General features: G+C 29.1%; 4 protein-coding genes and 1 pseudogene across 8 annotated transcripts in view; 3 read left to right on the top strand and 2 right to left on the bottom strand.

Annotated features, from left to right (window-relative positions):
• The first annotated feature begins 9,831 nt into the window (after positions 1-9,831).
• On the top strand, positions 9,832-11,808 carry LOC149515010 (uncharacterized; annotated as a pseudogene).
• A 14,473-nt stretch (positions 11,809-26,281) lies between these two features.
• LOC111295246 (CDPK-related kinase 1-like) lies at positions 26,282-33,843 on the top strand. Its single transcript, XM_022888653.2, has 11 exons — positions 26,282-27,638; positions 28,261-28,391; positions 28,992-29,033; positions 29,124-29,232; positions 30,004-30,082; positions 30,160-30,456; positions 30,739-30,851; positions 32,187-32,294; positions 32,370-32,432; positions 32,542-32,709; positions 33,133-33,843. Exons 1-11 carry the CDS (start codon positions 27,156-27,158, stop codon positions 33,268-33,270), a joined length of 1,731 nt encoding a protein of 576 aa, XP_022744388.2. The 5' UTR covers positions 26,282-27,155; the 3' UTR covers positions 33,271-33,843.
• Positions 33,844-40,230: 6,387 nt separating this feature from the next.
• Positions 40,231-42,431, bottom strand: LOC111295249 (UPF0481 protein At3g47200-like). Its single transcript, XM_022888662.2, has one exon. It carries the CDS (start codon positions 41,973-41,975, stop codon positions 40,536-40,538), a length of 1,440 nt encoding a protein of 479 aa, XP_022744397.2. The 5' UTR covers positions 41,976-42,431; the 3' UTR covers positions 40,231-40,535.
• Positions 42,432-45,555: 3,124 nt separating this feature from the next.
• Positions 45,556-52,342, top strand: LOC111295250 (uncharacterized). Of its 2 annotated transcripts, XM_022888663.2 has the most exons (7): positions 45,556-45,622; positions 46,167-46,683; positions 47,313-47,365; positions 47,557-47,621; positions 47,729-47,807; positions 51,456-51,758; positions 51,894-52,342. In XM_022888663.2, exons 2-7 carry the CDS (start codon positions 46,247-46,249, stop codon positions 52,046-52,048), a joined length of 1,092 nt encoding a protein of 363 aa, XP_022744398.2. In that variant the 5' UTR covers positions 45,556-45,622; positions 46,167-46,246; the 3' UTR covers positions 52,049-52,342. The 2 variants fall into 2 exon arrangements, with proteins under 2 accessions (XP_022744398.2, XP_022744401.2); XM_022888666.2 differs by lacking the exons at positions 47,557-47,621; positions 47,729-47,807.
• LOC111295251 (rhomboid-like protein 20) overlaps positions 52,049-63,112 on the bottom strand; it is a 13,449-nt gene continuing 2,385 nt past the window's right edge. The window contains exons 4-9 of one of the 4 annotated variants that reach the window (XR_016327478.1): positions 60,578-60,644; positions 59,774-59,925; positions 59,587-59,688; positions 57,720-57,842; positions 53,957-54,100; positions 53,321-53,458 (exon numbers count right to left, since the gene is read on the bottom strand). Coding sequence is in view for 3 of the 4 variants with exons in the window: in XM_022888667.2 (XP_022744402.2) it covers positions 53,288-53,458; positions 57,720-57,842; positions 59,587-59,688; positions 59,774-59,925; positions 60,578-60,644 (615 nt within the window). In the remaining variant the exon portion in view is untranslated. Of the gene's footprint in view, positions 52,449-52,867; positions 53,459-53,956; positions 54,326-57,719; positions 57,843-59,586; positions 59,689-59,773; positions 59,926-60,577; positions 60,645-63,112 lie in introns of those variants that run through there. The other 3 variants (XM_022888670.2, XM_022888667.2, XM_022888669.2) reach the window with 3 other exon arrangements.

The following is a 63,112-nucleotide window of genomic DNA, read 5'->3' as shown; positions in this document are numbered from 1 at the left end:
TTGATGAAAAACTTTCTTTAAAACATTTAAGATTTTGAAAAAACATTTTGAAAAACTCTCCCTTAAACAATGCATGGCAAAACTCTCCTTCAATTTATGCATCCTAATCCAACACAACTCAACAAACATATGTTTGTCAAATATATGAAATAAGCACAATCAAACATATGCATGTCAAGCACAAGCAAATTTGTCCAAATGACATTTCTCTTTTTTTTTGTCATAACAAAAATGCATGAGCAAATAAACACAAAGAGGCATTATTAACAAATATATTCATAAAAAATTTCTCTTCATTTTTGTTTATGTTTTTTATACCAAATGTTTAAGCTTCTATATCAATTGCTATAAACTCTCTCCCCTTTTTTGTCATTTCAAAAGAAAAAGAGATCAATTCAAGGTATGGGACAAAGTGCTTGATACTAATAATATCAAGAGTATTTTGAATGCATGTAATTAAGTGTAATATGTACAATGAAATTTGCATACATGTATTCAAGCACAAAAGTATAAGTGTATCCAATTTTAGCATTGTGGCACAAGTCATTAAACTTACTACATTAAATTTATGAGCAAAGGATAATGAATGATATGCAATCTACTCATAAATCATGTTAGGATAAGATGTAATTTAGAACCTAAAACATCAATAACAATTAAGTATAAATTCAAGCATATGCATACAAGCTCATACCAATTGTTAAAGATATGTTATCACAAAGCATACCAATTGTTATCACAAAACAAATCAAGCAAAATTGTATTATAAGATTTTTTTCTCCTTTTCAAAATAAGGATTAATCAATTTAAGGCACACATAATTTTGAATGAAAGGTATAAGCTATATTAAGGATAGGTACATAAACAAGTGTCTATGAAAGTTAAAAAAAATTTATTTAGCAATTTTGATACCAATTGTTAACAATTTTATTCAATAATTTTCATAAAGCACACATACTTCAAGCATATGAAAGATTCATTCAATACATGCATAAATGATAATAGTAATATTTCATAAGCTATCCTATCCAAAAAAGAATCAAAAGTTCATATGTATTTAATAAAGCATGAATACTAATGAGTAACAAGGTTCAATTATCATCATGTCATAACAAAGATTATTCAAGCATTTTTCAAACATGATGAGCACATATGCTATAGCAAAAAAATAATAAAAGTGTAATTATTCAAATATATTTCAAATTATTTCAATGCATAGCAATGAACTTAATCTAAACATATGCAAGTATCTAAATATATATTTCAATCAAAATCATACAAGCATATGTAAAACCATTTCAAATCACATATAGCAATATACCAATAAAGATACAAACATTTAGATATAATATGATATAAGCTATGTCAATATTCTTAATTAGTGAACACGATCAAAGATTCAAACAAATATTCATGCAATAAAAACTATTAATCAAAGTAATCAAGAACTAGGCATGAATATTAATGAAGTTGAGTTAATCAATTCAAGCTTTCAAACATATTAGAACAATATCTACCAAGCGGCTTAGAGATTAATTTGTGCAATGTGTTCATATGTTCTACCACAACATCTCATTTTTGCACACAATCAAAGCAAGCATTTATCAAATCATGCATTAAACATTATAAATCATAGGCATATAACATAAATTCAATACAATTACCTTTATCTTTATCAAGTTATGTTGTTGTGCTCGTTGTAGTTGAATGAGGCTTTGAATCCTCCATTTCACATCATTTGAGCTAGTCTTTGATATACTTGGACTTGATTGATGAAGATGACTTGCTTTGCTTGTTTCATTTGAAATTTAAAAAATGTAAACTCATTCATGCTCATTTCAAGTTCTCTTAGCATAGATTTAGAGAATATTCTTGAAAAAAAAATGTTCATTAATAACATTAAGAAAATCAATTGATAAAAAGTATATCAATTGTTAAAAAACAACTCCATGTTCTAAGTCATTATAGGCAAAAAAAAATTTACTCACTGAGCACAAGTTACCAATTGCAATGAAGATATATACTTAAGCTAGAAGCCATATATCAATTTAAAAATCAAATAGCACAAAAATGGTACTAAAGCAAAAGTTCTTATGTAATGTGCAAAAATCAAACCTTTTAGATCATTCATGAACACAAAATAGACATATTTAATATTCATGTATATTCAAAAAATCACCAAAGAATATGTCAAAATAAATTTTAGGTCATATAAAAACTAAAGACTCAAAGAAGACATATTTATCATGAAAAACATATTTAAGAAAATTTTAGCGTAAAAGTATAAATATGTTTACACAAATTATAGGCCATAATTAACAATGACTTAAGCTAAAAATAAGCATTATAAGAAAATCATTTACTTAAGTCATATTGCAACCATGTCAAGGCAAAAAAAATCATATTTATCATATATGCACACACTTGACAAGAACAATAGATGAACTAACAACACATATCATTAAACACAATTAGTTCATCAATACTTAATTTCAAACCAAAAGATAAGTCAATTAGGCATAAGTTCTAATATATTTCATAAAATTAATAAATCAATTTAGCACAAGAGCAAATATATTTAAGAACATTTTTAAAATCAAAAGATAACAAATTTAAGCACTTTCAAATTACAAGTATTAAGGTCAAGTTGAACTAATCATCATTGAGCATATATCTTGACCAAAAATATAGATGAACAAAGAATTAATATATAACTTTTAAGCACAAGATGTTTATCAATTCACAAATCAAGAGTTATAACAATTTAGAATATAACAATCAAGTTTAAAAAATATTTCACACTATCAACAAATTGAGTAATTTTAATCAACATGGTTATATAAGTATGTTTAACAATCATAAATCAATATGTATAAAAATCACAAAATCATATTCATCGTGCCAAAATCATTCAAACAAATATATTTATGCAAAATACAATATAATAAATTATTCAAAGCTTAATATTTTCAAGATTTTTATTTTTGATATTGTGAAGCTCATTTTTGCTTGAAAAAAACTTTAATAAATCTCATAACTAGTCAAGCTCATTTTTAACCATCTTGAATCATTTTAACAAATTTCAAAAGATGAAACAAAGTTGTTCAAGTGGTCGTTTGGCATTAGAAATAAGAAAATAAAAAAGTTAACTCTTAAGCTCATATTTGCTTGAAAATGGCTATTAAGATGGGCAAATATGTTTAAACTCACACTAAGCTCTTCAAACTATTTAGACAAGTTTTATATCACACTATGAGAAAGTCCAAATGGTTTTTTTGCCCATAAATGTTCAAAAAAAAAGATTTGATCTTTTAAGCTCTAAAATCCTTTAAAATTGTATGTAACAATATGAAAAATAAAAACCATTGCAAGTTAATCAAGTTTCATTGTTTGAACATGTTTAAATAATTGAATTCAAGATATTCAAATTATTTTACAATTAAAAACTTGCTAAAATAAAATTTTATATTTTAAGGCTTGACTTAGCAAAAATAATTTTCAAAGCAAAACATAAAGTCTCAAAATCATTAAGCTTTGAGTGCTCTCCCTAAGTCTATGCATAAATATAAAAATAATTTAGCACATAATCTATCACATCAAGCACCAATAATAATTTCATAAAGCATGCATGATATCATCAATAGCCAATATTCATATACACAATCATGCATAAGCCTAAGTTCTCAAGAATGTTAATTTCACAAATAATATCAAAATATCAAGATCATTCATGCAATCTCAATATCAAGAGCATTTACATGTAATCCCATAATTTATTAGAGCATTCATGAATTCTCTTAAAAATGTATCTTAAGCAAATATATGTTAAACACAATATTAACAAGCATGAGGAATATATTAAAATTATACAAAAAAACTGCATACACAATTCAAGCTTACATATATAAAATAAAATGGGTATATTTAAAATATATCAACAAAGCATGTACCAATATCCATTAAGCACTCTATGTCTAACAAGAATAGGTAATCAATTTCATATTCACTTAAAATAAAAATTTAGAGGTTACTCATCTCCATTATGTGTCTAGAGTATTCAATCTTCAATCTCATGTTGTAGCTTCTTGCTTTAGCACACCTACAAAAGATATTTTTCATTTGATTTTTGGTAACCAAATTGCTTTGGGTCCTTGAAAGTTAGTCACCAAGTCTTTTATTCTTTTTGGAATCCATACTTGCCTAATTCTAAATGAAACTTTTTTTTATGGGACAAGTATGTATAGTGTATCATGAAAATTATAAAAATTACATCTAATCATTTTAGTACTAAATGAATTCTTCAAAAGATTTATTTTTCATTCATCAAATCATTAAATTTCTTTTTCAAATCAAATCTTTTTCTAAAAATTCATTTCTATTTAAAGAAGTTTCTAAATTCATTTTCAACTTTTCATTTTGTTTTTCCAAATCATTCTTTGTATTCATTAAAAATTCATTTTCAACTTTTAATTTTGAAATCATTTTCTTATGTTTCAAATGCATATTTTTAAACTCAATTACTAAATCATTGTAAGCATCTTGTAACTCATCAAAAGTATAAGAGTTTGAATCACAAGAGTTAAAGGTTACCTTTGGTTCCTCAATAGCCATGAGACATGATGCATGTTGGTTGAAAGTTTGGCTTTCATGTGGCTCATATCATTTTCAACTTTTAATTTTGAAATCATTTTCTTATGTTTCAAATGCATATTTTTAAACTCAATTACTAAATCATTGTAAGCATCTTGTAACTCATCAAAAGTATAAGAGTTTGAATCATAAGAGTTAGAGGTTACCTTTGGTTCCTCAATAGCCATGAGACATGATGCATGTTGGTTGAAAGTTTATCTTTCATGTGGCTCATCCAACTTTCTCCATATCTCATTTGAGGTGGAGTAATTTGAGACCAAGTTGAAGTTGTGGGAGTCAAGAGCTCCATAGAGAATGCACTTGGCCATTGCATCATCCATTATTTGCTTCATGTAGTTTGCATCTTTAGAAGAAATTTCAAGCCCTTTTTTAACCACATTTCAAACTCTAAAATCTTGGATCATTATGAACATCTTCATCATTTTTCTCCATTCATAAAATTTAAATTTATCAAACATAGGGGCTTTGAGAACTTTCTCACCATCTTGGACCTAGATTGAGCCATAAGATATTTACTCAAGGAGGTTAAACCTATAAAAAGATACTAAAGCTTTGATACCAATTTTTAATTTTATAAGTGATATGGTAATCCAAAAAGGAATGAATTAGATTTCTCTAAATTCTTCTTAAACAATGATTTCAAAATGATTAAAAGGAAAATTAAAAATAATATTAAAATACGATACGAATAACAATAAATTGATGAATTATAAGTAAATATAAACTATAATCAAAATAAAGAGATATGGATAGAGAAATCAAACACAAAGATTTATAGAGTTTCATTCTTTCTTCACAAGATACCTATGTCTTCTCTCTTGGTTATCTACATCAAGGCTTTAATATACTATTCTTGAATTAAAATTACAACCCTATCTTTTTCTCTTTAAGGCTTAAGATAAAAACCTTTACTATCTATTTTTTAAGCTAAGCAGTAATCTCTCAATCTCATAAATTTAAGAGGATGTCTCACTTCCTCATTACAAAGTTACTTAATAAAAATGCAAACATAAAACACCTCTCAAAGATTAAGTGTTTGCCTACTGAAGTATAAAGAAATATGATGAATGAAGAATAAATATGATTTGGGTACAATAAATATAAAGATATAGACTTTAAAGCTCTAAAACTCTTGAAAGAATGAATATATAGCTTGTTTGATCTTGTTCTCTTGATTCATTAACCTCTTTAGTGTGTTGGAGTGGCCAATATATATAGAAATTGAAGAACTAGCCGTTGGAAAAGGTTTGGAAGAAGAAATGCCTGTTGGAAGCATGAAAAATTAGTCGTTAGAGAGTTTTTACCAAGGCCAGATCGATCCCTTCCATGAAAAGATCGATTGGTTCAAGTTTTTTGTCATTTTTCACTTGAAAAACATGACCCAATCTATTAGGTAAGGGACCTGATTGGTTGGTTTAGCTAGGGGATCGATCCTATAACCCAGGGGATCATTTGGTCAAGCTACTATGTTGTATCCTATTTTACACTCTACTCACTAATTTGATCATATCCTAAATTTTACAAATCCAAATCACAAACCATTTGAAGATTTAGAAACTAGACTTAAAGGGCTTTCTATCCATAAAAAATTCATCACTAATTCATTGTATAAGAATTATAACAAAATTTCAAATCTACCTATTATGGTAGTTTTTAGACAATTATAGAGTGTCTAATAAAAATTTAAAATCTTTTTTTAGAAAATTTAGATTTAGATTTTGTTTAATCCATTAGAAAGTAGACTTAAAAAGCTTTCCAACCATGTAAAATTTAAATATTAAAACTTTGTGTATTAATACAAAAAAAAATAAAACAAGTTCAATGTTGAAAAACTTTGTTCTTGTAAAACAACTTTCTTTAAGTTAATCTATTTCTCAAAACCAATATCATCAAAACTGTATTAAGTCCAAAATGAATAAGTTCACTTTAAAAACAACAATTGGACTTTCATTTAAGCTCAAATAAATAGTCTTTAAAGATAGATTTGTTTGAGAAATATGAAAACAAAGAAAGGTTTGTTTATACTTTGAAAAACATATTATTTATTTAGAACCAAAATATAAAACTTAAGAATATGTACTAAGTAAATCTTTTTCAAAATCTTGATCAAGTTTATTTAGCTTAATATTTTGTCATTTCAAAATAAAGATCAATTCAAAGCTAACATCACTTTATCATCATTAACTCAATCTTAAACTTTTAATCACCTTGATTTTAGTTTCCAAATGGAATTCAACCAATGGATAATAATAAAGCTACAATTAAAATCCTCAAAGAAGTGAAGATAAACACTAATATCAAAATGAACAAAAATTAGACATTTAGGCTTAAGATCAAATCGTGCCCTATCGATTTCAATCCCTAACTAAATGAGGTGTTTACAATGACCAATGAAATAGATTTTGGAAAATCATGCCACGAAGAAGAAATCAATTTGTCGATGATGAACTCCAATATGAAAGTGAGGCAAAAAGAGGAAATTCATAAAATCTCGTTGAAGATGTTCAACTAGTTGAGGAGATAAGTAACATGAAGTAGTTAGTTAAGCTAAACTTGATAATGTAGGCTTTAATGCGAACCAACATCAATTGTTGCATAGGCAAAGTTATACTTGATGCTATGAACATTCTTATTTGTAATGTGACTCAATTGTCAAACACCCTTCCAACATCCTTTCAATTACATTAACCTCAACCTCCTATGGCAAAAGATATCCACTAACATGTTCACTACAACTAAGGTAAATGATCCTTTAAGACAATATGTTATGTTTATGACATTAGAGTTAAGACTTTTTTTGGTATCTAATCAATTACATCAACTTTATTTCCTGCAACAAGCCAAGCTAATATCATCAACCAGTTGCTATAGATAGGCTAAATGGACAAATGAGCAAACATATAAGATGAGAATGTATGTTTAGGACATTAGAACTGAAAAGGTATAAAAAGGTAGTATAATGAATTCAAACCTGATAACCAATTTAAAAATTTTTAAACATGAATCTATTAAAAAAAATTTTTGTTAATAGGAAGGGCAAAGACTTTACAAGGGAATAGGGGATGGTGAGGTTAGAACCCATGCCCACATGCCTTTTTTGAAGCCTTTTAGCCATTAGGCCAAGAGGTAGAAGGTAAATCTATTTAAATTTGAATTGTCCCAAAAATGAAATGCTCTCATTTGAGAAAACTCAAACCAAATTGTTCGAACTTGAGATAATCTCAACTTAAAATGATATAAAATTCAAATTATTGAATCCAAAATTATCCAACCAAAAAATAATTCAATCAAAATTCATAATAACTTGAATTAAATTTCAAAAAGTGTAAATTTTAGTTATCAATTTTATTTTAATTTGTACTTAAATTGAACTCTAACTTAAAATAACTTGATTTCAAAATAATTCAAACATAGTATAATCCCAACTTATATGATCTAAATTCAAAATAATTTCAATCCAAAATAAATTATCCTAATCAATCTATTTGCTATGCATAACAATCAGGGATAGATGCATAATAAGGGCAGTTACCCCCATTGAGATCTTTATCCCTTCAAAAATATATTAAAAAAATATTTAAAATGTTTAATTCCTTTATAATGACCCCACTAAAAAATATATATATAATATATGTAAAAGTCAAACGTACATTAATTAGAATCGATAGGTTTGTGAATCAAAAAAATATTTTAAGGTTATTATAGAAAAAAATAAAAAGACAGAATTGATTGTAAATAAAAGTAACTGGTTTTCCATTTTTCTCCATCTTCCCTACTTTTGCAACTTTCAATTTTTCAAACAAAAAAAGGATAACCAAAGAAGAAAATTAAAGAAGTAAAAAGAGAAAAAAGAAAGGTTTTAAACTAAAGAAACAAATTACAAGCTAGTTATCTTTTTTTTCCAACAAGATATTTAAGTAAGTTATTTTTTTATATATTTTTATAATTAGTCAATTAGTTTTTTTATATATTTTTATATATAGTGTTTATTTACTATTTGAAATTTGTTATATTGATGAAATAATTTGATCATGTATTCATGTTATTGATAGCATTTATATTTTTTTTTATCATGTTTGATGTTTTTATGTTTTATGTTTTTTTTATATTTTTAGTTATTACTCATTCAATTAATAACTTTAAGTTTGGTAAAAATTAATATTATATGAAGATTATAAAATTAGCTAAAAGTTCTATCCAATTTCTTGCATAGTAGTATGGTTATAGTATATGAATTGCATTTCTAGTAATATATTTCAAATATAAGGTCAGTTGATCTTCATTAACATGCATAATTGTATTTTGAATATGTGTTCTTATTTTTTGTAAATTACATAAACTAAACTATTTCATTTAATTAGTTATGGAGAAATATCTTATTAATAGGAAGTCAATTTTTTAATAATCATATGTAATCAATACTAGTGGCATACAACATTGTACAAAGCAAGTTCATGTTGAATTAAATTTAGACTATCTTCCTTCAGATCCTGGGTTATGAAAAAAATTTTGGACTATAATGTTAATGATAAAGACAAGGTTCGAAGAGCCTATTTGCAAAAAAGTCCATGTCAACTTTATGAATATAATTTTCCCCAAAGAAAAATTGGAAAGGTATTACGTCGTTTTATTCCTACGTGGCCTAAAGATTATGTTAATTGGTTGGAATACAGTATAGAGAAAGATACCATTTTTTGCTTGTGTTGTTATCTTTATAGAATAGTTATTGGAGAACAAGCAACTGATGATTGTTTTGTTTCAAATGGATTCACAAATTGAAAAAAGTAATAAAGATTTGATACTAATGTTGGAGGTCCTAATAGTGCTCATAATAAAGCTTGAAAGTGTTGTCAAGATTTGCTAAATCAAAAGCAACATATTCAATTTACTTTTGTAAAACAATTCGATCAAGCACAAAAAATTATCGAGTTCCCTTAACTGTGACACTTGATTGTATTTGCTTTCTTTTATGTCAAGGTTTGGTATTTCGTGGTTAGGATGAAACTAAGAATTCTCATAATAAATAAAATTTTCTTGAGCTTCCTATATTTCTTACCAATCATAGTGAAATCATCAATAGTGTTATCTTGGAGAATGCATCGAAAAATTAAAAAAATAATAGCACATGATATTCAAAAAGATCTTGTTCGTGTTACAATAATTGAAACTAACAATACTATCATGGAAGATCTTGGAGATGAATTATTTTTCATTTTACTTGATGAATCTCATGATGTTTCAATCAAAGAACAACCTACTATTGCTTTGTGCTATGTGGATTCTAAAATGCATGTTATTGAACGTTTTTTAGGTATAATACATGTTAGTGATACAATTGTTTTGTCACTTAAAGTAGCTATTGAAGCATTATTGTCTAATCATAATTTAAGTATATCAAGGATTCATGGGCAAGGTTATGAGGGAGCAAGCAATATGCAAGGTGAATTCAATGGATTAAAAACTTTAATCATTAAAGATAATGCATCTGCTTATTATGTTCATTGTTTTATTCATCAACTTCAATTGACACTTGTCGCTGTGGCAAAGAATTATGTTTAAATTGCATTACTTTTCAACATTGTGACAAATATGGTGAATCTTGTTGGGGTTTCATGTAAACAAAGAGATGTTCTTTGAGAAAAATAACTTGATAAAGTTGTTGAGGCATTACGAGTTAGTGAACTTTCTACGGGAAGGAGTTTAAACCAAGAAATAAGTCTTCAACGAGTTAGGGATGCAGGATGGGGTTCACATTATAGGACTTTGATAAATTTGATCACTTTGTTTAGTTCCATCATTGATGTACTTGAAATTATTGTGGAGGATGAGAATAGCTCAGAGCAAAGAGGTGAAGCTTTTGCCTTATTAAATTCGACTCAATCTTTTGACTTTGTTTTCAACTTGCATTTGATGAAAAATATCTTAGGGATTACAAATGAATTATCTTTGGCATTACAAAGGCGAGATTAAAATATTGTGAATATAATGGCATTAGTAAAAGCAATGAAGCAACAACCATAAACAATGACAAATGATGGATGGAAATCTTTGCATAAACAGGTTTCTTTATTTTGTGAGAAAAAAAATATTAGCATCCCAAATATGGATGATATGTTTGTAACTAGTGGAAAACCTCGATGCAATGCTCTAACAAAGACAAATTTACATTATTATCAGGTTAATTGTTTTATACAGTAATTGATATACAACTTCAAGAGCTCAACAATCATTTAATAAAGTGAATATAGAGTTATTTCTTTGTGAGACTTCGTTAAATCCTTGTGATTCTTTTAAGCTTTGATAAGGGAAAGTTGATTCATCTTGTTCAATTTTATCTGGCTGAATTTTTTAATATTGAGCTACTAGTTCTTGACAATCAACTTGAAACTTACATTGTTGATTTAAGATCTCATGATGAGTTTACAAATTTGAAAAGTATTAGTGACCTTTCCATGAAACTTGTTGAGACAAAAAAATATTTTGTGTACCCATTTATATACTTACTTGTAGAATTAATTTTAATATTATCAATTTTTACTTCATCAGTTGAAAGAGCTTTTTTTGCTATAAAGATTATGAAAAATCATTTACGTAATCGAATGAAAATTTTTTGGATGAATGATTGTTTTGTTATATATATAAAAATATATATTTTATAATATTGATAATAAAAAGATTTTATAAAATTTTTAAAATATAAAAATCGTAAAGAATAATTATAATATATTATTTTTATGTATATTAAAATAATTTTTTTATGCATCTTAAATAACAATTATCATTAAAAAAAACACACACACAATGCAATAATATGACTTTGCACTCCTCCTTGACGAAGATTTTATATAGTTAAAAATACCGAAAAGAGCAGCGTCACCAACCTCAATCAAAACATACAAATACTATCATTTTGGTTTACTTTTGCAAGTGGTCCAACTTTATGCTTCTCGTTTTCTCTTTTCATGGTACAGATGACAAAAACACACTAATTGAACTATCAAAAGTTACAAATCTCGACAATTATAATGTTTGATGTGACCTTGTTTGGTATAATGATGAACCCATTTTTAGTTTATTTTATTTTATCTTTTCAAAATGATGTTTGAAGCAGGTGGAGCACATGTGGCGCTTTCTCAAAAGCCTACCTCAAGCCCGTAGTTGGACTTTGGCCTTTTCAGGTTTCGATATTGGTTTAGTTCCTTAATAAAGTTTGATTTGTACTTCTTGTTGGATGATTCACACCGCCCATTTCATGCTTTTACAATTGCCTGATCTTCATTTTTAAATAAACAAGGCATTCGAAAGGTGGGCAAAAAAGTTTACAAGGAGACTTATGAAGACTACTTAATATGCAGAAAGGCTATACGGAAATGAAGGGTTCTAGTGGCTATAAAAGTGTACTTATAGCGGACCTATTCATTAATCATATTGATAAAAAATTTTTAAGGGTTAGACTCGATTTGGATTATTATTTTATTAATAATTTTTATTTAAATTTTAATGTAATATATATTTTAAAATATTAAATAATAATAACTTTTAATTTGTTTAATATTTTTTAAATAGTGATTAAGCGTATTCAAGTATCTCTGAATAAATCCAACATTAACCAAGATTTAAAAATACCAAGAGAACCTCAATCATGAAGACCTCTAATCCATAGTAAGTCAAGCTCAAAGAAAATTTATCTTCTATATGGCTGGTTAAATTTTTTAATTTTGCAAACAAATTTATATGATTATCATTAAATCATGTCGTATCTAGGGCCAAAGACAGTGATAGGCAAAAACCACGACCCTCCAAAAATTCCAGTTCTCTTATTTTACAATATCTAATCTCACTAAATTTTTATTTTAACTTTTTTTTCTTATTAAAATTATTGTTTGACCTTCCTTCACACAATTGTAGCGTCCGGCTATGGCGTACATGATCAAATTTTGCTTAGCTCGTTTTCATAAGGTTTTTAATTTTAAAAAATTACTAATAAATTTAGCTGTAAAATGAACAAAGTGTGTGGTAAAACGTTTTGAGGAGCGAGGTCGAGTACTAAAATGATAAATCGATATAGGAAAAGATGGTTTATATATCTGGGGTCGTTAGGTGGTTAGTTTCAACTATCAGATTAAAGTTAATGATCAGTTTCGGTTGTATTTGGTAAAAATAATAATGGTGCTATTATATAAGAAGAAAAAATAACAATTAAAATGGGTTATTACATAAAATTACAATGGGTTTTTTATAAATTTGGTAATTGACTTATATTCAAAATCTCAATTCGGCCCAAAGTTTAAAATTTGTAATTAACTACTTAAATTTTGTTTTTATCCACTAATTTCTCAAAAGATTAACATTGTTAGTCAAACAAATAATGTATCAAAAGTCAATGAAAAGAGGTCATGTACCTCAAAAATGCTTTAATTTTATTAGAAATTTTAAACACATCATTTAATTGACTAACAATGTTAATCTTATGAGTAATTTGATAAATGGAAATAAAATTCAAATACTTAATTATGAATTTTTAAATTTTAAATGTAAATTGAGCATTTGATTGTAATTTGAGTATCAAATATATAAAAATTTATATTTTATACTTTATTAGTATATAAATTTTATATATTATCAATAAATCATATGATACTACTTTATTAGTAAATAAATATAAATTTTTAGAAGTCTTTAAAATAAATGTACAAAAAATTTTTAATATTTTCATCAAAAAATTTTAATTTATCATAAAATAAATACATAATTTTTTTTTTTAATTTTATCATACAATTCATTGACAATATATAAATTTTGTATATTTACAATGCATTAAATATCTTTATTCTTTAATAAATTATAAACTAACAAAATTTGTTTTTTGTATGGTATTGTTTGGTATAAAGTGAGGTTTATATAGACTCTCGTAGAGTACAAATTATGAGGTAAGCTACTATATACAGTTTTGATTTTTTAGATTAAAATTTATTATTTTTATATCCTTGATGGAGTTTAAAATGTTTTTAAAAATGATAATTTATTTAGTGATCAATCACATCTTATTAAAATATATTAGCATGATTTCATTCTTGTGTCTAGTAGTTGAGTTTATAGACTTGTAAGTTATGACATAATTCAAATTATTTCGTATTTGGATCAATCTTAATTTGAATCAAATTGGATTTAGATTTATTTGAATTTAGGTTGATTGAGTTTAAATCATTAGGTTATGGCAAATTTAGATTGTTAATTTTTTTAAAATTAAATAGAACTGTTTAGATTTGAATTTGGCTTGATTGGACTAGATTTTCATATCGAATCAGCTTTTACCATATTTACATGTAAGATATAGGATTACTTCTATATTATATATCATGTTTGGTGTTCGCACAATTGAGAGCAGGATTGAATGAATTTTCATTTATTCATCAAAATTATTATGTCGTAAAATAATACAATTAAATTTATACATTTTTTATCAATAAAATTAAAAGATTTTAGCTAAAAAATTTGTACAATTTAAATTTTATAATAAGTTTTTATGATTATGAACTAAATTTATTTTCAAAAAATAAATAATTTTCTTTCTTTTCAAAAAATAAATTGATTGCTCAGAAAACAAATTTTATCTAAAATATATATTCTCTTTCTATTTTTCCTTTTTCATTCCTTTTATTTTTTTTAATCATTTTTATGTTATCTATTTCATTATTGTTCTTGTGCATTTTTAAAAAAAATTATACTCATAATCAAGTATAATATTCATATAATCAATTAAATAATTAGTTATTATTTCACTTAATAAACTATAACTTAACTAAATAAAAAATACACACAGTAAATTTTGAATCAAGGACTTCAAGATTCTGAAACTTCCTATTTGTCGCTAAGCTAAGTGGAGATGAAAAAAATTTAAATAGTACTTATTTAGGAAAAGTTTTCTGAATAATTATTTTTACAAAGAAGAATTTTTATGAATAATTATGAAATTTTATTTATTAGAATGAATAGGTATGGAATAAAACTCTAAAATGATTTGCACATTGCATCATGATATTTTTGCTTGCATCATGAGCATTTTAATTTGAAAGAATGTTTGAGCGACAATTTTTTGGAATTTCTTAAGTTAAAAGATTTTTTTTTTAAATTCTACCAAAAGTATTGGAATTTAAAAATTTTTTCAATACCAAGGATTTTATTTATTATTTTAATTTATTGGGCCTATATTTAATTCAAGAAATAATTTTGGAAAAGAATAAGAATAAGGTTGTAATAAATAAAATCTTAGGGCAATAATGAGTATGAATAAAAATTTACAGAATGGAAAAAAAAAAAAACCAAGAAAAGATTAAAAGAATAAAAGGCATGAAAATAAAAACAAAGAATGTGAGTTTATTTTGAGAAAGAAAAAAAAATTAAAAAAGGATAAACATAAAAAGAATAAAAGGTGCAGGAGGTCTGGTCCACGCTGTTCTCTTGTTGGGGCTGATCTTGCCTTTCATGCTCTTGTGAGTAGCCTGTTTCGGTCGTTAGAGGGATGGCCTATTTTTCAGCCTACTTTCATTGGGCTTTCACTTAATCATTCTTTTCTTTTGTTTCAACTTAATTATTCTTTTTTCTATTATTGGGTACCAATCCTATAAATGCTTGATAAGGCCTGTCACGTTTTTTTTTTGGTCATAGGAGGACATAACCCTTATAAAAGAGAAAGGAAGTGGAGATCCTGACTCTAAATCAAAATTTTTATATCCTCATAAAATCTCTTAACTACTAAATCAAGAGGCAGACAACAATTTTATATAGAGAAATTCTTTAAATGATATGTAAGCTAACACTAATTAAATATTATTCAAGATAATTAAATATAAAAAATTTTAAAATTAAATCATTGTATCATATTAAATATTCAAAATATATAAATATTGATTTGAATTTAAATTCATTTTTTGTTTGAGTATATCTAAATCCAATTATATATATTATTCAAAATTATAAAAAAATCAACACATAAGATAATTTTTTATTTTATGCTAGTTATCAAATAAATAAAGTTAAAAGATTATTTACTTATTCAAATATTTTAAAATTCAAGTAAAACTGAATCATGATTATTTATGTTTTGAGTTAACTTATAGTTAAAATATAATTAAAAAAAATCAAATCTATCATTTTTAATTCAAAATTCAAAAAATTGCAAATTATCTTTTTTTTAATTCAAAATTTTTTTTTGCTTACCAAGCATTCTCTTAAAATTTAGATATGATAATATTATTTCTTATATATGGATTATAAATAATTTGATTATATAAGTCTTAAAAGTTAGCTAAATAAATTTAATTCATTTAATCTAATTAAACTAAATTAAAAAAATAAATATTTCTTTAATTGTTATTATGTGATATGATTTGATTAAAGATATTAAAAATCAAATCATTAATTGATGAGAAAATACAAACTCCTTAAAACTACTCTTTTAAATTCTATAAATTGGGAAAGCTAAAGAAGAAAAGGAGGAATAGACCGTAAAATCTTGGAAAATTAGAAAAGTAAAGGGAAGAAAAATTTTAGAGCTTCAGCCAAACAAAAAAGAAAGAGAGTTTCTAGAGAAGTAATCTTGGTAGGGTGGGAAAAAAAAATGAAAAGATAAAGATCGAAAAAAAAAAAGAAGTGAAAATATGAAAAACATATATATATTTTTTCTTTTCATTGGTGTGTTTATTAGAAAGATAGAAAGTTAAAAGAAAATATAATTTGCTTTCCATCCATTACTCGATAGAGTTGAAAAATGAAAAGAAGGAAAGTAAAAATTATATGATTTTATCATTGAAATCTTTTGTAAATTAAAATGAAAAGAAAAATTTTTTAAATGTAATACATGCTCACATCTCTCTCATTTTCTCTCTTTTCTTTCTAATTTAGAGTAATTTATTTGTGTTCATGAGTGTAAAAAATGATAGTATTTCTTATTTTCTTTCCTCTCACACCTAAAATCGATTTTCCTTCCACTTTTTCATCTACCCTCTCCATCCTTCCACTTTTCAGCTGTACCAAGCACAGCTTAAAGGGGAAAACAAAAGAGAGCGATGATGGTAACTTCAAAATTGTATGGAAGGTGCGAAGGAGTGACAGCTGTGGTGAAGGCTTCATTTACCTCCTTTGCTTCGGCTTCTGCTTCCAATGCAAATAAGATGGGCCTTATGCGGGTGATGCCTGACTCTCCACAACTGGGCAAGTTCAAAATTTTCAAACAATTCAAAGCAGAGCTTAGATACGCCTATTAATATAAATTGTTAGTTATATTTGTTCTGTACTTCACCCTATGCTTGTTTTTTTAATATATATATATATATATATAAATATATATTTATATATATGATTGCATGTATCAATGTTTGATAATATAAGTAATTTGTTTTCATATTGTATTTCATAAACATGCAATTTTTTTTAATCTTTTGGTATTCTTGTAGTTGGCTTTACGACCATGAGTGCCAAGCTTTTCTCCAATTTATCACAAATTTCCTTAACAATTATCTTGAAATATAATGGATATTGTTTTTTTGAAAAAGGTAAAGTTGATCTCTTTCACCCTTCTATCTATTTAATAATTTATAAGGATTAAGGATTCAATCCCTCTCATTTGATTTCTGCACATTTTTCATTCTTGATTCATTTTATTTTACATTTTTGTATGTGTCCTAAATTATATATGTTTATCATATTATAAGAATATTAAAATATTTTGCATTCTTACGTGAAAATAAAATAGCTATAAAGGATTTTACATTTTAATAATAGTTGCGCCTGAAAATATTTTTCATTAATCATTGATGGTTATACATAGGGGTGTAAATGATATATTAATATTCGTAAATTACTCGAATTTGATTAGAATAAAATTTGAATTCGGTTCGATTATTATCGAGTCGAACTTGAGTTCGAGTAGCTCGATTCATCGATTGAGTTGAGTTTGAGTATTTTTATACCCGACTCGAGTAGCTCTCGAACCTAATCGAGTTTTTATATTTAAATATTTTTTATTATTTTAATTAATAAAATATCTTGAATTCGAATTCGAACACAAATAATCGAGCTCTTGTCGAGTATAAGAATCAAGATTATTTTTATATATTAATCGAATTCGAGCTAAAAAAATAAAACTCGATCGAATTTGAATCGAGTATTGAGCAACGAGTTAAGAGTCAAGCTCGAACTTTTCATTATATTAACTCTATTCAACTCGATTATACCTCTGGTTATACATAAACATGATTAGATAACAATATCTTAGGATAGCTTTTTGTTGAAAGCAATAAGTATGTCTATTAATTTGTTGAAAAGCAAAGATTCATGTATTTGTTGAAATATTTAATAGAGTTTGAGAAAGGATAACATATATCTTTTATTATAACTTTAAAAAATTAAAAAAGACATTTAAAGAAGAAGTGATATACTTGTCACCCTGTTAATTCCTCTTATGGAGTTAAAAGACTCCGATAACAATATATCAAATAAATTTTTTATATTTATATATTTAATACAATAAAATAATATAATAAAATATAACGTAACAATCTTATCATCAAATTTATCCATTTTAATGAAAATCTTTTAATAGAATTAAAATTTTTACTTATAAATTGAATAAATTTTATTAATAACAAAAATGATTCAACGTGGCAAATTGAAAATTAGTGAATAGCAATGGTTATTTTCATCGGTTCAAAAGTTTTTCAACATCTTTGCTTTTAGGGTGATTTTATCTGCACTCTGATTTTTGCTTTTCACATTTTTTTAATTATTTTTAAATAAAATCACTTAATTATATTTTCTCATAACAATTTTAAAATTTTTTTGATTACGTATGTCCTGTAAATTTTATAATTTACTAGATATCGGGATCCAGTAAGTTACAAAATTTATTGGATATAGCCAATAAATTATATAACTTACAAATATGCATATCTGGTATGTTACCAGATTTTTATTTCTAGTAAGTTTTAAAAAGTTATATTTATGATTTAGAGTCTAAGGTTTTTAATAAAATCCATCTTATTAATATCATCTGATCTAACAAAGAAAATTTATTTAATTTTTTGAGATTCAACAAAACTCAAAAATTCAATAGAGAAAAATCTCATATCTTAAAGAATTTTTGCAGTAGTGTAAAGAAATAGTATAATTTATTTTAAATAATTATAGACTTATTTATAAACTAATAAATAAAATATATAGTTTTAATAGAAATAGCATCTTATTATAGCATGTAGGTTTTTGAATTTTTATTTATTTCAATGATTTAGTACAAAAACTTTTAAAAATTTTTGGATATGTGATTCTAAAAATTTTTAAGCCTTATAAAAGCTTCTTGATTTTCAAATTTAGAAGTTTTTAAAAGTTTTTAGATTTGCAAATATAAAAACTTAAAAGTTAAAAAAAATTAATTTGAGGAAAGATAATTAAATAATTTCATTTAAAAAAAGTGTACAAATAAAAAATAGGAATTACAATAAAAGCTCCGTTGCTTTTATATAATACTATTTTTTTATCACTTGTGATGCTTTTACATATATATACATTACATTCACATGGACTTACATAAAAAATTAGATTGAGAATTTTGAATTTTATTATTAAAAAATAAAAACTAAAAAAACTTGAATATTAATTTTATATACATGATAAATACTAGATGTATTAATCCCTTCATCCCGTTTTAAAGTTTATATATATATATTAAAAAAAGTTTTGATTTTTATGTATTTAATATTATAAATTTAAATTTTTGATATTATTGATGTAGCATGCTTTTTATTATCTAAAGTAAAAAAAAATAAAAACGTAAAATTTAAAGTATGAAAATATAGGAGTATAAAGTGTTTAAAATGAAAAAAAAAAAAAAAAACTTCATTTTGTGACAAATGGAACAGATGGAGTTATATAATTTATTAATTATAGAGTATGAAAAATTTGTAAACAAATGGTTGATTCAAGTGAAAAAAAAATATGTGGCCTTCTCTATTTGTGTTTTAATTTGTATAGAGGTCATAAAAAGATAATTTCTAATCAATTTGCTAGATCCAACATAAACAAGCTATCTTATACTGGCCCAGAGAAGGGATAGAGTGGGTAAAATGCAAGAACCTTTTGCCACTAAATAGAGTATGAAGAATTTTAACAAATAGTAAATAAATTAATTTTTCATTAACACAAATAATAATGAATGAATTAGACCGTTTAACAATAAATATTAATTATTAAGTGTAAAAAATTATTAAAACTTTTACAGATAGAAAATTATTTTTCAGGATGATAACACTAAGAATCTGTAGAACACAAGGATAAAAATTTTAACTTAATAAATTATATCAACAAAATGATAATAGATACATTGTTTCATAATTTCAGATGAAACACTGATATAATAAATATGACATTAAATAAAAAAAAAACTCTTAGAACTTAATTTCTAAGAATGAATAAATTGTAGATTATTAAGATAATTAAAATAAATTAAGAGTTATCATTTTGAGCAAGATTATTAAGATTTTGGCCAAAAGAATTTTATTAAGATAATTATCACTTTGAGTTAGATTACTAAGAAAATTTGTAATTAATCTTACTTTGAGTAAGATTATGACTTTGTGTAATTTAAGAGTTTTTTAAGAAAAATATTAAGTCCTTAACTATCTTTCCATGAGAAAATTATGATTAACAAAATTTCATTAGATTGATATGATTTTTTTTTTTTTTTTGTAATTTTATAAAGAGAAGAACTCACATGGTGGTAAAGTGTCAATTCTTAAATCTCACTGGATAAATTTATCAGGCCTCTAACAACAGAGTTTTTTTTTTTTTTTTTTAATTTATCCAAATATTTTTAAAATTTTTACCCTAATGTTTAAAACGTCTTCTAAAATTATATTAAATAAAAATGCAATTTATTATATTATAATATTTTTGGAGTTTGTCCAATAGCTTGAGCCTACAGCAGCTGGGCCTTTGAGCCTGGGTATGATCCGGGCTTTGGACACCTTCAGTGGTGAGAGTAACATTTCACCCATAGTTTTTTTTTTTTTTTTACAATTTTATAATTAATCATTTATAATAAAAAAAATTATGGAAAAATTCATCACTTAAAAATATGTGTTTTATATAATTTTTTTTATAAACCCTACACAATGCTAAATTATTATTGCTTAATTGCATTACGGTAATTATTGTTATGCTCTTTAAACTACACTATTTTATGCCATATGTCCATGCAAAAGCTTGAGAGAACCCTTTTTTTTTTTCTTTTTGTTCTTATTTTCCCTATTAAGATGCTTCCATTCTCTTTTTCCAACCAGGGACCCCAAATGTGATAATGTTAAAGAAATTAAACCGGCCAATGTGATTGTCCTTTTCTTTGCTCTCATCGGAGTTTGATGGGTCACTTAACAACAAACATATCATAGACGATAAAATGGGGCTTTCATATTATTATTAATACACCCAATGAAAACTGACTTTTCTCAAAGGCCTTCTAATTTTGCTCTCTCTACTTTTAAGTAATTGAAATAATACGATATTAAAGAAATTGAAGAAAAAAAAAAGAGAGAGAGATTCACAAACTAAATTGCAAGTGTTGATTGAAAAATAATGTGTTGAATCTAACAAAAAAAACCTTCTAGCTCACACTTGGTAAAGACGTAAAGAATCAATAAAAAATTTTCTTTTAGTGTAGAGTTTATCTTATTTCTATGTATTTAAAATTTTTTTGTTCAAGAGAATAACTCAGGTGTTACGAGTGAAGACTTAAGCTTTGAACTCGCGCGACTCTGAGACTCAGATATTCACCATTCTAACCTTTCGGATCAACCTACTTGTCATGATTCACACCTTTGTGAGGTATTATCCACTTTGGTCCCTCTGACCTCACGATTTTATCTTATAAAAGGCGTCTAACAAGGAAGATGTGGTATGAATCCTTTTATACCTCAGTGACCCTCTTATTATGTTCGATGTGAGATTCAAGATTTTTCTTTAAATCCGTAACACAGGGATTAGCACATAAAACTTTATTTTGAAATAAACAATTAAATTTATGAGATCAAATAGAATTACTTTCCAATACTTACATATAAATGCAGGGGAAAATATTAATGCAAAGTGTTACCTTTGATGGTCACTTCATCAGCTTTTCCAATGTAAAATTATCAATATTCACACATGATCTTAAAGCAAACAATCCATTGCTTATTTTCTACTCTCGCTTTGCTTATTTTTCACATTCTTAGTGGCGAATCCATTCTTGAAAGTAGAGGTTTTTTTTTTTTTTCTCTCTATGACAAGTCTAACAAGCTCAGCTGCTCAACCTTTATCACCCAAACAAAAGTAACTCAACGCAAAGAAATAGGAGAAATGAATTTACGAAGATGGAACTCACAAATCCACGTTCAGATAAGCGCTAATTAAGCCATGGTAGATTGTAGTAGCAGCCAGCTGAGAAAGGGATAGTGAAAGAAAGGGGGCCACCAAATTAAGTAAACAATAATGGCAAATCAAGGCATTATTTTAAATTGTCCCACAACAAAGTTTCAACTTTTCAAGACTTTTTTTTTTTTTTTCTTTTGTGTATTAAGCCAAATGTGGGAGAGAGATTGTGAGCTGCCACTTCATCGTGATTAGCGGTCTCAGTACCCTTCGGATTCTCATTATCATCATTTTTATTAAATGGGTTTTAACAAACATTTGACCAAATTGCTTAAATACTGCCTTCTTATTCAACCATTTCCATTCTCTCTGCCTTGAAAAAACATCTGTCCCCCATGTTCTTCCATGTTCACGTGCTCTATTTTTAATTCACAAATCAACTCTCTCTCTCTCTTCTCCATAGAAGTAAAAAAAACATATAAATTCCTCTTATATATTGTCAGAAAAACATATAAATTTCTAATTTTCTAGTATTATTATTACATTTCTCTATCGAACATCAGCTTTATTCTATAAGAAAAGAAGGGGTGGAGAAGAGGGTATCAAGGAATAAGAATTTCTTTCTTTTTATCCCTTTTCTTGTATGTGTGGAACGAAGAATATTTTCCATCTTTTATACAGCACAAAGTGCAACGAAAAGATGCTTACCAAATCCAATATATAAATTTTTTTTTCTGTCACATTTGATTAGAGAAAAATTTTCTTCCAAGAATTATTTGTCAATTATATATTGAGGGCCACAAAGGATAAATTCTTTCCAGTGCATTTTGTCCTTTAAGTAAGCTAGCTTGCTTTTCTTTTAGAGGTCTCGAACGAATCATTAGGGACCATAAAAGAACCAGCACTTAGCTTTTTCACTTCTTCTCTCTTGCTTTTTTGATGCATAATTTTACAAGGAAAAGTTACAAAAGCAAACGATTTTCAATAAATATGGCATATTTCATATCCAAGAGAAGAATTCAATATATATCAAATACCCAAATAAGTAATAAATCAAACAAAATTAATATTAAATTATATTAAATCCATATATGAATCTAAAACTTAAAAATTTTAATTTTTTTGTATAAAAGAAGTGACATCTAAAAATAAAAAAAGGATCGCAAATATTAGGATTTAAATATTAAATTTATTTCAATAACAAAGAACAAATTTAAAAAAATTTAAAATTTAACTTTGTTGATTCATATAATCACATTTAAACTATAACATTTAATAAATTTGAAATTCAAATTTTAATGACAAATGTACATTTATGATTACAAGTTGGAGGATTTAGAGTGATTTTGCAATCAGGTTTGGATTCATGAACACCAATTGAGTCAGAGGTAGCGGTCCAAAGACACCCGGTGGATCATGAGTTGAACTTCAAGATGATTCATGTTTTGGCTAAATTAATCAATCATGGGTTTTGATATTCCTTTTTGTTGAGAAGTGGCTCAAGGAAATTATGCAGATGGTAGAGAGGAGAATTGAGTAGTTTTAATATGTTGAAGTAACACAAGGTGAACAAAAATGGCGATAAAAAAAAAAGAAAAAAGAGAGGATATTGTGATTAATCCTTGCTCAGAAAGCTTATTGGGATTAATTAGAAGACAAATAAACGATACAAGAAATCTTATCTCAGCACTGCTCGTTATTTTATTAGTAAATTACTTTTTATTGATTAATTAATTTTTATTAAATAAATATAAAAAACAAAAATTATTTTTTAAAAATTAATTTCTAAGAAACAAATGAGCTTACATGTCCCACATTCTTGAAGCAGTTAGCAGGAGAGAGCATGACTCAATTGCGGCATAAGGAGCGTACGATAATTAAATTTTTTTATTATGCTATTTAGGCTCCAGTGTTTTTGTTTTTTTATTTTTTTAATTATTATAAAGCAGAAACAAATGGCGAAAAACAATATCACAATTGGTTTAAATGAATAAACAAAATTTCAAGGAATAATTAATTTCTGACACTTAATATGTAAAAAAAAAAAAAAAAAGCAATATCATAGTTGATTTAAAATGGACAAGTAATTAAAATTTAATGCCAAATATAACATAATTCACCTATAAAAAATATAATATGTTTTTTTTTTTTTTTTTGGTTTAAAGGAGAGCACGCCTTATTACATGAAAAAGGAGAAAGAGAAGTTTGATTCAAACCAAAGTTTTAATGTCTTCTTTAAAGATTTTTTTGTCACCTGGTTAAGAAGCGAAAGACAATAATATAATATGTATTTTCTTATCTAAAATATTAGATATATTTTGGAATATAATCTTTAAAAAATTTATTTACTTTGATATCAAAATGTGCTTTTTTAATTTTTAAAATTAAAATATAAAGCAAAAACAACTAATCAAACTCAATCTGATCTATTAGGATTAAATTCAAAAAAAGAAAAAAAAATGATGAATATTCAAGCAGTTTTGACAAGATGAAATCTAATATTTATCCACTATTTTTTTATGAAATTATAATTATAATTAAATATTATATTTATATAAATCGATGAATAATCAATTAATAAATTATAATATAAGAAAATAAATGTAACATAAAATTAAATCAAACTTATATACTATAAAACTTAAATTAAAAACCTTAAAATTTAAAACTTTTTTGTTATTACTACATCAATGCCTCATTTGCATTTTTGAGTTAATTTAAACATTAAAAAGATTTTTAAAAAAAAGGACAGAGATTGACACTTCGGCAGTGAAGTTGATTGGTTGCATCGAACGTTTGGGGTTGCATCTGATGATTGGATTGGGTGAAGTAAATGATGTCAACCTGATAGAGGCATGCAATTGCTGTGCCACACCAATCCAGTTGTTTATTTTGTTTACTTAAATGAACACCATGTTATACTCATAACATCCTATTAAGCAATAATTATACTTAAATGCACAACATTTTGTACACTGAATTTAAAATGGGGAGACTGATAATTTAATTGACATAGTTTTGATGTTATGTGTCATAAGAAATCGTATTTGAAAATTATAAGTTCATGTCGTTATGGATTTCAGATAGGTTTCAACTTTATAAAAATATCTAGTTTTTAGTTTGATCATCTCGGGTTGTCCTTTCAAGATTGGAATCATTGAATTGTAGAGCATTTAAATTTTTTATCATAAAATTAAAAAATAAAAAAAATTTTAAGTTTGACAATCGACTGTTTAATTTTATTATCATCGTTACATTTATATCAAAATACGAATATTTATAATTAATTTTATTTTTATTTTTATAAAATTTAATATTATCATGATAATTTTTAATCTCACTAAAACAAATTATATTGTACATTAAATGGACCCTCATGTGAAAGTAGATGCACCTACTTTTGAGAAGAAAGCCTACCAGAATTGAAGCCACTTACCCTACGAATTATGGTTTTCATGAACATCCTATTGCAGCGACAACTGCGGTTTAAATTTTAACAATTAATTCGGGATTCAGAGGAAGAGTTTAGTAGGATCAAAGAGGGCAGTTGGATTTTAGTCTTCTTAGATTATATGTGGAGCAAATTTGACAATTTTCCCAGGATTGCCCTGCCTAAGTTCCTTTGACATTGCTTGCCAAACTGGCTTGTGATTTTAATATGAACAGAAAGTGAAGAAGCCGATGTGAATGAATTTTCAACAATGTTAGGTTGGTCAAAAGTGTATCTACAGATTCAACAAGACTGAGAGTTTGACAAAGCATATGCAAGAAATTCATAAATAGATATTTGAACAAAAAATCTAATTTCTCTAAGCAGCCCTGCAAACAGAGGATAGCAGAAGCTACCCTGTTCACAAATCATACTGTTTATTGTTATTTTATTAGAAAAAATTATTTTAAAATTAACTTAATTATTGATCATTTATATCATATTTATTTTATATTAAACACATATAAAATATAGAAATAATCATATCATAATTTATATTAACATAAAAATATAAAAAATATGTATTTTTTAAAATTTTAAATCATGTTTTTTTTTTTTTTTTTATCATTTTCACATTATGTTTAAAATTATTGTATCTATTTAAAATAGGCTGAAAAATTATTTTAGGGGCTAACCAAAATGTCCAGCAAAGCAGTAGCACTCATATTTTAGTTTACAGAAAAAAAAAAAAGGGCAAAAAATAAGAATACAAATGCCATTGGATGGCAACAAGAAAAAGGCAAGTCAAAGCTGAGATGCACAAGGACTAAGGGAGGGAGCTGAGTTTTTTTTTTTTTTCCTCAAATCAAAACTTGTTACAATATTGACATGTTAACTGCAAATACACTGCACAAAACTCTTCTCCTCCACCATCATGTATCATCAATTCATCATCCATATGTATCTATTTTGGAAGGATCCAAAGCCCAACCCCACTTCCATAAATTATTTGAGGAAAGATTATCCTATTCATCTCTCTCTACAACAAAGAAAGTGATATTTCCACACGAAAATAAAAACCCATAACAAAAAAAGCTTACAAAAAGCAGAAACAAAGAAATCTTGGTTTTTTCTTTCTCCTTTTCTTACTGACTCTGCTAAGCATCTTTACCTCAACCTTTTTTTTTTTTTTTTTTTCTGTTCTTTTACTCTCTTTTATTCTTTCCTTCTTCTTGGAGTAAGGTTTTTTTTTATTGTGGTCTTGTTTCTTTACTCTTCATTCTCTTCTTGCATCAAACCAAGTTTCTGCTGCTGCTTCTTCTTCATTGGGTTTTTTCTTTCTGTCAATCTGGCAGTGTTTTTGTGTGATCAGTAAAGTTGAATTGCTTTTCTCATTATAGTTTTTTTAAAAGTAATTCTCCTTCTTGAGTACTCTTTCTTTTTGCTTTGGAATTTGCTTGGAGTTTGGTCTTATGGACAAATTTACTGTGATATATTTTTCTTTCCTTTGATCAAACTGTTAAATTCAAGTTTTTTCAACTCAAGAACACACTATGAAGTTCTTCTGTCCAGTTTCTCACTTTTACCTCCTTATGGTTTGATTTCTTGCACTTTTCCTGTAGTTTCTTGATCAAAGAGTTCAACTTTTTTATACTCCTTGGGGACTCTGTTTCCAATGGGACTCTGTCATGGAAAACCCATAGAACACCAACAAAATCAATCAGGAGACATCGCAATCCCAGGCGAAAATGATGCACCACTCAATTCCCACTCCACAAAGTCATCAAATTTCCCATTTTACAGTCCCAGTCCATTGCCAAGCCTCTTCAAGACATCCCCAGCAATACCAAGTCTGAACTCTACTCCCCTGCGCATCTTCAAACGCCCATTTCCTCCTCCTTCTCCGGCAAAGCATATCAAGGCACTGCTGGCAAGAAGGCATGGCTCTATTAAGCCCAATGAGGCCTCAATTCCTGAGGGAAATGAGTATGAGATTGGTTTGGATAAGAATTTTGGGTTTTCAAAACATTTTATGTCTCATTATGAGCTTGGTGAGGAAGTGGGGCGTGGACATTTTGGATATACTTGCTCGGCTAAGGCCAAGAAAGGAAGCCGGAAAGGCCATGAGGTTGCCATTAAAGTTATTCCAAAGTCCAAGGTCTAATTTTTATGTTAATTTTACTTTTAAGCCAATTTTTCTTTTGCTTAAGTCATTAAGTAATTTGCAGGTTTGCGTTTTGTTTTCACTCTGATTGAGGATCTTTTGAGCTGCACATCATATTATGACTCCTTTAACTCTTAAGGTGTATCTTAGATATCCATTTTGTTTCTTGGGGAACACTTGTTTTTGCTATTGATTGTTGGCAAGTATTGGACTTGATTCATTTTGTTTACAGTTCAATTTATCAGGAGAATATCTGGATTCCATTTATATATGATGGTATTATCTTCAACCAGTTATATTCGGCTCGGTTAATGATATTGCAAATATTGTGTGTTTGTGTGTTAAAATTGAAGGACTCAGCATTCTTTTTTTGTGTAATTATTATCACATTTCAAATTAGATTATAGTGAAGTATGATCATAGACTTGTGATATTTTTAACCTCTTATTCCAGTCGAAGGACTTGGTGGTGAAGGACTTGGCAGAACCTATATACGTCCACATAATTTAGTCTTACTTCAAAGAACAGTTTTAATAGCTACTGCTGTCTTGGCTACTTATTTTAAAAATCAATGAACAGTTTGCTGTATTTTGACACAAATATTGTTTGTGTGCAGATGACCACAGCAATTGCCATAGAGGATGTAAGACGAGAGGTGAAGATATTACGAGCTTTAACTGGTCATAAAAACTTGGTTCAGTTCTACGATGCCTATGAAGATGATGACAATGTTTATGTAGTGATGGAGTAAGTTTGAGCAGACTGACTTTTCTTAATATAGCTTTAATTGTCTTACATGTTGGTCTATTATCATATAATTTTGTTATTATGGGATGGACTAATATTTTTTGACTCCTTGGGAAGCAATGCCAAAGTTTTAATGCTTGAAAATCATTGATAGATGCAATCAGTTTAATGGCAAAACTGATTTTCACTGTGCACTTTAGTGATCAGCAATAGCATTGGAGTTTAACATCTATACTGTCAATTTGTATGAGACTGTAAATCTTAATGAGATTGCCAAGCTTTAAAGTAACCAGTTTATATATTATTCATGAAAATAAAATTATTCGGCCAAATGGTTTACACCTGGTCATAAGTTATATCCTTTGAGCTGGAAATATCATTGGAGCAAATTTCTACTAATGAAATAAGATTGTTTTGTTTGCTTTACCTGATGTCTTACTGTTCTTAACATTTTCCTTTCCTATGTCTCTGTTTTCTTCTTCTTCTTTGAGGGGAAAAAACCCACAATGAGAGAATTTTGTCCGCAGTTAAAGTTTTCGAATCAGTTTTACAGCTTTAAATTACTGGAGCTTATTCTCTATTACTTTTAATGCTTTTCAGGTTGTGCAAAGGTGGTGAACTGCTAGATAGAATACTTTCAAGGTACATTCCTCTTAACTTTTTCCTTTGTGGTAAAATGTTTGACCTGTTTTATGACCTTCTAACAACATGGATTTGGCTTGTGTTCTCTAGGGGTGGAAAGTATTCAGAAGAAGATGCTAAGGTTGTTATGGTTCAGATTTTAAGTTTCGTGGCCTTTTGTCATCTCCAAGGTGTAGTTCACCGTGACCTCAAGCCAGAGGTAATTGACTTATACATATTATGCATCATAACCGTACTCTTTGTAGTCTAGAACATCAAGTCTCTTGATCACCATTCTAGAAACTTAATCCATTAAATGAAAGTATGAAGTGTGGAAGCCTCATTCACCCTATTTATATGACTAAATTTGCGTTTGAATAATTTGGGTGGCCTTTTTTGAGAGTGGTTATGAATTATGCTTAATTGTTATTCTCTTCTACCACCCTCTCTTTAAGAATCTTGCTTGAGAGTGTATCTCTAATAGGTTTCATATTTGAATGCTTTAATCCTTTTTAGGACAAGTGGTTACTTTGATTTTCTGAAGGATTACTCTAGTGAATTGCTAAAGATACATTTTATCTTTGTTTACTTTCATTTTAATTTCTTTCCACCATGTCAGTCTTTGGTTTTAAGTGCACTTTCTTTAAACTTATGTTCAAAATTCTCATAGTTGAAAATTCCCATGTTGAATACTTGACTTGGAATCTGACTAGGTGTTAAATTATACTAGAATATGGTCATTGTTGTTGGTATTCTCTTCTCTTCTCTTCTTTCTCTCTCTCGCTGTCACTCTCTCTCTATTATTATTATTTGGTTACTTATATCAAATGACAATGAGGTTATGAAATTGGAGAACTGGATTGTAAAATTATTAAATTAGATGCCTAATGATAAAATTTTCAACTTCTACAAGATGATTCTCTCCATGTTATGATTGTCATAGTGTGGCATACACTTCGTTTTAATGGTGATGTTCTACTTTTTGTTTCAGAATTTTCTTTTCACTACTAAAGATGAAAATTCCCCTCTCAAGGCCATCGATTTTGGACTGTCAGACTATGTAAAGCCAGGTTAGAACTACTCACTGGTGCTCCCTTCTTTGCTACTGTTCAAAGGAATGGATTTTGACTATTGTAGGATTTGCTAGATGAAAGACTGAATGACATCGTAGGAAGTGCATATTATGTTGCTCCTGAAGTACTACATAGATCATATGGGACTGAGGCAGACATGTGGAGTATTGGAGTAATTGCTTATATACTTCTTTGTGGAAGTCGACCATTTTGGGCACGGACAGAATCTGGCATCTTTCGTACTGTCCTTAAAGCTGATCCAAGCTTTGATGAAGCCCCTTGGCCTTCTTTATCTCCTGAAGCGACAGATTTTGTAAAGAGATTGTTGAACAAGGACTACCGTAAGAGACTAACTGCTGCTCAGGCTCTGAGTAAGTAGCTGAAACTATTTATGTTTACTAACCTGATCACCTGGTATAGAGAAACAGCATTTATCTAATAGCACTTATGGTGTTACCCTTTTTTTTTTTACTACTTTTCATGATTTGTCATGGAGTAATTTTGAAGGAGATAATCTGGTGAAGAAAATATCCTCACCATTTTCTTCCATTAAGTAGACTATATGGCTGACAATGATTATTTCTAATGATGTTTCACTTTATTTTTTTTTTCTTTTGAGAAATTCAGTAACATTCTTCATGTTTTATGGTTAGGTCATCCGTGGTTGAAAAATTATCACGAGATAAAGATACCATCAGATATGATAGTATGCAGGCTTGTTAAAGCTTATATAGGCTCATCTGCACTGCAAAAAACAGCATTGAGGGTAAGTATAATTATATAATGTCTTCTTGCTAAATTTTGTTGCTTAGAGTGTCTAGTATTTTTGCTTCTTACATCTATCAATAGGTTTCTTGTTTCCTCTAATGCCTGATTGGTTTATCAATTTATTTGATTTGATTTTCAATAAATTTATTTGTTGTGCATTGGAACCATAAATGAAAGCAAGGTCCATAACTCAGATTTCTTCTTCAGCTCTAGGATTAACCCTAAAAGGCTTATCTTTTGCATCACAAACTTTCTAAATCATCTAAAACTACAGCCAAAACTGAGATGAAAACTCTAAATGCACCTTTTGGCATAATTTAAGCTCTCATTTATGTTTGGGTCAAATTTGAGAATCATGGAACTACCGCCCTTTATTGAAATTAAACAGATATTATGGCATTGCATCTTGAATTATATGAACCTGACAATATCCATAGTGACAGTCAAAATATATTGAACTTAGAAGGGATATATTGAACTTAGAAGGGTAAGTGTTTTGGCACCATTTTTGGGAGTAAGAAAATTACCCTGAAATTTGTGTCAAATTCACTTCATTTAAAAAATATAATTGCCCTCTTAAATACTTTTAGTACAGTATTCTTGCAATGTTTAAACCACTTACCATTTGAGCATTATTGAAATTCGATCTCGTTCAAAGGCTTAATTGGGATTAAGTGCATCAATTACATTATAGCAAACCATGCTTTTCTAAATATGAAACCTTTGATATTACTACATGCCTATTTTAGTTTACAACTTTGAACAACTTTTTTTTTTTGGATATGTTCTAAGTGATGCCATGCAAACTTAATGATTAAACACTGTGACTTGATTTTGCCATACTTGGCATTGTACAGAAGTATGGCATGACTAAGAGACATGCTTTTTGCTGTTGTGTATACTTTTGAAAGTAAATGAGGAAATGATTAAGAAGACAGGAAGGATCAATGACTTATTCTACTATTAACATAGGCATTACATTGGATTGTGTAAAGATCATAAAAGTGTAATGGTGAACATGTCATGGTTTAATCTGTTATTGCTACAAGTAAAATTTCTTTTTTGGTAAAACCTAGTGCAAGCCCATCTCATTTGCAGTTGGGTTTCCTAAGATCCAATGAAACACCTACAAGCATTTCAGTGCTTCTATTGCTTCTTCCCAACACTCTGCAGAGATGCAATATTGTTGACTTTTTGAACCATAAATGATGCAATTATATTTCTGTTAAATTATCTAAACTTCTTAAGATTCGCCTATATCCTTGATATAAAGATCTAAAGGTCAATCTTCGCAACTATGAATATGTTGGCTGAAGTTTCCCTATTATGGCAGGCTCTTGCAAAGACATTAAATGTTCCACAGCTCGCTTATCTACGGGAACAATTCACATTGTTAGGGCCTAACAAAAATGGATTCATTTCCATGCAGAATTATAAGATGGTCTGCTTCTTTCTGTAATCATTTTCTTTAATTTTCATCCATTTTAAGTCATTCCAAATAGCTTGGAATCTACAGGTGATGATGAAGAATTCTACTGATGCCATGAAAGATTCGCGAGTCCTTGATTATGTCAACATGGTAAAGCTTCCTGGTTCATTTATTTACCTTTAGACAGATTGATAAAATATGCTTCCAATATGTTTAAAATGACAGTACTAGTGGCTTCTTTTACTCTTGTATTGTATAGATTAGTTCTATTCAGTATAGAAAATTGGACTTTGAAGAATTTTGTGCCGCTGCCATAAGTGTGCATCAGCTAGAAGGAATGGAAACTTGGGAGCAACATGCAAGGTGTGCTTATGATTTGTTTGAGAAGGATGGCAACAGGCCCATTATGATAGAGGAACTTGCCCCAGTAAGTCTTCCATCTCTCTCTCTTAGTTTTCCTAGGTGTTTGTAAATTTGAAGGCAATTTCCTATAACATGGCTTCGGAACTGGGAAACATAGGGGTACATAAGTTTTATGGTTTAGGAGAATATATAAGAGAAATGGGTGATTGCCAAACTTGGCTCCGGTGTTTGAGAAAAAATTTTGCAGTAAAATATCAATATCATAGACATATAGAGCAGTTCAGATTCTTCCATTTGTCCTATCTTTTGATTACTAAGAATATATTTCACTGACAAGTGCTATTTAGCTCGGTAATTTTGCCAGAATCTAATGATTTTTATTTTTACAAATTTCTGAGGGAATGATCGAGGCTTTGTAAAACTTAATATAGTGCTGCTGCCTAGATCATAGTGCTAAATGCTGTATTTATGTTTTTGGTTACTCCAGGAACTTGGACTTAGCCCATCAGTACCTGTTCATGTCGTTCTTCAAGACTGGATAAGACACTCAGATGGGAAGCTTAGTTTCTTGGGATTTATTAGACTTCTACATGGGGTTTCTCCTCGGACATTTCGGAAATCTTAATGTAGGACCCAACCCTAAACACTTTTTAATCTATCCTTCTCACTTGAGCTTAACTGTCTTGAGGAAACAAATGCGTGCCTAATTTTGGAGCTAGCTAGCCCAGCCTGAACAAAGCTAGTGTCCATGGTCAAGAAAAAAAGGAGCAGCAAGTCGACACCATAAGCCAATCTGGCATGTGCTGCTGATGAAGCAATTCCCAGCATCTTCTCGTGTCTTTTTTTTTGTTGGATGTCTGGGGTTTCTTCCTTTTCTTCTTTTTGTGAGGTACTCTACACCTACCCCTTTGCCTTTTTTTGTCCATTTTAATATCAAATGATTGGCGTCCTTGAAACCTAGAGGATTGTACAGGTGAGGGTGGGTCGCAAAATGTATCTACTTCTTGTGTAAGGCTGTTAGTAGAGAGTTTTAAGCTATATTTTTATGGTTTCTGGGTTCATCACTTGCTTACCAAGATCTTGTTTTATTCCTAGTTGGTTACGACATTTAGTAGCAGTCTTTGAGTCTTTATATTTACATCAGTTGATGCTTTGCTGCTTGTTTCACTCGCTCCGTTAACCAATGCTCTTCTGTTCACCCTTCTGCCTTTATTGTTGTATCAAGCGTACAGATTATAAGAATTGGATCGGACTGTGTTGGATCAGTTGAACCGGTGACCCGGTACCCAAACCAGTTCGGTTCTTTTATTTAGATCAGATTTGTAATTAATCGGATTCAACTATATTTATCAGGTGGTTCAATTAATAAACTGGTGAACCGATTGGGTATTGTTAAACCGATCAAATTTAAAATTTGCTAATAAAATACCTTTAAAAATTATGATTAATTTAATTTTTATAATAGAAATTATGGGTTATGACTTATGTTATTTAATTGAAATAACATATTTTACTAAAAAAGTTAAAATCTAAATAAAATGGTGTTGCCTTTTCATGCACTTTACCATTATTATATATATATGAAAAATTATTATTATAGATAAAGTTTAGTCTACTTTGTAAAGAGAACAACTCTTTTTTTTTTTTTTCAATTAAAAGTAAAATCGTATATGTATCATGTAATGTGAAAATGCATTTTTAAAATCGCTTAAGGAAGAGATTAATTTTGACAAAATTTGAGGATATCTTTGATCACATTATAAAAAAAATTATTATTTTGATAAATTTAATAAGAGCCAAATGATACAAAGGTATTAAGTGGAGATATCGATAAGCTAATTAGCCTTTTAGGCTTGCGAGCCAAGTCGAAATGGAGTTGAACCCTCAACATGACTATATACCTAAATAGTATAAATAATCATTTTTATTTAATTATTATTTTAAAATATTAATATATTAAAAAATTTAAATACTATCAAATATATTTTGAATGCTGAGTCAAGCCATATCCAACCTAAGTTTTAAAAGATATCAATTTAAGTACGTCGATGAATAGGATATAAATCGGATAAAATATTTTTTATTTTATATATTATACATTTTCATGTTCTCATACCTAATAAATATTTCAAATTCATCCAATTCTATTTTCGTAGGTATTTAATAGGTATGATAATTTTTATACTCATAATTTTTTAAAAAAAATAAAACTAAAAAATATTTTTTTAGCTCTTTTATTTATATCTTGTACATTTGTGTAATTTTTAAATATATATTTTTTAAATACAAATATATTAGTTCTAATTAATCCAAAATAAATTTTATATTTTTAAATAAAAATGAATTTATTAAATATATAAAAATATATAAAATATAAGTGAGGTAGGTGCTATCTATCCATGTACATCTATTCGATAAAAAATTTAAAATTATATCTATTTTTATAATCATCCCAAAATTTAATACATATTCTCATCCCCAATAGGGTAAACAATCAAATTCCCCATCGAATTTGGATAAAATTAATGTCTCTAGCATCAATTGACCTTAACTCAGATTTGATGTATGAACACCTTTGCTTTTCCTAGTAGAGATAAAAAATTTAAACGTATTCAAAAATCGTTATAATTATCTGAAGATCAAATCTAAAACAAATCAAATTCAAAATAATTTAAACTAAAAATGACATGAAGTAGAATAACTCAAACCACAATGTTAGTAATTCAAAACTCGTAAAACTTGAAAAAATCCGATTGTAATTAATATAGAATTGATCTAACTAAAATAAATCAAATTTAGCTAGATTGAATTTAAAATAGCCCTAATCGATAACGGTTGGAACTCAAAACAATCCTAATTCAAAATTATATGAATTTACACTATTTAAATCAACGTAAATTCAAATATAAATGAACCTCTGATCTATCTGAACCCCACCAAACTTCAACTTCTACTTATAGGGATGGTTGTGCAATGGCTTATGTGGTAAATATATGATATCTAGGCATGAAATTTGCTATCTTCAAAACTTAGTTGGTTTAGTGATGCCAAAAATGAAACTAAAAGACTCAACCAGTCCAACTTTCCATGGAACATAGAAAGAGAATAAACTAATTTATATGCACACCCACCATGTGAGAATGATACCAAAATAATAAATAATTTATTATTAACATCAATCCTTATTTTTAAAATGAATCCCTGGAATTCTTGTTTGCCATGTGACAACTTTGCTGTTGACATGCGGTAATTCTTAAAATTTTATTTTTAAATTAAAATGCAAATAAAAATAAAGATAAAAAATAAAAAAATTATCCAAAAATAACAAGAAGAAAATAAATAAAATAAACAAATACACATATCTAGAAATTCTTTTTAGAATTCAAAGACCCAAAAAATGTCTTTCAAAAAAACAAAAAAAAAAGTAGATTTGGAATTTTTTTTAATTATATATCTTTCAAATTTAATTCTTTAAAATTCTAGAATTTTTTTCATAAAAAATGAGAAAAAAAAAACCAAAATAATGATCATGACTTTATTTAAATTTCGAAGAGCAATTTTCTAAAAATTTAACTAACACAAGTCACCTATAATAAAATCAATCAATGTGCAACTAATAATAAAAAAGAAAAAAAAACTTTTTTTATGAAAAATCCCAAAAAATTCTTAGGTCTAAAAATTTAAAAACATTTAAGGCAAAGTAAAAGAGTTACATATCCTTAAAAATATACATACCATTTTTTTTAATCTTAATTTAACTTTTGAATAATTTCTCAAATGAATTAATGTCAATTAACTCGTGGCATGAAACTAATTCAAGACTCATAGAACAGACATACTTTTTTTTGTCTTAGAGGCAGTTATGGTATTATGGTTTTTGAATGAGGAAAGTTAGTATGTTTCATCTCATAAATCTCATTTCTTTCCTAATGCAAGATTCAATCCAAGACTTTAAAGTTCCAAGTTCTAATTCTGAACCTTTGGAGATGGAGGTATCTATACAATATATTAAAACTATCCCTAATTGAATTGGGGCTAATTTTTATAGATAACTAATATTTGTTATAAAAAATAATTTGAAGGTCAATTAGGGTATAGTATTATATTTAGGGTGGAGTATGATTTTATAATTCAATTTTTAAGGTTAATTGTAACATTTTTTTTATATATTTAAGGTTTATGTAGACATTTAAGTTACATTTAATAAGGTATTTAAGATTTTGACTAATATTTGACATGGTCAAATTTATTTTTGAAATTAATTTTAAAGAAATTTTAAGAATGGTAAAATAACCCATACCTAGTGGACGTTTCAATCCTATAAGGGTTTTTTTTTTATTTTTTATTTTATTTTAAGTCAAGGATCGAATCAAAGCTGGGACAATTATTTCTTAAAAAATTTGGAATTGAGTTGAAGGTAGATTTTAAAGTATTCTGCCTCAACCCGTCTCGAGATATATATAAAAATACATATTATTTATCTAATTTTATATTAGTATACATATATAAATAAAAATATTATTTAATACCTTAATTTAAGATGTTAATTTAATAAAAAAAACTACATTTATATAATTAAGACATAATTTATATTAAAAATAACATTTTTACGAATATTATACTAAATTAAAATCATTAAATTAATTTTGGATTGGATGCATGTTGGGGATGAATTATACATATATATATATATATGTCAAGTTAAAGTTGAATATAAAAAATAATAATATGATATTTGGTAGATCGGAGTTAGATGAAATATTCTAAAAGTGGGGTTGGAGTCGATATGAGCAAGAAATTACTTTGACTTGTTCCGTTATCATTCCTAAGAAATTTTGGAGTTAATTTAGGTATATGAAAATATTTCGAAGGCATTATCATATTTAAAGGTTAAAGGAAATAATATTTAACGTTCATGACACTTTTTACAACCAATGGTGTTTTAGACTAATAATTTTTTCTCGTGTGTGTTTAATTGTTAGTGAAAATCTAACTTATTAGAGTTTAGGTAAACTTTACGGTTCCATTTAACTTTTTTAAATATCAAAATTATTTTTTGTATCGACTAATATTTTGAATTAGCAGCTTTTTTGATTTTTCTATAATGCGAGGTTTAACTATTTTTTATAATCCAATCATGATGACAAGAGAATTATTCTTTAATGAATTAGTTTTATATTTCAACATTATTGAGATTAACTACCGTAAATATTTAAATACTTTAAATGGTATAAATCTATCTCTCATCTATTTTTTAAATGGTAATTTGTTTAAAAAAAATTTTCCAAACGTAATTAGAAAATGTGATGATAGTGATGGAAAAGAACAGTTTAAATTCTGTGGCAAAGCAGCATAAGATGCTAATCTTTGGCATGCATATGTTTGACCAAGTCATGAACACTTGTTTGAAATCATGGTATTATTGAGAAAGTAGAATTTTGATGACCTATAAAAAATAGATAAGATGGTTACCAAAAGCGATGATACATGGTATTAATTCAATTTTGAAAATGCTGTAATATGAGTCAATTAAATTGTACTGTGTAAGCAACAGAAAAAAGACGACCAGTTGAGAAATTAAGCGTAAACATTCGAGCTTACCGTGATTTTGCTGGTTGCTTATGTTTTCAGGTACAAATTGGCTTTTTCATCAAATTATATTCACATCTTGGATCCCTTAATTGAGAACAATTACCAATTATTCATGCTTGAGAGGCTTATTTTGATGGAAGCCAAAGCATTCATCAAAACATTCAAGGAAGACGATACGGATCTCAACCTCATCGATGATCCAAAGAAGAACACTAAGATGAGGCAAATTCCTGTATATACTTTGGATGAAAGGGAAGCTAACTTTTCTCCTATACTTCAAACTAATTCTGCAATCCGGCCTATTGCCTTACACATGTAGTGCAATATTTTGCAAATATGATCATCTTCTCAGGTAACAATTCTATCATTTTCTTGAATACATTTTAGGATCTTATAACTACATTGCAGGGAATCAAGAGTCTTGGGAAAAGGAGGGAGTAATTGGCAAATGTAAATTGTGTTGTCTTGTAAGATACATCGTTGTATGTGTTCTCAAAGATGTATTTTACAGCCAGTCTTTTCTATCTATGCACTTCAAGTAATTCTGCCATTTTTTTTTTTTTTTGGAGAAAATTTCATGATTGGTCATCAACTTTTCATTCTTTTCCAATTTCGGTCACCAAATTTCAATATGCCTGAAATTAGGGTTTTCCATTTGAGGGGTGCAAGATTTGATTCAAACTTTCCTAATTTTAAATACTAAACTCATATATAATATTCTCAAGTAAGCTAACACAATAAGTACAAATTTATAACATCAAGACTTAGGATTATTTTTTTGTAACTCTACTTCTAATATTTTATCCATTTGTTGGGAGAGACATTACATGCTTTAAGCCTTTAGCTACCACTTTAAGTATATCACACACCAAATATTAGAATAATAATGGAGGCAAAAACCACATAAGATTCCATTTATAAATAAGACAAATAATAAAGAAAAAAGAAGCACCATTTTAATTTTATCTATTAAAAATATAAAAATAATATTCTAAAAAAGTTTTTAATATTCTATAAATTTGTCAAACTCTAATCTTTTGTTACAATGTTTTTAAAACCCATTCTACTTGAACACTTCTTATTATGAAAGTTTCAAACTATCCAAACAAATCCTATGTGACAAAAGAAGAGTTTAAGACAAAAATTACTCAAAAATGAAAGTGTGTAGTATGATTGGCCAAAAAAATACCAGCAAATTGGTAATCAATAAATAAAACTAAATATGATCCAAATTTATCATTCTACTTAAAATGATAAATCAGCTTTGCTACTCATATTTAAATAGTTATAAATTTCATTAATCTTGTACTTTGAACTAATTTGGTGAAAACTAAAAAATATATAATAAAAAGATTATATACAAAATTAAGAAAATAATTTATTAATATTATATGCATAAATTAAATGAAAACATTAAATATTTTAACATTATATGTGTACGTGTGTGTGTGTATATATATATATATATATATATATATATAAAGGATAGATCAAATTATATAGTATAAAATTTTTTTAGTTTTACATATTTTTTAACTATTAATTTCAATAGATTTAAGGGATGAGATTAAATCATTTTTTTTTATTTTTATTTTTTTTCTCATCTCTTAGATCTATTAAAATCAAAGGTTAAAAAAATATATCAAACTAAAAAAATTTTATATTATATAAATTAATCACTTCTTATATATAAATAAATATATGTGTATATATATATATATTCGAACTTCGTATGTAGAGTTTGAAAACTTCATCGTCTATATATAAAATAATAATTATATATATTAGATTAAAAATATAGATATTATAAATTATAGATGGATTATAAAGTAAACTATATAACACTTGAAATGCTTTAAGTTAATTAAAGAATGCATACTTAGTTAGAAAACAGGAGTGATATATTATAATCTCCAAAAGGGAAGCCGATGAAAATTAAAGATACTGCCATCTATTTATTCTCTTTCAAAATTTTCTTCCTCTGCCAAACAAATAATTTCAGTATTACAAAGATGAAAATTACAAAACTTTACAAGTGGTTGTGTGTTGAGCAAGAAAACTGAAAAAAAAGGAAAAAATTCTTAGTATTAGAAAGATGAAAATTACACAAATCAAACACAAGCACCCATCTTTGCACTTAAATCATATCTTATTTTTACAAATATAACAGGAAAAATTAAATAAGTAACACAAGCACCCATGATTACACTCAAATCATATCTTACTTTTACATATATAACAGGAAAAATTAAACAAGTTAAAAAGCACACTTGTGGAAAAAGAAAGATGGACATTGTTTTACCTTTGTCCCATAGTCGCTTTTCGCATTGAGTAATATGCTTGAATAGCAGTAAAAAGAAGACCCATTAAGACTCCCAAGAAGCCAAGGAAACTCCATGGAGTGCTGAAATGAGTATAATACGCCTTGGCTATGCAGGTCGTCCATGGATTGTCGCAGTACTCACGTATCTTCTCTGTTGCATCATGGTACATCTCGAGATCAGGCACCAAATCTGTGGTTATATTATTGAAAAGATCAGCTACTTCTTGATCACTGCCCAGGTAATTCAGTAGCATTCCTGCATGTCTCAACTCCTTTACATCTTGTGCTGTGTCGATGAGAGTATCAAGGAAGCATAAGTAAGAGGTGACCGCAAAGTCATTTTTGAAATCTGGACACATTTCGTAAGCTACCAAGTTCATGAACTTGGAACCGGTTGAGTCGTCCACCACGATCCGAGGAATCTTCAGAGTTCCTAGAAATCCAACGTAGAAATTAACGTCTCGGAGGCTGCTTGTCTCGCTAGGAGTCACACGAATCCCTGCTTCTTTCAGCTCATTGATGCTACGAAATGTTTTATGGCATTGTTGTTGTTTTGGTCCACAAGAAAGAAGTAGCTTACCAATGATGGTCTTCGTACTTTCGTTCTTGTTGTTGGTTTTGGCCAAGAGTCTTTCCCGCAAAAGCCCCAGAAGATGAGTGCGATCTTGATCTTGTCGTGGCTTTCCTTTCTTCCCTTCTGCTATTGTTCTCTTGATCTTATTATCAATGAACACGTCGATCGATTCTCTCAAATCCTTTGCATCATGGACTGAGTTTATCAATAACTCGAGGACTCGGAAAGGAAGTTGGTTCTCCAGCATGAATAAATCTACTTGGGCAAATGCCAGAATATCAACTTTAATATTCAACTCATCTTTCTGCTTTTCTTGCTCAGACTTAGTACTGTAGTGTATGGCTTTCAACACTGCACACCCGTCCACAAAAAACATCCAAGCGAGTTCCTCATCGTCATAATCTTCTATATCCTCTGGCTTATAACACTCCTTCAGATATCCTATATCCTGCTTAATCTTTTTATATAACACATGTTCTGCAACTCGATGTTCTTCTGTGAAGAGCACTGCAAGTTTAAGCTTAGCTTTCTCCGCTGGCTGGAGCCTGCGGTTACCATGGTGGAGAGGGCCGATTGCAACCACCCTTGGCTCAAAATATTTCTTAAAATTCTTCTTTTCACTTAGGGTGAATGGAACCCTTTGTATTAATGGCTTGGATTTGGAAGATTGAGCTGGAACACTGTCGTCGTTTGAGGATTTCTTCAGAGCTCTGAAATAACGGAAATTCTCTTTCTCACGGATGCTCATGAAATGCAATTCCTCCTCATTACCATCGCATATTTGAAGTCGGGTTTCCGGTGATGGCTCTTCCCTTAACATTTTCAGCTTGTCTAGGCACATTTGCCTTGATAAAGCAGAGGCCTTGGCTATATATATATCTCATCACTTGAATGCTGATATAAAATGGAAGGTGAAGCATCTTTTCCCTTTGCTAAATTATGAAGTTTAGAACTCCAACATATTCTTTTCACTTTGCTCTTTTCCCCCTCTTTCAGATTGCTCTGTTTGCTTTACTAATTAAAGATACCAAGTTGCTGCCTGTAATTTGTTATTCCCATCACTTTTTTCTTGATGAAGGTACACATTCTATCAACAACGTAATACACATGTGCCAGCTACCATTAACTTTCACCTTTTGTTGTTTCCGTTAAAAGCTCGGTGAAAGAAAAGTATATCTATGGCAAGTAAACTGTAACATTTACAGGCTTAGTCCAATGGTTTATCGAACTTCCTTAAGAAGTGTATTCTAATAACGTTGAGGTTCCATCTCCAACTCTTGCAAATTCCGCTTTTCGATCTCCCTTGGGTCTTAGTCTTTTATGTATTAAAAACAATACCGAATTTCAGCAATATCCCAAACAATATAAGCACAGAAAATACATAAGCCAGCCTAAATGCTAATTTTAATACGAAAGATGGAAGGAAACTGACCTGTCAATTATTGGGCGAATCAGGTACCATACCAATTCAATTCGGGTTATTTTGAATTATATAAAAATTAGGTCAATTTGTAGTTAGGTCATTTTGATTTCAGATCATTTCAAGTTTAAATACTAATTTTAAATACTAAACTCATATATAATATTCTCAAGTAAGCTAACACAATAAGTACAAATTAAAAAAAAAATTTCATTATTTAAAGTTGAGCACCAGAAATTTTTATCGCATTTTATAATTGTGAATGTAGTAGAATATTTTATAAAAAATTATGTTTCATGATTAATTATGCAAAAGTTTAAGTTAAGAATTTCTAACTTTTGAATAGCAAGATATATAAAATTGCTGCAATAATAGGTACTAATTTAAATTGTCAAGAAAAATACTTGTAAAGAGCAGATTAGAATAAATTCAATTAAAATTGTGAAGCCAATTTGTGATTACGTGATTAAGATTTACTTTTGGAGAGGCATTTTTATTGTTGATTACCTAAATAAAATAGGTTAAATTAAATTACAAGAGAACAAATTAATTTTACAAGTAGTTCAATTGAAGATCCAAAAAACAAAATATAATTATTATAGTAAAAATTCTTAATCATTTTCCTATTAACAGAATTTTTTTTAACTTAAGGTTTTATTTGATAACGCATAGAATTTTCTATGCATTGAAAATGAAAATTTTTAACAATTTAATTTTTAATGCGTTTGATGATGCATTTTAAAATGAATTTAATAGAAAATTTCAATCAAAAAGTGTTGAATAAGATAAGTAGATTCATCCAACTTATCACTAAATGAAGAAAATATTCCGTAAATTTTTCTTTTAAATTTTTTGAACCATTATCCCTTAAAAATATTATTTCATTATCCGCAATAAAAATAAAGATAAAAATGTAAAATAATAATTTCATTGAAAATATTTAATTTTCAATAAAATATCAAACAGATTTTATAATTCAAATTCAAAACTTATTTAATTCAGTATTAAAATTTTAATATTTAATTTTTCAATACTTAATTTTTTAGTTTATCAATAAAACCTTAATTCAAAAATACTATAAAAACTTTATATTTTAACCTTTCGAGGGGGGGAAGAAAAATCATAATCTTTTAACTTGCCTAAAATCTAATTTAATATAAGCATAAAAAATTTTAAGAACTGTAATATTACCAAAATTAATAATATTGCAAGTCATCAATGATTGTAACTCAATATATTTTGTATTTCTCAAAAATATAAGTAAAAAATATCTTAAATAATCTTAGTATTAATAAAAACTAGTAAAATAAAAATAATAATTTAAATTATTATTGAATAAAAATTTTAAAACACGCAACTTTGCCAAGTCTAGATGCAATGAAAGAGTAACGAAATGTTGCTGGCTGCCGGCCCCACTTTTAATCCAAAGCTCTTATTTAGGATCGAGTGTAAGTTGGTATCAATTGAATTGATAGATTCAAATTAATTGAATTTGGCTAAGTGAAGACATGGATTATTTTCAGTGCAATGTAATTAAATTTATCGTATTATTAATTGAATTTAAATATTAATTTTAAAGAGATTTATTTAAATAAATTTTTTTAAAAATTTTTATTTTTTTAATCATAATTATAATAATTTTTTCAATCAAAATTATAATAATTTTTATTATTATTTTTAATCTCACTAGAACTAATCTTATTGTCTATTTAAATAGAATCAATTTAGTTTATTCAACTTTGATAATGATTAGTTAAATAAAATGATTTAATCTATTAATTTATTAATTTTTATTTTTAAAATTAATATTTCCTTCATCTCATTTTATTTTTTTACTTTTTTAAGATGTTCCAAAATTATATCTTTGATAATATAAAATACCTCACAATGATATGATACAAACACAATATAAAAATGATAAGGTTAAAATTTTAGTAATGACATTGAGTTTAACAAAAAAAAATATATTTTATATTTTTTTATCGATACAAATTATGATATATAATTTTTGTATAAAATATAATATAAATACATAAATTTTAATATTTTACATAATATGAATGTATGAATCGTTAAGTTTATATTAAACTCTTACTTTTATATTTTAGAATTATATTTTATATTTTTTTTTACTTTTTGATATTAAAAATCATGAAACTTTTGATTTATAAAAATAAATAAATTTTAATATTAATGCATTAAAGTCAAAATATTTTTTTAAATTTCGTGAAATTCAATAACACTAAAACAATTTGAAACGGAGGGATTGAATTTAATAAATTAATTAATATTTTAAACTAATTTTAAATATATTAAATATATATTATAAAGATGTATAAAAATATTTTTATATATTTTTCATAGATTTGACTATTAATATATTTATGTTATATAAAATATTAAAAATTATATATTCATATTATATTTTACACAAAAATTACATATCATAATTTATATTTACATAAAAATATAAAATTTATTTTTTTAATTTTATTTAACCCATATATATTTATTATTAAAATTTTAAACTATATTATTTTTTATTATATTTATATTATATTATTATATCATATTTTATATTGTTATATTTGATTTTTTGAAATGACAAATATATCATTGATGATAGAATTATAAGTTGAGTTTTACGGAGTGAAAATTATTTCAAAATTATTGTTAAAAATTAATGAAAAAATATGATGAAAAAATTCAATATTTCGATCGAATTGATCGACCTTATGTCAGTTCCATTTTTTTTTATTATTAAAAATAGATAGACTGATTTCGGCTTTTTCTTTTAAAATAAATTAATTTAATTTTTTATTTTTCAAAACCGACCAATCGATTGCCCATCCTACTCTTAGCAGAGAGGATAGCCCAATTTTCCTACGCAACCTCTATCCAGAGTCCCGGGCCGTCTATAAATCTCGCACGTGCGGAGAAGTTATCCGAACGTGTCACATATTTAATTATTTATTAGCACTCTATGACATTGCTTCAATTCAAACGGAATATAACAAGAAAGGGCAAAAAGCTAAACAGACTCTCGCCGGAGTATTCTTTATCTTCAGGTTAGATTCCTTTTCCTAATTTTTGTAAAAAATAAACGGAAAAGAAAGGTATTCGTTTTTAAAGTGACTTTGGAATTACAAGTTTTGACGATATTCGAATTTTTTTTTCATTTTTTTTAAAAAGAAATTGAAAATTTTTTAGTGGACAATTGGTTCAATTCCTGTTTTCTACCGAGAAAGTAAAGGAAAATTGTGTGGATGTGCAAAAGAACCTGCGTTAGTCAGCTGAGTTGAGTAAAGAGTTGTAATATTTAAATTTTCAATTGTTTTGAATGTTAAAAATGGAATATTTAGGTTTTGTTTGAGAAATAATAAGTTCTGGTTTCTCATTTTGAAGATTATTCTTAATAGAATATTTTCAATAAAATATATTTTACGTTATGCGTTCAAACATTTTTCATAAGATTTTAGTTGTAACAATTCAATACGTGATTTTCTGATTTAGTATTTCAGAATTGATTTCTTTTACATTATCTTCTTAGCATTCAAATATATCTTGAAGTAATCCATTTAGCTCAGTTCCTGAGACTCCTGACTTTTGCAGGGCAGAGAAACACGCACACAAAAAAAAAAAAAAGGCTTAGATTTTAATACAAGCCATCAAATTTGTGTTTGTGTATTGTCATGCACCTTGTCCGTGAGAATCTATTTATTGGAAACATAGGGGATGCTGCTGAAGTTCTGCAAAATGGTAGCACAGAGATCACACATATTCTATCAGTTTTGAGCTCCGCATCGATATCGTTTTTTTCTGAATGGCGTAGTGGTCTCACAATCCCAACCAAGGAAATTAAAAAGGTTTTTGTAGGTGGGTCTGGTGGTGCTGCAGCTTCTGGGGATCATTCAGATGATGGTTCTAAGAGTTCTTTGTCACCCCAGAAGCTGTTGTACTTGTTGGAATATGCAGGGAAGGATTTAAAGCTGGTGAGAATGGCAGTGCCTATTAGAGATATGGAGAGTGAGAATTTGTTGGATTACCTAGGTGCATGTTTTGATTTCATTGATCAAAGCAGAAAAGAGGGATCTGTTTTGGTGCATTGCTTTGCTGGAGTGTCAAGAAGGTATGATCCATCCTTTAATTTCATCTTCTGATGCTAGTTGAAAATAGGCTAATTCATTTGGTATACTAGTTTGAAAACAGATGATTGCAGAGACCTTTGATGAATAAACTTTCTGGTCTGATCATTGACAAGAAGAGAGGAAATGACCACCAAATTTTTTTATTCGGTTCATGTTTCTGGATTCTGTGACAAAGGTGTACAAGTTTTGTAGATTTGTATTTGGGGTTAGATTTTGTTTTTCTTAATCCTTTGTGAAGTTTAAATCTTTTTTATACTCATCAATAGCTGTAGCTATTAAAATTTTAACTTTTAACATTAATATCGATCAATGCTATGATTTGCCTTCAACTCCTTCACATCAAGCAAGTTGGGTGAACCGTGCTATTGCATCATTATTTAGTTCAAATGGTCCCAGAAGTTGCATTAGGGCTACTTTTGATGGGAAAAAGTGTATCTTATATAGCACTGTCAATTTATTTTTTCTTTGTAGAAGAAAATTTTCCTTTAAAATGTCACCTTGACTATGCTTCAGAAAATTTCTAGAACTTGCCTACATTGTAATATGTTTTCCAATTTCCTAAATTGTCAAGCCCTAAGGATTTACACCTTCTTTGCATGTGTTCGTGCAGTGCGGCTATAATTACAGCATATTTGATGAGAACTGAGCAACTATCTCAAGAAGGTTTGAACAAATCTTCTGTTTATTTGGGAGAAATGTTGGTCCAAATTTGGTACATGCTAGCTGCTTTTATTACTTTAGGATGCATTTGTTCTTTTGACTGGTGAGATAGAAATGTGTCATTGTATATTTTTATGGAACTTATACATTATCCTCTTGGTTCTTTCTCCCCTTTTGCATATCCGTTCTTGCAGATGCACTTGAATCTCTAAGGCAAAGCTGTGGGTTTGTTTGCCCTAATGATGGGTTTTTAGAGCAGGTAATGCAAAGGAACACTGTAAAAATTAAGGATTTATTTTTTGAGGCATTTCATTATGACTTTATGGTTCTAGTTTTTCAAGAGTTTCCAATTTGTCCACATTGCAGTTGAAAATGTTTGAAGAAATGGGTCACAAGGTTGATCACACTAGTCCAATATACAAGCGATTTCGCTTGAAAGTGTTGGGTACATTCCCTCTCTCTCTGTGTCAACCATTTAATTTCATCTTGCTTGATCTTTCCTAGTATTTCTTAGGATAGATTTGATTTTTTAAAAATATTGTTACTCAGTGTTTTTGTAATCTATTCTAGCACCTTGAGTTGCGAACATAGAGAGAAGCTATAAACTTTAGCAGATTTTGGGGGTGATGGCTGAATAAAACAGCTATTGCAGGCTGAGTCAAGCAGAAAAGTGATAGTCAAACTGGTTTTGAATATTTGTGGTCAGAGTGGTCATGATCCAACCCGCAAGTGTGGCTGTCTCACCTATTTTAAGGCATTAACCATCAGAATAATGAGTTAATGACCCATGAAGTGTATGTTAAAGCATATGTGGTGTAGAGGCACAGGAATATCATAAAATGTGGAAGTAAAACGTCTTACCTCTTAGGGAGGCAGGATTACATTCTGTCAAAGGCTTCAGCTTCTGAACTACTATGTTATATATAGTTAAGTGTTTTGGTGATAAGTAGGATACAAATCCAAGGTTTCTATGGTTTTTTTAAGATCAGGATACTTTCTCAATTAGGATGTAGGAAGCATGAAAACTTTAATGGGAGAAGGTATAAGAGTTTTGGAAGAAAAAGAAAAAATAAGATCTTGTAGTTAGAGGGCAGAACAATTAGATTGCGCATTATTTCTTAGTTTTGATTCTGCACTTCATTACATTTAAACATATGATGCTCATATGGAGGACTTAGAATTGGTTATTGAAGAAAAGAACTAGGTGCAGTGGTGGTTGGATTCTTTATCTGAATGTAGTTGGATTTCTATTGAAAAGGTTCAGGGAGATAAAACTGAAATCAATTACATTACGTGAGTCGTGAATGGGAAAAAGTTATTTTGGGGTCACTTTTAACGTTTTCCCATCTAAGTTAGGAAACAATATGCTGACTGTGATGCTGATGTTTGCAGTTCTGAGAAATGTATACTTCCCTAAGATGGGCTTAACAACCTTTTTGCCATGTTCTTCTTCTAAATCATTCACAATATTCAGGTCATGGTTAACTTTTTCATACTAACTTAGGAAGGGATATGCCAACAGTTAGGTGAATTTTTGCCGATCTGAGAAATGTTTGCTTCCTAGAGTGGGCTATGGGCTTAACAACCTTTTCGCCATGTTCTTCTTCTAAATCATTCACAATATTCAGGTCATGGTTAACTTTTTCAAACTAACTTAGGAAGGGATATGCCAACACTTAGGTGAAGTTTTACCGATCTGAGAAATGTTTGCTTCCTAGAGTGGGCTTAACAACCATTTCAGTTCTTTGTTCCTCAAAATGGTTCAGAAGTGGGTCTGGTATGCTTGAAATTGACTTGACAAGCCTCCTTTCAGTCAATTCATCCCTTTTCAAAACATTTAGTAAGGTTCATGTTAACTTTTATCAACCAGAATTGGTCCCTGCAACTGCATATAAATGTATTCTTTTCCAGTTCTTATGTATAAGCTAATGAGATGTGCTATCATCTAAACAAAAACTAATCTTTTTCTTTGGTCTTCCTTTTTCCTGTGTCTCAAATTGTTTGTACAGTACAAAGCACCTGCTTGCTACTTTTATATATCTTGTTATAACCCAATGAATACTCATTGAGGGCAAATGGTAAAATGTTACAAGTCAACTGCATTATTGTTGTCTTTTACCTTTGTGCAATTAAAATAGGTTTTAAGATAATGGGATGTTTTTCTTTGGTCTTCCTTTTTGCTGTGTCTCAAATTGTTTGTACACTACAAGGTGCATGTTTGATACTTTTATATCCCTTGTTGCAACACAATGGATACTCATTGAGGACAAATGTCTAGAATGTTATGAGTCAACTGCATTCATAATTGTCTTTTAACTTTGTGCAATTAAAATAGATCTTAAGATAATGGAATGGAGGGGGTAATACTTGACAGCTTAAGTTTTGTTTTTTCAGATGACAATGTTTATCTCAATGCTTGACATGCAATTATGGACATGGAGGGAAGGGTGGGGCTTGAGAATGGACACAATCAATTTTAATTGATAGAATATACCTTTCATCATCTCAATTGCTTTCTGTTAATGAAATTTTGCCTTAGATGTTGCCCTCAATCCTTTGGACAGGATTTATTTCTTCTGGTTTGCTTCATTTTTCAAAGATAAAGAATCAAGCATGCTAGGTCCTATGCATACCTTAAGACTTCTCTGTTCTTCTTCATCGGTGCTATGTTAGTGTTCCCTTAAAGTGCCTTGGTTTTGCCTTTTTGAAAAATGGAAAATTGACCTGAACAAGATATCTTTCTTTACCTCTTTCTTTTTTTTTTTTTTTTTTGCTTTTAAGTTCCATCCTTTGGTTGAGGTGGATGCTATGGTCAAGTTTAATCTGAACCGTCTTAAACTAAATCGAACCCTCTGTAGCAGGTTTATTGGTCAATCTGTCAAGCTATCTATAAACTAATTAATCTATTCATCCAAAATTAAATGAGGAAGGGGAGAAGAGGAAGAAAGCTTCCAGTTGTTTCCCAGCTCAAAATAATAAAGAAGCATTCTATCTATATATCTTGAAGAGCACAAAGTTGTTCTCCACCATTAAGAATCTACAGATTGTCTTAATCTTCAGTTGCATTGTGGCAGTGGATACTGTGGTTTTGATTACAAAGTTCATTATATATACTAAAATTTTTAGAATGTTAATAGTGGTAATAAACTGAGTACTAAAATGAAATATACACTATATATTGACTGATATAAGTAGCCCATTGTCAGGATTGTAGGTGATGGTAAGATGATGATGTATCCAGCTTAGTTTATTAGATTTTGCTATTTCATGAGCGAGCAGAGTCCATATTTTAAGTGAAGATTATTTTCAAGTTCTTGCTGTCTAAAATATTTAAGTTACAGGAACCTACATATTGGTTGAGACTGGTTAGTTTATTCTGAATTTCAATTATTTAGTTTAACAATCAGTAACCTGCTATCATCTGTAAGAAAAAGCACTTGAATATTAGCTTATGGTGCCTTTTGTGGTTGTTTTATGGTTGTTTTATTTTGATAAATGGCTTTGGTAGTGTTTTAGTATTTCCATGATAGCATTCACCAACACTTTATTTATCTCCCTCTTCAGGTCCATGTAGGATGAATCATAGAATTCCTTTTAGTCTATCTATTACTGCCCCAAGGTCTGGATCTGTTGCCAACACCAAGTTAAGTTGTTGGAAATATATAAAAATAAGGATTGATTTGCCCTTTACTTTTCTCAGAAATAAGAACACAAGTCCCATTCATTTTAGTTTTTTACTTGCACTTAAAAGAAAAACCCATTTTTACTTAAAAACATAACCATCCATTTCTTCTTATTCTTAAACACCCACATAATGCTTGTCACCAATCTAGTGACCTTTAAAATATTTTCCACCATGCATTATGAGTCTAGGATTAATTTAAGGAAAATTAGAGGGTTGACAGCTGTCTTATTAGGGTATATTTATGAAAATTAAAATATTAATTAATTAATTAAATGGGGCATATGGCAACCATCTAACCTCACTTATGGAGTTTAAAAACTTCATCGAAATTTGACTGCAAAGCAAAAGGAAATTTCTCTTTTATGAGTATCATCTTTGAGGTAGTTCTTCTATGTATTATGCTTTCAGGTGATTGTTATAACCGTGGAGAGAAAATAGACAGTTCCAAATTAGGTGCAGATCCTGGCTTGCCTACCGAAAGTTCCTCTGTTATAGAGGCATCCCCAAATGAAGGTATTAACCGTACTGCATACCGCTGCAAGAAATGCCGAAGAATTGTGGCATTGCAGGAGAATGTTGTTGATCATATTCCAGGAGACGGTGAGACATCTTTTGAGTGGCACAAACGGAGAGGTGGTAACCCTTTCAACAAGTCTGCCCAAACTGAATGTTCATCAGTATTTGTTGAACCCTTGCGGTGGATGACAGCAGGTGAGAACATTTCCTAGAGTTATAAACATAACATTTTAGATTTTCCTTTTCAGTTTATTCATATTTGTTCCCAAGTCAATTGAAGTAAATGGTTGTGTGAATGTGGTTGTGATGATGATTTTCCATGTCGCTTAGTTGAAGAAGGTGCAATAGAGGGGAAGTTGTCCTGTGCTCATTGTGAAGCTCGCTTGGGTTATTTCAATTGGTCAGGAATCCAATGCAGTTGTGGAAGTTGGATCTCCCCTGCCTTTCAGCTGCACAAAAGTCGGGTGGACATCAGCACTGTGTAGTGTACTATCTCCCATATAGCTTAAATCCCCCCCCCCCCCCCCCCCCAAATCACTAAAGTTAGGACATGGAGTCCCCCTTCATAAAGTATATGACGTCCATATGGACCAACTTTTATAGAAAAAAAAAATGAGCTGTTAAAAGTTCAACATGGTTATTTCGCTGCTGCTTCTACAAGTTTGAGTAGTAATTTTTTGAGAGATTGTATAATATGCAGTCTTGCTTTGTGGTACACAGTTAATGTAATTTGCATAGTGCCAATAAAATTTTCCTAGTTGTAATTTTGCTGTGGCTAAGGTTTTGTAGTAGTTGGATTATCCTTCGTATTTTCTTTCCTTTTGCTGGTAGAAATAGTAACAAACATTGTGGTTGGAGCAATAAGTTATTTCAAAACACTTCAACCTGTGACTAATTGAATAATAATTATGTCAATAAAAAAGCAAATGCATGCAAATTAAGGAGGAAACAAAAATAAAATAACAAAAAAAGACAATAGATATTTAAGTAAGAGTAAAAAAGCAAATAATAAAAGTGAAGTTCAATTTTCGTATGCCAATGTAAAAGTTAAAGAGAACCAATAATAAATTAAAAAAAAAAAAAAAAAAAGAACAAATGGTTATGCTCAAGTTGATAAAAGTATATAAAGAAACATACACACAATCAAGCACAAAGGGAAGTTCAAAAGTTTGTTGAAAAGGATGTAAACTTATCAATAAGGCAATAGAAAAGAAAAAAAAAAAAAAAAAACCGGCAAATCCACTTCATAATTTGGGAAATAAAGATGCATGAAAGCACATGCAAAGGAAAACAACTAAAGGCAATTTGACAGTCATTTGCTTCCATGATATATTATCTGCCTTTTTTTCTTATACTCCAATGAGGAGATTTGGCAGGAACTGAAAGGTACCTAACTTGTCCATTCAAATCAAACAAATTTACAAAATCATCAGTAATTTTGGACCATAAGCCCCACATGCAATACTAGTATCTATGAGAACATGCATGGGGTAAACAATTTTACAAACTCCCAGCTTTCAGTTGCATTGGTGCATGATTACTTCACCTCAACCTACTTAGCTACTAACAGAAATGGAAGAAAATACTACTTCATAGTGATCTCACCAATGCTACAAAATTCCTGGAGGCAAAAGCAAATTGGTTGTCATCAAAGTGTAGACATTTGTGTGATCATGCATTTATACCAATGAAATAACATCTGGACTCGCAATTCTTGTGTTGAATTAGTGGGACTGTGCTTCAAGAAGAATGTTTGTGGCAGCATTGATGTCATTTCTAGCATGCACAAGTGCCTGCCTGGCTGAGTTCTGATCAAAACCCATTGACACCAGAGTAGCAATGGAGTCCTCTGGCGGCTCTACGGTTGAAGGTGCAGCAATAGGTGGATAGGTTCTCTGAAACCAAAGAATTAGTGAATTTTTATTTGGAAGAAACTGAAATTGCATCAAAGAATTGATGTAATGCACAGCAAAACTTCACTGTATCAGTTTCAAGGGAACAAACATTCTTCATATCAGTGGTCAATCTGGCTAATTTTTTACCAGAAACGTAAATTCAAACTCTTCTCAGTTAAATACAGGAAAAGGCCTGTCCGTCCTATTACGGACACTGACTCTGCAAGTTAGCTAACAGTGGTATCAAGCAAACTTTCTCATCAAACAAACAACATTAGAGAAAATTAGTCAAAACGTCAAATTACGGGATTGGTCTCTATACTTGTACAAAAATCTATAAAATGCTTTGCATGAAATGCTTAGGTCAAATTATGAGATTGGTCTCTATACTACAAAAGTCGAAATTTAATCGCTGAACAATACTTTGAACAAATTTAATCACTGTATTTTTTTATATATAAAATGTCAGTCCAAAATGTAACAGAGCTACTAAATCACCATTAAGTTTCTAACGCGATAACTTTTTTCGCCATGTGGGCTATTGATGTAGCTTTCTCTAGGTATGTAAGTGCCATGTCAATTTGTTTTTTCTTTTTTCTTCTCTCCTTTCTTTCTCCTTCCAACACTACCACGATCCCAAGCCTGCAAAAAGTTTAGCCACCATTAAAGCTACCGTCCAACGTGTGCCTACGTCCAAGCCATGTCTGCAGCTCCCGATTAAAGTGACTGACGACAGCCCAACCCAATTAAACCCACAAATCCCAATTCAAAACCCTCCCCTATTTCTCTTTCACTCCCAATCAGAAACCCCTTTAATCCGAATAAAGAACCCCCGATCTAGAAAAGGATAGACAAAAGAGCCACAACCTGGTTTTAATGAAAACAAAACCAAAACCCCAACTGTTAAATTCTACTAATTAAATCAAAAAAGCAAAATTGAAAGAAACAGGAAAAGGGGAAACCAAAAATAACAATTCCCTTCCTCTTGTCTTTTCATTCTTCCCCCAGAATCTCTCTCTCTCTCATGAGCAAATTAATTAAAACAAAATTGTAATGTAAGCAAAAAGGAAAAAGAAAAAAAAAAGAAAGGAAAACCTAGAGAATTGTAAAAGCTTTTGCAATATTTTGCTTTGCAAAAATGGAGGTTCGTTTTTTTGAGGTAAAATCAAAGGACAAAACTTTGAAGAAAAAACAAAGGGTACCCAGAAAAAACAAAATATCGGATCAAATTTTGAGATTTGGGTTTTTAATTTTCTATTGATTAATGCTTTCAATTTTGAGTTTTCGGCATTGAAGTGTAAAGTTGAGATTTTGGTTTTCTTAATTATGGGTTTACTGTAATATGTAAAGAAAGTTGCATGCATAGAGGAATGTTTGGCATTGAAAGGAAAGAGAAACCAATCTGAAAAGAACAAGAAAGAGAAAAAGGACAGAAAAAGAACGAAAAGAATCAACGTGTAAGTGCCTATGTTGCATTTATATATCCTAAAAAAGCCACATCAGCAGTCCATATGGCCAAAAAATTACCATATCAGCAACTTAACGGTGATTTTGTAACCCTGTTACATTTTAGACTAAAATTTTACATCCGAAAAGTACAAGGACTAAATTTGTTCAAATTATTGTATAGGGACTAAATGTTGATTTTTGCACTAGGACCAATCCCATAATTTGATCAAATACTTATGGTATTTAAACTCCATAATCAAATAGCAACAGCCATTTCAGGATTAGAGTTTTACACCTTTTCAATGCTTATATGTATTAGGACCAATTCAAAGCAAGCTGTAACGAGAAAAGAAAAAGGAAAAAAAAAACCCATTGACAACATCAGGAAACTATGCAGAAAACAGTCTTATCCTACAAGCTAAAAGGAAAAAAAAAAAAAGTTATCCAAATCAATTGGTAATGAGCAGAAGGCTTCAAATCCAAGTCTAAGAGACCCTCCAATCAACACAACTTTTTGGGCAAGATTTATCAACATTTGAAGCAATGGGAAAAAGAGGAAAATCAACTAGTTTTTTTCAAGTTTTGATGACTAAGGGAGCAAGAATGTTATGGATTTACATTAATTAGTATTTAACTTTCATTATTTATTTGAAGTTGTTTCCAACACAAGCCATAGCTATATTAAATTATTATTTTGTAGTCAATAATCCAGGAAATATATGCATTCAGTGGGAAATATATGAATTCAGTTGAAGTAGGAAATTAAGTGAAGTTCGGTCTCTACAAATAGAGTAGGGTTCTAGGTGCAGAAAATTCTTAATAAAAGAGCCTAAGTTTTACTGCTCCATACAGCTCTATTTCTCTCTCTCTAATATCTAATAAGTAAAAGCAAGACAAATGAACAAGCTTGATATTTATCCATAAAATAGTTCTACACCATACTAACTATTATCTTTTATTTATTAATCAGTTCATCATCTGGATAGGTGCTCAGAAGGTGTGTCATCTTCATCCATATCTTCATGCAGACATGCTAGACTGAATTCTATCAAACTAAGTTTTTGATTTCAAATTCTGGTTAAAAGTTCTTTGTCGTGGATTAGAAGAGCTACACCCTGATATGATTTCCATGACCTCTTTGTCAAACAGCAGTTAAGATAATGGCTGAGGTAATGAATTTAGCCATTCAGCCTTATCTTGCTGGAGTTTGCAGATACAATAAAGAAGAAAATGTTCCCCTTAGAGCATCCATATCCATACAAGGACGTTGCCTTGGGAATTTCGCAAAAGGGAACTATTTGCAAAAAGATTGTCCCAAAGCAGACAAGACAGTTGCTAAGATGATCCAACATCTCAAAAAAAGTTGAGGATTTAAATGATGACCTGATTCTATCTTCTCTATTCATGAGCAAATTCCTTAATCTCCCTTTGTGATTAAGCCATCTACAGTGCTTGTGATGATGGTTCTGCTGACTTCACAGAAGAACAATCTTTTACGGTTGAGGAAATCAACCATCACAAAACCAATTCTTCTGGTAAGGAGTCAGTTATTTCCTAACAAGTATTATAAACTACTCTCAGAACTTTTTTATATTAGAGCAGCACAAACTATGATGAATTCTAAAGTTCTTCCCCCACATTTTCCATACAAATAAACATTATTTCCACAATGCTACTGAAAAGATCTTTCCACAGATCTTATCAGCGAATCTATAAACACTCAATTAATTTTTTTTTCTTCAAAATATTTCAATGTCCTGCATATTTTGGGTTCTTCCCTTGCCAAAAGGACATTGTTAACAGATTTTATATCTACACCAAGCTCAAACATCTGAGTTATCCAATAATGATAAAAAAAAAATCTTCCAAATAAAGGCTCCATTACCTAATATTTAATCAATATTAAGTCAGAATTTTGAAGGGAGTCAACGAGAGCTAATCTCATCTTTTAGTGCTGATTCCCATTCCAACTTCAGCTTAAATGCCCGAATCTCCTCTCAAAGAAGTTGGAATTTCCTATTTCTCTTCCTTTTAGGATAGATCTTTTTTTTTGTTTTTTAATAAATCCTTTTAAGATAGCTTAAACAAGATAATAATGAGCCACAAATCCATGAATCCTCAGTAATTATAGTCATGCAGCAAATGGTAATCATACCCATTTCACCAATATTAGAATTCCAAAGGGCTGTTAGAGACAGAATCTGATAACTGGATGGACATTTTTGCTCTGAGTACAAGAAGATTTAGACTGGACCAACAAAAGAAGTACATTCCTCAACAGAGTTGTTTCAGACATTAAGGTCCATTGCATTGAGTTATTTCGGTATGCAAAATGAGCAGTGAATAGTATGGCTTCCCAGCATAACATGTAGTCATTTTCTCAATCTTCAGAAAAAGGCATGAACTTTATAGATGAACCAAGAATATATTATCAATATTATTGAATACTACACTAATCCAACCATTGAACAGAGATACTTTAACTGAGGCTTATCAGGTAATATTATGACATTAAAATGTAAAACATCCTAAGCATGCTATAATATGGAGCAGTTGAACACCATAAACATTCGCATATACCAATGCAAGTTTCACCAATCAAATGCAATAGAATATTTGAATTGTATACAAAATCTCAGCCCCTACTTATGTGATCCAATTCCAACTTGGGATTCCAATCAAATGCATCATGTATACAAAGTTGACAAATATGCATGCTTATGTCAGCCCATTTATATTACAAATCATTCTGATTCATAGCAAACATATGTCGTAAGCAATTGGAAAAATAAAGCATTCAGAAAATACTTGCCTCCACTTGGCGAGTTGTGAAGGAAGGCACATTTCCAGCAAGATTCCTTGCTGGTGCTGTAGGTGGATTCCCCATTGAAGACCAAGAAAACCGTGACAAGAATGATGTAATAAACTCAGGGAACTGCAATAAAACCGTGTATTACTTGACAAAATTGATATTAATCAACATATAGCAGCATATAAACTGAAAATGATGCTACAAAATGGATTGAACAACTAAAAAATTAATTGAAAAGGTGAAATAGTTCTATTCTAGCTCAGTTCCACAACACTGCTTTTACCAGGGGAACAATAAACTCTTAATTCTTAAAGATCGTTCACCTCTCACCACAATAATTTCAATTTCTTCACTTTCAACGTTAGATCTTTTGAATTGCCAAACATTTAATCCTTCTGTAAAAAATTGTTAATAATTTTCCTATTTTACTCTAATTTACTTACGATTCCAATTTAACAATGACTTCCTACCATTTTCAGTTTACCCAATATTTAAACATTTAGGAGGATTTATTATATTCATAAAGAAAAAAGCAAAGTTCAAACTAAGTAAATTGAAATTTGTTGGGCTCATAAAAAATAAGATCAAATCCTTCAATCGGTACCTGTGCTCAAGTCAAATGTTGCTTTGACCATTCAAGAATTTCAGCACAATGAATCCCTCTACTCTAATGAATTGGTAATCTAAGGAAAATCACTAGCACCATGAATATGAAGCTGTCAATGAGCTGATCTGTCATTTTTGACAGCGTGACCTTTAATAGAAAAAATGATAATTAAATTTGAACTAAAAAAATTTCTACTTTTTCCTTTTTTTTTCCTTTCTTTCTTATCTTCTCTCTCATCCATTCCTCTCTATATGCCTCTGTATTTTCTTAGTGCACCATAGCCAGAAAACATCCACAGCATAAACTCTCAAACAAATTCCAACTCAATTATCAAATCAAAGAGAATTAGAGCAACAGAGGCACAAAAAAGAAAGAAACATAGCAGAGACCAATTTTAGGTACAACTTAAAAGGAATAGAGCAACCATGTATCACGGCAGTGTTTGCTAGCTTTTAAGAATGTACGAGTGAAATAAGAACATAGCAGAAACAAAACTAAATAAAATCTTAAAATGCTAATTCAATTTGCCAAAGATAACAGAGCAGATTTTTTTTTTTTTTAAAACAAAGCTGGATTTGGAGAAGAAGTTTACAAAAACCTATCTCAAAGCTAATACAAATCCAACAACAAATGAAACTCAGAAAAATCCTCATAAATTCCTCAATCTAAAATTATGGAATATTATCTTAAAAAAAAGATAGAATAATTTAATTTATCGACAGAAAAATGAACAAGGATTCAAGAACCGAAATTTGATCCAACGAGGAACAAGCCTTTGAATCATTTCTGTAAATAATCACAGTAATTGCATCACTTTTTAGCTTACCTAATGTAGAATTGCAATTAGATCAAAGAGTGAGAGAGAGAGAGAGAAGAAGAAGAAGAAGAAGAAGAAGAAGAGAAAAAAGGACAGGTAGATATAAGGCTGCAATTTTCAACGAGATTAAAGGAGGTGTGAGAAGAGATAGAGAAAAAGGAGGGGGCAGGAGAAAGAGAGGGGGAAGAGATGAGAGTAGAAAGAACGCAGGATGAAGGGAGTAGCGGCTGCTGGGTGGCCAGATCGGCAACCGAGCCCTAACTCGTAACAGTCTGATGCCGGACATCAGCCAATGAGGTAGAAAGAAACAACTTATGTATGCATCAAAATCATATTTCAATCAATGGCTCAGATGGAAGTCTATATGTACTCCCCATGTCTCCATCAAGAAAGGAAAGTTAAAGAAGCAAAATTTCTTAGTCAAGTATCAGATTGGAAACAACCTTAGCCCTGCGGATGCAAAGAACATTTAGATGATATAAGGAACCGGCAAGAATGCCACATATTCCTGGGAAGAGAGATCTTTTCCAAGATGATAGAAGAAGCTGCAAGAAAGAAACTGAAGTTTATCACTGGGCCTTAAGGTAGAAGATAAACAATAAGCAGCAAAACTAATAACTCACTCTTTACCTGAAGACCAGCTAGATAAACGAAAGACTTATTGGAGAAGTGAACACCAAAAATTCGAAACCATGTTGAAACCGGGATGTCGAAATAAAACGGTACAAATGATGCAAATATGAGGCCATAAGGACCAGAAGTGAGCAGGTTGGCTGTCGGATCTGTAGACATTAAATATCAAGTAAATTTTCCATCAGCATCACAATCCAGCATAGAAAACTAGAATAGTTAACCAAGTACACAAATGACAAGGAAAAGCATACATGCTGATGTTTAAAATCTGTCTTCACTAAAAATTTTAAGAAAAGAAAGGTAAATCCTTTTGTTGGAAGCCAATATATAAGAGCTAGATCATGATTAATCCAAAAAGAGCTTAACATTATTCAACAGGTATAATCACATCAATGCCAAAAGGTAAAGTCTTATGGCTATCATATCCAGTAGCCAATAAGGCAATGACAAAGAATTAAGCATTTTGATTCCCAAACCACCAACTTCTCTTGGTTGCTTAACAACCCCCATCCTACCAAAATGATACTTAGAAGAACCTGTTGCAGAAGATTTCCTTAGAATTTCCCCAACCTTATATATGAGGCTTTTTTACTTATTTTTCTTCACAGTTAATTCATCTACTAGTATATATCTACTTCATTCATTTCGATAAGAATTTTAAAACTTGAACGGAAAAATTATTACCAAAAGAAAAAAAAAGGTTAGAGAAACTGAGATAGAAAATATAAGGAGCCAGAAAGATTGATGTTACATGGAGTTATATTAGAAGAAAATGGCATGGAATGATATGACAGTGCATACCTTTAAGGATAGCCAGAGCCATAACCTCAAAGAGGAGTGAAACCATTATTGAGAACAAGATAAAAACCTGCATAATCAAGGCAGACAAAAGTTTACATGGAGGAAAGGGAGGAAAAAAAAAACACATACTTTGATTTCTGTATGAGTATGAGCTGCCAAGTTAAAAAACAAATAAGGATCCAAACCATTTTGTATGTCAAACTGAGAATGTCTTCAATTGATGATGTCCACTGTCATATCTGAAATTTTTTATGGCAGCTCATTCTATTAATTTAAAACAAAGTTCAGTGATCTTATAGAATAACTCCTCTGGATGGACCACTAATAGGTTAAGTGGCAGAGTAAATTTTACAACGGTGGACAATTCATGTTGTTTTTGGCGACCTAAATTTGGATTTCAAATTCTAAATTTAGAAATCCTTTGTATATAAGCAAAGATTTGTAATCCAACATTTTCAACAAATTCAAATTCGCTGTTAGGGTAACTAAATTTTGATTTGAATTCAGATTAATATTTTATTCTATTATGCAAAGAATTATTGATATAATCAAACTATGCCAATAACATCTCTCCTTTTACATACCAAATTTGTCATACAACTTTGTAGTTTTACATTTAAAAGAAAAAAAAAGACTCAGATTGTTGCTTACTTCACTCTATAACAATGGAGAACTGAGAAAAGTACCCACATCTCATTGAATGTTTTAGCAGTTAAAACCAAAAAAGGATGGATATGTCCAACGGTGGGAGAATGAAGAATCTATTCATAAAGGTTAACCGATTAACAGTCCTTCACAGCAACCTAAATAGACAACATCAAAATGAAGGTTTTAGGAAAAGAATCTCCGGCTAAAGTGGAGAATAAGTTATAGAATAACATGGAGAATAAGTGCATAGTGTAGGTGATATCACTACTTGTTGCAACAATAGCTTATAAGGGAGAGTTGCCAGTGGAAGTGGAATGTGACTGTAGATTGCTGTCTCTAGCTAACACTGATTTAAAGGGAATTGTTGTCTTAACTTTTCTACCCTCTTTGGAATTCAACCTTATTTTCATGAAGAAAAAGAAACTGAGCCAGGATAGTCTCCAATTTCTGCGGCAACAGATGTTTCAGGAATAATAGGTAGGAAGAGCGGAAAAGAAAAGTGGATGTCAAGGGAGGGAGAGCACAGAACTTTGAAAGTAAAAGGAAACAAATGTGTTTCACCAATCAACCGCATATGAGTCAATAGCTCAAAAATAATGTAAATCATACATGTACCGGCTATTCCTTATTTATTTTCATTTTTCCCCACCGGAACAAATATATTAGTCCAGCCACAATAGAAAAATAAATAAATAAAACGACTAAATAGACATTTAATTGAACAACCTTAGTCTGGTCAAATTCAATGTTGCCAGACATTTAACTGCACTGGTGCTACAAGATGGTCCAAACCAATTTTCACCAAAATCAATACACAGCTCTCCCTAGTTCCATTCTGCTCCAATACAGGACTGCACTGCAATGCAGCAGTTGTACTGGCCCAGCTTGAACATTTCCACTTAAAATCCTACTCCAGCCAATACACAAACTTTTCTATTTTTCTGATCTTGGAAGAGAACGAAATAAAGAAAAAACCAAATCAAAATCAGATTGGTAACATATAAGGAGCTGTTGCTCAGTCCTTTGCCATCTTTCTTTTTCTCCTCCTCCAGCAGTTATTTTATTAATTTCTTTCCTTGGCTATTACAGGGAAATCAGAAAATGGGTTGGTGGAGTAGGTTGGCATGTGAGAGACTGATAGTAGGTATATGAATGTGAGCAAGAGAGACAGAATGTAAGATAAAAGACTAGGAGACTGTGAATTATGAAAGAAATGACATCAGCAGAAGATCCCTCGCATCATGTGGATGTTTTATTAATGCATATGTTGATATTAGGTTTAATGTCATTCCAATATAAACTTGAATAAAGTAAACACAAAATTCTATCATATGAAGCAAGCCCTCATGAATAACTAAATTATGGTGGAAATATAAAAAATGACTAAATTTCTGTAGATTATGCTATAAATACCAATAAATTCAAACAGTAAATTGAAATCAAATGTTATATAGGACATACCATTCCCAGAACAAACAAAAATGTTAATTGATATGCTATTCACAACATAGGTCAAATCACCAAGCAAGTAGGATTTCCAAACTTGAAGAAACGTATATTTCACTTCCTAATAGTTCCCGTCATGCCAAAATTTACTTAAATAGTTATGATTAGAAATTTTTATTTTCTTTTCTTTGTTAATTCTTCTCATTTTAAAATACTTCTTTTATGTTTCAGTTTCATCCATTCTTTAACATAACAAACAACAGTATCATCTCAGGCATTTATATTCCTTTTATATGGCAGGGCCTCTCCTAATAAGGTGTTCAGAGTATTAGTCAAGTTTTGTTACCTTATTTTACTTCATCAGAAACATATATTCTATGGTAACAGTTTAACTCTCAGCATACTGGGTGCAACATTAAAAACAACTCTATAAGACAACAC

The sequence above is a fragment of the Durio zibethinus genome, chromosome 14 (genome assembly GCF_047325235.1).
Source record: "Durio zibethinus cultivar Kanyao isolate XHJ-2024 chromosome 14, ASM4732523v1, whole genome shotgun sequence".
In the NCBI taxonomy this organism is placed as follows: Eukaryota; Viridiplantae; Streptophyta; class Magnoliopsida; order Malvales; family Malvaceae; genus Durio; species Durio zibethinus.
This window is presented reverse-complemented; position numbering and strand designations above follow the sequence as displayed.

Bases quoted from the DNA above. Each gene is read 5' to 3' on its own strand.
- LOC111295246 (XM_022888653.2), top strand. From the start codon at position 27,156: ATGGGACTCTGTCATGGAAAACCCATAGAACACCAACAAAATCAATCA. The intron at 28,392-28,991 runs GTAAGTTTGAGC...AATGCTTTTCAG, and splicing joins AATGTTTATGTAGTGATGGA to GTTGTGCAAAGGTGGTGAAC. The intron at 30,083-30,159 runs GTTAGAACTACT...AGGATTTGCTAG, and splicing joins GTCAGACTATGTAAAGCCAG to ATGAAAGACTGAATGACATC.
- LOC111295249 (XM_022888662.2), bottom strand. From the start codon at position 41,975: ATGTGCCTAGACAAGCTGAAAATGTTAAGGGAAGAGCCATCACCGGAA.
- LOC111295250 (XM_022888663.2), top strand. From the start codon at position 46,247: ATGCACCTTGTCCGTGAGAATCTATTTATTGGAAACATAGGGGATGCT. The intron at 47,366-47,556 runs GTTTGAACAAAT...CCGTTCTTGCAG, and splicing joins TGAGCAACTATCTCAAGAAG to ATGCACTTGAATCTCTAAGG. The intron at 47,622-47,728 runs GTAATGCAAAGG...TCCACATTGCAG, and splicing joins ATGATGGGTTTTTAGAGCAG to TTGAAAATGTTTGAAGAAAT.